The following is a 72,089-nucleotide window of genomic DNA, read 5'->3' on the forward strand; positions in this document are numbered from 1 at the left end:
TCGCTGTTGTCCAGAAACGCTCTGCGGGTCATATTATAGCTACAGTATTACCATACCCTTTTAGAACTGGTTTCTCAACCGTGAAAAGCAACTTCTTGTGTATGGTTCAAACAAAATGAGCGTTTGCACCTAAACATGCATAACGATGTGATTACCTCATCTATACCTCGACTAAAAATGTGCAAATAGGGCTAGGCATCAGCATGGATTTACTGCTTTGAATCATATGGTTTAAGATTTTGATTTGATTCGAACATTTGGGGTTGGTAAATTTTGTACTGTCTGTTTTTGAAAGAAGTCACCAAAGCTATACTTATTTGATCAAAAACACAGAATGGATAGTAATACTGTAAAATATTATTACTATTTAAAATAATTGTTTTCTATTGAAATATATTTTAAAATGTAATTTATTTCTGTGATGCAAAGCTGAATTTTCAGGAGTCAATACTCCAGTCTTCAGTGTCACATGATCCAAGAGAATGGGTTTAAAAGCCCATTTGATTCAGACTGCAATGGCCACACTGTATAAATAGCTGCATACTTGCAGTAAAAAATGCAAATTTGAGCTCACCACATTTGGTTTCAGGTGGCTTGGTGTCATTGGCTAGTTATTGGACGGATCAGGAAGCTGCTGATGAGATCTGGTCTACAACTGCTTATTGAGATAAGTGCCTGCTACTGTTCTCAGCAAGTGATAAATAGGTCTGCTATTTGTGTTTAATGGACTGGTGAAATCAAATAATTCAGGGTCTAAGAAACTACTGATAGATTTGTTTTGTAGGTTTTAAATACAAGCTTGCAAGATCTCAATAGACTGCAGAAAATAGATGACAATATTTATCACATCATTTCATAAAAACCTAGTCTTGTTTACTATTGTTAGATCTTTATTGGTCTAATTCAGTTTTTAATTTCCTCCAATTGCATTTTTTACTTCTTACTTACATTTGTTATCTGTGTTTGGTTAGCCTTCTCTTTTAGACTCAATTAGAGGTTCGTTTATTTCTTTGATAATCAACGCTCAAGAGAAGCCAGCACAGAATTAAGGTTTCAATAACTGCTGTATTCTGTCTCAGGTTAAGTGAAAAACATATTCGATTGAGCCGTCAGTTATTTGGATGACAGAAGTGGATTTGTTGGATGCCGAGGACAGGACACATGCACATTTGATAAGTTGTGAGTAGTTTAGTGCTTTATGGTGCTGCTCTCACTGAGGTGATTTAGAAGCAGGACCATTGGAAAACCATTCTTGAGACTTTATATCACAAGCAAACAAGGCCAATCCCAGCTGACAGCTCTCTGTACGCTATTTTACCCAAAGAAATGTTTGGCAGGGAAAAGGGGAGCTGGAGTAACAGATCTGGAATCACTGGAAACCTGTGTGCTATTTTATTTTGTCTTTGATCCAGTATTGTTCTATTATGGATGTCATTTTCTTTACAATATGTAAATTTTATTGTAAAGTACTGTAAATTTGGTGCAATGTCACTTATGCCTTTCTGGTTCTCAGCCCTCGAAATGCAAAGATCTAGTCTGTTCAAGTAGAAACTGACACAAAATTGATTAATAATATTATTTTATTTTCATCTTAAACTTTTTTTTTCTTTTTTATTACAAACAAAAGTTTAAAATGTAAATTTTTATATATGTGATCAAAAACAGTTTAATAAGAGATTCATCTTGGAAAAAATAAATTGAATTCATATTTATTAATAATAAATTACTTTAATGAACCAAAACCCATAATGGATTCCAAATACTTTATGTAATGTCCAATTTACACAATTTAATCAATACCTGAGTAGTAAAATCCTCCACAATAAAGGCCTTCACCACTGAATATCCCCCAAAATCTTTTATATTTAAACATATGATTAGATCACTTTCAATGAGAGATTTAATAATAAAATCTTGAATCTTGAATAATATATTTTTATGTAAGCGCCAGTTAATGTGCCACTTTATTCAATATGTTCGTAGGATGATTGGTTTGAATTTGAAAGAGGTTTGTTAAGAAATTAATATTAACAGAAAATATGAAGCATCCAACGTTATCTCACGACCAATTTGTACGTATGTTACGAGGTGGATAACTCGTACGACCTTAGTCGCATGGTTTTGTACGATTTGTCTAAACCCAAGTGATGGGTAGGTTTAGGGGCGGCGTTAGGTGTAGGTCATTCGTACAAATTCATACACATTGGCAACTTATGAAATACGTACGATTTAGCAAACATCGTATTAATTTGTACGAGGTCGTATGAATTCGTACGAATTAGCCACCTCATAAAATATGTATGAATTGGTTAAAAATCATAAGATATATTTAACAAAATATTTTCTGCATGGAAGTAATACACATGTATTTAGGCAGGAATCACAATTGCTGGAAACAATTAATGTTTAAGTTATTTTTTTTTTATATATAACAAGTGGTAACAACTAATAAATTTAATCCAAGTCAAAATGATACATTAATTATTTTTAATGAAGAAACTGATAATTGAAATCATTTCAGGATACCCTTTTTTCAGTGTATGTTTTTGATGTGCCACTTTTACTGTGCTCCTCTGGCCTTTAAGACTCCTGGAGGCGCAACTGAAATCAATTTAGACCTGGACGTAAACTCACATCCAGCTCCATTCTACTATGTAACATTCAATGCACCATTCAATCAAAACCCAAGTTCTGCCTCACTAAATATCTCGTTTCACTGGGAAACACACCACATTATGTAAGTCATTTTTTTGGTGAATATCGATTCATGTAGACTGCAAGGTTCAATACATCACCTTGTGTTTCTCTCAGTTGAAATAATTCTACAGCCAAAACACATCATTGTTCACACTGCTGGCAGAAAACTGACAAGAACCTTTACTTGTAATTAGCCATAAGCTGTTTTATCTTCTCAAGCATAGCAGTGCAGAGAAGCTGAAAAGGGGCACTCTTGGATAAGACACAGCACAGACGCCCTCCCTGTTTGATTTAAGCACTATTTAGCAAATACTTCATTCCCAATTAGTGTATTATAACAAGAAGCGCTTCCAGCAAAAAGTTTCCGTTTCCTCACAACCACCGACCGCCTATGGGCTCGTGTGACATCTTTAGTAGGTCAGAATACATCAGCATTAGAGACTCACAAAATGTGAGTGTGTGTGTGTGTGTGAGGAGAGAAAGAGAGAGATAGATTAATTAGCTCAGTTGAACAGTTTTCCAGTGTGGTTTCCACCTCGATCTACTCTCATGCCTGCAGCATGAGTGTTCACACATGTGTGCAAGAGAGTGTGTGTGTGTGTTTCATGTGAATGCCTGAACCGAACTACCCCTCCATCTTTCTCTTTCTGTCACAATTCTGGTGCTTTGATTATAAGGCTTTCATCTCAGTGTTGAAGCAAATGAGACAGGGCAGTAATGAAGCTGAATTTCCCTGATCCATTACACTCACTCACACACACAAGTGCTGGAAGAACATAGTCTAGTTTGCGAAGGCTGCCAGGATGAAATAAGAGCAACGGAAAAGGAAGCATCACTGAGACCTTCCTTGAGCAATTAGCTCTCCACGCTGAGACGTCGCATGCTCTTGGGCTAAAGCAGACAATATAACGTCACTTACAGAATCATCAGGCTTTCCAGATGTAAGGCTAAGAAATGTAATATTTCACTTTAACAACACATTTGCACGTTCAAGGCAGAGGTATTGTCTTTGAATAAAAGTGAAACTGTTAGAAATATTTTTGTTAATGAAAATAAAGCGGAAGAAATATATATATATATATATATAACATTAATAAAAATGCAAATAAAATGATAAAAATGTTGCTTTGCCAACCAACTGAAGTAAGCTGAAATCAGATGAAGCACTTGGAAATAATGAAAAACTAAAACTTAAATTAAACTTTAATAATAATATTAAAACAAAACTAATAAAAAATTAGAAAAACACATAACAAAAAAAAAAAAGATACAATTAAAATAAAAACTAAAAATATAAAATAAAAGCTAATTCAAAATAGTATTAAAAAGTATAATAGTACATGCGACCTTGGACCACAAAACCAGTCATAAGGGTAATTATTTTCAAATTGAGATGTATACATCATATGAATGAATAAATAAGCTTTCCATTGATGCATGGTTTGTTAGGACAATAGGCCTTTAAAGTTGTCCAAATGAAGTTCTTAGCAATGCATATTACTAATCAAAAATTACATTTTGATATATTTACAGTAGGAAATTTTGGTCCCACTGTATATTAGGTGGCCTTAACTACTATGTACTTACATTGAAATTAATCATTTGATACAATGAACTTATTGTGTACATACATGTTTTTACATTGTACTTATATTTTTAAAAATACCTATATGTAATTACATCTGTAATTAATTTCTGTAATTACATTTATAATTACACTGTTGGCCTAAGGGACACCTTAACCCACCCTTAAACCCACCCATACCACCAAACCTGTCCCTAACCTTACCCGTATCCCACCTCAATAGCAGCAAATGTGTTTTGCAATACAATATGACCACAATTAGTACATTGTACTTATTTTTTGATGTAAGTACATAGTAGTTAAGGCCACCTAATATAAAGTGTGACTGAAATTTGACAAAATATCTTCATGGAACATGATCTTTACTTAATATTCTAATGATTTTTGGCATGAAACAAAAATCGATAAGTTTGACCCATACAATGTATTTTTGGCTATTGCTACAAATATACCCGCGCTACTTATGACTGGTTTTGTTGTTTAATGTTTGCTTAATGGTCACAGGAGATGCAGGTAAACAAAATATTTCCTTTTTTAGTAAGTGTAATTCATTATTCAAATATGTATGTATGTATGTATGCATGTATTTATTTTTATCGAATTTTGTGCAACTGGGAAATATAATCCAAATGGAGGTTCATTGATTAAACTTTTTACGTATTTTATACCTCTGTGTTATGTTAGTATGCTATGTGCAGATTTTATGATATTTATTCTGTCTGTGCTGTGCTGTTATTCATTCCAAACCTAATTAGATCAAGCAACATCCTGTACATACAACACATCACCATGAAGATTTGATACTAGCAACAGGACATACATTTTGTATGTACTTCTGCTGAGCAAAATATCAGACGGAAACTAGATATTAAAGATGTTCTGAAGCAAATGTGAGTGGTTCTTCCTGTAGCTCCACACAAGGTCATGGGTTTGAGTCCTATGGAAAGCATGCATTATAGCTTGAATGCAATGTAAGTCAGTTGGAATAAAAAAAAGCAACTGCCAAATGCATAAAAGCAAAGAAAAAAATTAAAATAATTACGTAAATCTGCCACGCTGCTTTGGTGTGTTCTGGGTGGTTATGATGTACATCAGCCCTATTGTGAAATCAGTCCTGCTGATTTTGACACACAAATTTGCCAGGAAACTCGTTACAATTCAGGACAGGAGTGAGGAAGATGAAAGTGCACAGCATCTTGCCTGACAAACAAACGTCATGCACTCATTTATAGACCACATGAAAACACACTTCAGCCAGCAGTCCAAAACTCAGAGGAAGAATATGGAATCCCAATGTAATCAATATAAACATTGCCATATAAGATGATGAAAACGCATGCTTAGATTTAGTTATAGCACAGATTCAAGAAAAATAAACTATTTATGACATTGAAGTCTGTATAGTAGAAGATAGCAGGTTCGTTTTCAATAAATGTAACACTGTGCAGTACTCAATAAATGCATCACAAGTAATACTTGAATGCACATAAAGGCCATTTCAGGTTTTCTATTAATTGATACTTTTATGCAGCAAGGCCAGACATTACATTGATCATAAGTGACAGTAAAGACATTGTCATAATTTTATAAAAGATTTCTATTCAAAATAAATGCTGCTCTTTTGAATTTTCTGCTCACCAAAGAATTTTGACAAAATAAGTATTCTACTTCTAAGCAGTTATTTCTTTCAAAACTTATCAGCTGTTTAATTAAATTACAAAAAATACAAAAATATTTAAGATATATATATATCTATCTGCCTGAACATAACAGCATAAACAATAAACATAGAATGCATTTGTCATTAAAAACAGTATTCCATTTCTCGTTTACTGTTGGTTTACACAGTCTAATGTCACTATGAGTTGTCTGTTGTTTAACATTAGTTTGGACAAGCAGATTGTTTACTTGAGTAATGCTTAAGCGGTGAATTTTATTTTATAGCTAAGGTGTTTAATGACTGAAGGCATATATTCAAATGTTTAGGCTAAACATGCAATGAATAAATGAGCAAAAATGTGTTACAAGTACTAAAGCTCTCGCCTACGGCATATGCCACATGTATGAATGCATAGGCTTTTGTCATTTGTTCTAGGCTAAACCGAATGCCATACTTTCAGATATGCTTTTATATATCTGTGTGCAAGCAAATGTTTGCTGGTCTGCATGTGTGTTTATGTGTTTTGTGTGTGTGTGGGTGGGAGTGTGGTGGCATTGTGTGAAATGCAGACTCTTCACTCTTGTATTGTTTGGCCTGTGAAAATGCTTCCACAGCAAACTGCGCAGCAATGTGAATAACTCTCCCGCCTTGTATCGCCACCCCGCTCTTAAAATATATGTGTATCCCACTATATTTATATATAAATCAATGTATATCTCACCACGGCCCATTTTCAAACAACCAGCAATAAAGCCGTTTGTTAAATCGACACTACTGTACTTTTTGGTAAGTAGCAGTTCAAAGCACAATGACTGCAAGATCATGATTAAGATGTCAGGAAAGAAACTCCATCTCTGACACATTACTTTCCCTTCACAACCAACTTTTGTTTCCAGCGGACACTGTTTCCTTAAAGTGCACAAAAGAAACACTGTTGCAAGTAAAACTCTAAATGCTGTGACACACCGAGCTAAAATGTGCTCGTGAAAACCGCTGATCACGGCTTGTGGAAACAATGGCATTATTTCGGGAAGTCACACCTCTATGGAGTTATCTTCTCCTTCAGCTCTGTGCCTGCTCAGGAAAATAACTAGAACAGACTATTCTTCTGTTTTCCATTTTTCATCCCTGACCCTCTGAAGTGGTGGAGAAAAATGAGGCGAGCGCAAGAGAAAAAAGGAATTCAATGAATTCATCAGGGGGCTGGAGAGAGCGTGTAGTTGAATTGTTAAATCACAGGCTCTTTAGAGGAATCAGACTATGAAAGCGGAGGACAGTGTGAACGAGGGACACTGGTAATTTTAAACGTTATGTTGAATCGATAGAATGACTAATGGGCCTTGTGTTCGGCTGTTATTGTTGGAAATAATTAGTGGTGCTTGCTGAAGGAAGCATTACTATTAATACTTATCAATGGGACACATCTATAACCCTTTGTAGTACACTATAAACATTTATTGGTAGAGACATGAATGAAGCCGAGCCATATCTATGTTGTGGCTTGGGCCAGAGAGTAAACCTCTTAGCAACCACTCAGAACACCTTAGCAACCACAAAGTTACAGCCTTTGAAGAGTGTTTGAAGTAGTTGGGAAGCTATGTTTTGCAGTTTCAGGCTCAGACAGTTAATATGTATTGCACACTAAATTTCCACTATATATCAATAGCATCTGCAATCCAACTGGCTGGCAGCTTTTGGGAGTAAGGATGCACACATCTTCAGAATTTGCAAGGTGCAGCTTAGTGACATTAAATATTATATGTGTATATATATATATATATATATATATTTGAGACATTCAGTGTCAAGTAAACTTGACACAACATCTTTATTTTTCTGAATGAAATAACACATTTTTAAAATGCATGTGATAAATATTAAGAAATGCATTCATGTCATTCATGTTGTATTCACATCAAGGTTTTTTTAAAAATAATAATTTAATATTATATAAAATATTTTAAACATATTAAAGAGTTTACCCCAAAATTTTACATTTGCTATTAATTTACTTACCCTAGGTGAAATATTTCTTTAGTAGAACATTTTTATTTGCACATTATCCTTTCATGTAACTGGGTTTCTCACAGCTGGCTCTCACAGATAACCCCAGTGTCACATATATTCTCAACTCAAGCTTTTCAGCACAGTCCACAAAAAAACAGAAGACAGAATCAGAGGAAGACTCTATTAAACCTCTGCCCTGATCAGCATGAATATACATATCATAAATGAATATGCAAGCAACCGAGTCAAAGAGAGGTTACGCACCTGGGGAGTTTCTCTTCCCTTCTGCTCCTGATGTGACATTATTACACTCGTTCTGTAATCGGGAAATCTTTCACTCAGAACAGAAATTAAAATGCCCTTACAATGCACAGCTCCACCTCTCTACATTTCTCCCTGGGGAGAACAGCCTGCACTTCTCTCATACTCCTGCTCTTTCTCCATTCCTTCCAGAGTTTGACAACAGAGATAAGATATATGTCATGTGACGCCACAGGGAAGACACCACAGCTGAAAATTATAAAAAATACAGAAAATGTGAAGAGCGCAAAAAACAAAATAACAGAAAAATAGAGGGGCTTCATAGGGTGAATGTTGATATATAATACATCCATGCTGCTCATGTCTCAAAGTTTCACCCTTTTTTTTTTTTGGTAGTTTAGGACACAGTGTTGAACATCAACACCGGCTGACAAAGCAAGGCATAATTTTTTCCACCATCTGCTGGGTTTAACTTGTTTTCTGCATCAGAAACGGGTTACAATCTATCACTATAATAAAACCTGAAAAGGCTCTCTATAAGTGTGTCTGTGTGTAGATTAGATATTAAACATAATTAACCTGTGGTCATAGCCAATCCAGATGTTCAAATCACTGGCACTGCCCAGAACTGTCACAGCCAATCAGATCACAGTAATACGATTGACAGGTGTAATTGCACAGGGGAAATAGACACCATCAGACCAAACAGGTAAATCAATGTGCGTCCTCCTGCTGATATAAAACTCTAAAGCATAACCTATTTATCAGTCAAGGACAATCCAAAGAGATTATTAAAATTCTAATTTTAATACAAATATTTGTTTGTAAATAAAAAAGCCATTTCCTTCCAGAGACAGATTGTTGTTTGATTGATAGATTAATAGAGACAGTAAATTACTTGCCGCCTCTTAAACACACAAACATTCATGAGTTGCCTTTTAAATGAAATGCATCATAAAGTTTCACTGCGAATGGGTTTACCCCATGTCCCATGTGCATCCATAAAACAAAACACATCCTCTAAACTCTGATGACCTGTCAAAATGCATCCATAAAGATGTTGGGTCAGTGACAGATAGCAATATCCGAGATGATGAAAAGACAAAGAAATGGGTCTCACTTTATATTTTAAATGGCCTTAACTACTATGTATTTACATCAGAAAGTACATTGTACTTATTGTGTTCACATTGTATTGCAAAACACTTTTGTTGTTATTGAGGAGGGATGCGGGTACGGTTAGGGACAGGTTTGGTGGTTTAAGGGTGGGTTAAGGTGTAAGGGAACAAGGCAAGGCAAGGCAAGGCAAGATTATTTATATAGCACGTTTCATACACAATGGTAATTCAAAGTGCTTTACATGAAAGAAAGTAAAATAGTCATAAAATAATAATAATAATAATATTGATCACAACAATAAAAATAAGGAGTTGAAAAAAAGAGATTTTTTTTATAATAATAATAATAATAATAAAAACAAGAAACTTAAAAACAAATATTCTCAAGCTTTGTTCAAACTCTTCCGCACTAAGTGAGCAGGAAAAAAACCTTCCAAAACACCCAACTATTCCACTACTTCACCCCCTACTTACTTTGACCATCATATCTGACCTATTCGCTAAAACTCGGAGCGTGCCCCTGTCTGTAATGCTAGGAATTTAGAGTTGGTAGAACGATTCACGTCTAGAACCTCCCTTCTAGCATCTCATATTCTCTCTGTATTTATACCTTCAAATGGACTAATTGCCTCTTAGTGCCTTAGAGAATGCATTTTGTCCCCCCCAGACTGTGCACATCTCTCAATCTATAGATGTGCACTCGTACACCTTTACACTTACAGGTGTACCTAAATTATGACACCAGTTTTCTTCTGCTGGTGTCCCTCATTCACGTCTGAGTGAGTCCATCGCTCTCCCCCTCCCGCACTCGCTCCGATTACAGACAGTCCCTAACCAGAAACCAAACAAATAGAACTCAGAGGTCCTACTTTAAACTGATTAAACAAAACACTTGTCTCTCTTTGCCCAGATTCTCTTTACCATAACAGCACTTACTTTAGCCTTCAGTTTAAACTTTTAAAATTATATCAAATTGAATTAAAATTAATTTAAAACAGTTAAGAATAGAAAATGAATAGCAATAAAAACAAGGAATAATAATCACAACAATAAAAACAAGGAAAATTATATAAAATGAAAGTACAGTGCAATCAGTTCGGAGGCAGCACAGTGCTCATTTAACAAATGCACAGCTAAAGGGAGGATGAGGTGGAGGATGAGGCGGCTGGACCACCTGACGTTTGGGGGATTTGTGGAGTTCCTGGCACGTTCCCTGGATAAGGAGGCTGGTGTGCCTCAGGTGGTGGCTGACGAAGCTGCAGCGCCCCTAGTGGCGGCTGATGATGCTGCAGTGCTCCACTCTCGGACACGGAGGAGGAGGAACAGGAGGAAGGCTTCTTCCACCCTTCAAGGCCTGGAGGCTGTTCCAGAGCCGTCTGCTGGCCAGGAGGCCATCGCTGAGCCTCCCAAGCTCCTTGCCCTGCTGACACCGCCTAAGCTTCTGGCCCTGCAGGCTCCGCCCAAGCTCAAGCTCCTTGCCCTGCCGGCTCCGCCCAAGCTCCTTGCCCTGCAGGCTCCGCCCAAACTCAAGCTCCTTGCCCTGCCGGCTCCGCCCAAGCTCAAGCTCCTTGCCCTGCAGGCTCCGCCCAAACCCAAGCTCCTTGGTCTGACGGCTCCGTCCTTGCTTCCTGTCCTGCCGGGGCTGCCCTTCCTGCCTGCCAAGCTGCTGGCTCCGCCCTGGCCTCCTGACGGGACTCCTGAAGCGTTTGATCCCACCTGGTCTGTCCCACCGGCCTCGCTCTGGCCATCTGCCAGGTCTCCCGACTGCTTGAGCCTCCCTGGCTCAACCCTCCCGTCCCACCCTGGACTATTCTAAAGACTTCCTGGGCTTATTTACTGGCTCTGGCTTGGCTTCCCTCCCTCCCACCCTTCCTTGTCTCTGTGTGTTGACCCCTGTCTGTCTTGTGTTCTCATGTTGTGCTAGTCTTGTCTTGTGTCATGTTCCTGTCTTGTTTTTGGTGTCCTCATTAACTAAATATTAAGTCTTTTTCACTTTAATCTATGTTAATTCTATCTGTTCCAATACTTTTGCTCACATGAAAAATGGGTGGGTTCAAACAAAAGGTGATATCTTCTAAGCTGTGTGTCAGATCCAGATGTAAATACCTGGAAATAAAAGCCGGCATGCAAATCTCTTGTCTGATATTCATCTTTTGATGTCAAACCTAAATATTTTCTGTCTACAGCAAAAATAAAGGAATTGGCCTCACTGTCCCAATACTTTTGGAGGGAAGTGTATATATATATTAGTATTTTCCTTTCTGTGGAAAAGCTGCTTGTCATGTGCTTTGGTACATCATGCGACTCTCATCACCATCTGCTTTTGGTGGTTATCAAATGTATTACAAAGGAACAAAACAGATTTCAGTACTTCATAGGTTGGTATATTAACATTAATGAAATACATTTTTAAATTGAAGTTGAATCCGTAAAACCTAAAATGCTGCTACCGTATTTTTTATGGTAAAATTCTGGCAACCACAGCTGCTGTTTTTTTTACCATAAATTTTATGGATTTTTTTCCCCCGTAAATGTGTTCTGCCACAGAACACATGCTATAAGGGCATGAGTGTAAGTCCTGACATGAAGACCTCTCCAGCTCTAAGAAACATCCAATATTGAAATCAATATTGTATATCTGTGCTGTTTGCTGTTCTCGCCAAAGTTGAAATAACATCCCTGGACGTAAGTACAGTCCCTAAATCCACTCTTACACACACCTGCTGGCAAAACTCTCTTCAACTCACTCTGACATGAAGATGGGTACACTGAGGCATTCACATACAGTACAAACAGCACCCAGCGTAATCTATATTCAGCTGCTGTGTTTAGGAAACCTGTGAACACTCGCTTCCCTTCACAAATACACACACAGTGTCTGTCACTCCATTGTGAGTATTTTTCCAGCATCTGCTGTGAAGAACTGGGTCAGCTCCGACAAAACAGACAGCATCAGGATCTTTAGGAAGGGAATGAGATGGCAAGACTGACAAGTGGATAGAGGGATGGCAGGGGAGAGGAGACAAAAGACAACCTCCCGTCTTCTAACCTGTTCTTAATGACGGCCGTATCTAATAAGGAATTATTTTCTGGGAAAATGTCACTTTGAGGTGTGTACTCGAGGTGTTTTCTGCTTTAAAATGCTCCTCACGCACGCCGGCTGCGGTGTAATGCCTTCAGCTCGGTGAGAATATCCCCATCAACTCCCTTAATGGGCCAGTGGATACACTCCACTGCCTCACACACCTGCAACACACATATCACAACAGCTGCTCTGTGCTTGAGTGCATCTGTGTGTGCGTGTGTCTGGGGTGTTAAAACAGGTCCAACTAAGCCTTTTCTTCAGCTTGGCAAAACGTGTTGTTTGAGAAAATGGAAACTTTATGTAGCCTAAAAGAGTTTCTCAAGTAGTTCTAGTGTCTCACAGAGGATTGCAACGCAAACCACGCCGTACAATACAGAATCGCTTCTGATTTAAGCCTGTATTTTAGTGTTGAACACTCAAACAGCTATGAAAGTTTTAGTATACACTACTGTTCAAAAGTTTGAGGTCAGTGAGAGTTTTTAATCATTTATATAATGCTTATATTCGATGAGTATGGATTAAATTTGACAAAAGTGACAGTTAAGACATTTATAATGATTTCTATTTCAGAATAAATGTTGTTCTTTTGAACTTTCTATTTATAAAATAATCCTGAACAAAAATATTTCCACAAAAATATAAGCAGCACATCATTTTTTTCAACACTTATTTAAAAAATAAATCACAAAATCAGTATATTAGAATGATTTTTGAAGGATCGTGTGACACTGAAGACTGGAATAATGAGTAATTGCCATCACAGCAATTCATTATTTTTTTTACATTTTTTTTAATCAAAATGTAATAATATTTCACAAAATTACTGTTGTTACTGTATTTTTTCATTTGACATTAAGAAAAGAAAACAGCAGTATACAGTTCTTTTGCATAAGTGTCAGTATTAAAAAAAGATTAAAATCATGTGAAATGAATGCAAAACACCTCAATGATAAATATGCCGTGAAAAATGTTAGTATTTTCTATTCTAATGTCATTTTTAATAATGAAAAATTAAAAAACAATTACCATGGGCCATTGCTATGGATGATATAAACATTATTTTTCATCTATTTTCAGTCATTGTCTTGCATATTTCTCACTGGATTTGTGTCGGTATTCATTAAAAAGTCTAAAATATAAAGCAATTTAAAGTTGAACCGTCAGTCTGCTCATTTTAAAAAATATGTGCAGAGTCACAGTTCCCTAGTGTTTTTATTTGCCTAGGTAGAAGCTAAATTGATATGTGTTTAATGGTGTGTGACATTAAAATTCATTCATTTTTACAACAGATGCAATAAAGTCATATGTCACTGAGACGGAAATGAAAGACCATTCAATTTTCTTATGTAGTGGCTCATTTTATACAGTTCACTTTTGTTTACAGTGTGATAAGTTGTTACCTGCCACTTGTGGGAATGAATGAATGAATGAATAAATGGATTGTTTGGCTGCTCTTCTCTGTTATACTTGTGACATTCACTGCAAGTTCAGATCCTTCAGTGCATTGTGCAGTATTTTTTAAAGAAGTTATCAGATCTATCATCAGAAACTTAGTTTTGCTTACCACATTTTTTCTCACATTTAGTCAGCAAGTGCTCCTTTCAGATCCTGTTTAAAACTATTTGTGCACATCTCATAGATTTCTGGTTTAAACAGGTTGATCTCTGCAAAATACAAGATGACAAGATGAAATCACCACAATCTATTCACTAATCTCGGACAAATCTATATAAAATGAACATATGATCTTAGCCATTGTGAGCAACAGATCAAGGACCAGTGATACATCCGTAAAATGCAATCTCACACACCACATGCTTCACATAATAACTGATCTAGGGATGACTCTGTTGATTTGGCTTGCTTTGTAAATCTAGTTCCAGCTCTCTGCAGCTGATTCAGACTTTTCCAGTTCTGGTTTATGTGAACGGCGTGCATTGATCTCTCCTTGAGTCAGAATTTCCAATAACTGAATGTTCTCAGTTGCTTTATGCCTCTTTAATCTGCTCTTTATGACTGCTAGAGTAGTGCTAGATGTTTGACTAGTGATATTCAAAAATACTGTCGACCAGCCAAGTCCACCGAGGTGTTGCTGTGAATACATCAGTTTGAGATCAGGTCACATGGATTTTATCTGAGAAAACAGAAACCTCACTCAAACAACAAACAGACTGCTAAAGCACTGCACAGATGTCCTAATGTGACATGATACTGTGTAAGCACACGCACATACACACACACATTCACAAATCAGACCAGTGAATATGACCTCTAAAACAGTGATTCCCTATCAGTGGCACACAAGGAGCTTCCAGAGAGTACTTGAAAATGGGGTTGTTTCTTTCTTTTTTTATTGAAACATAAAACAAATATTATTATGCATTAATACATTAATAACAAATAAAAAAATATATACTAGGTGTGCCATGATTTTTTAAAAGTTAATTTAAGAATGTACAGGGCTTGTCAATTAAAGTGTCATTATTTATAAAGACAGTGGACATTGTTCTTCACAAAAATGAAAAACTCTGTTCTATTTTTCTCCCATCACATCTCAGTCAATCAAAGCACAGAAACTAATATCTTAGTAGAAACAGTTATAAAGAATCTATATTTGCCATTGACATTTATGCTTTTAGCAGATGCTTTTATCCATAGCTTTTATCCTTTGCATTCAAGTTATATTTCATCAGTTTCTTGGATGCCAAACCCATAACTCTACTTTATGAACTACAGAAATGCAGAACAAGGAACCCACCACTGTACTGAATGTTTTTTATTTATAAAATCTAAAGTAATAATATACCAAATTAATTGTAAAACAAAGAAATTAATTAAGTTAATTAATTAAATTAAGTGTGTGTATATATATATATATATATATATATATATATATATGTGTATGTATATTACACTATATATCAGAAATATATAGTATAGTAATATACTGTACCAAACTAATTTACAGAAAATAAAGAAATTAATCACTGCTGTCACAGTGCACACACGAGGAGGACACAGGAACACGCAGACGAGGATGTAACTCAAATAATAGTCTTTACTGAACACAACACGGCAGGGCAAGGCTGATACAGACAGGAACACCGGGGAGTAACGAGTAGACCAGACGGAATCAAACTCAACAGACAGGACTATAAATACACAGGTTAATCATAGATAATTACACGGCTGGACAAGAATTAACTAATAAACACATTTAACAAGGACAGGAAACAAACCAAATATGGACACAAGAGGCAGGAACACATGACACACAGGACAGAGGACTGACAACTGCATAGTTTTATTTTATCTTAATATTATTCATAATGCTAAATATCTGGTATGCATAAAAAAAAAAATTGGTTTACTGAAAAGTCTGTTAAAACATATAGGCAAATCACAACCAGATATAGACATGATTTTTCTTTCTTTTTTTTTCTTGGGGAATCTGCATAATGGATTTAAACATGCTGTATAAATATATATTAGTATAACTTAGACCTTCTACAGCATAACCATAAATTATCCAAAATATTTAATAAACAAATGTGCAAGAGGCAGAAGGCGTTCAGAGCTGATGGTAGGAAATCTGCAGAGATTTTTGAAGACTTCTTCAAGCACTGATTTCGTATGGACCTGGTCACGGCTGACAGAAAAAAAAGGTTCTCGCTTACACACAGACATACATATCAACCCATGCAAATACTCAGCATTGCGGTTACAACTGTTCACAATAATAAATCATATTTAGAGAATTCAATTGGGAGGTAAGGAGAGTGAGAGAGAAGGAAAGAGAGGCAACAGGAATTTGTTGTGGAGAACGATGGCAGGAAATGCTATATCCTCTCCCACACAATCACTGAGACACACAGTCCTCCCTGGCCCTGTGTTAATAATTCAGCACTTAACTACCAGTAAAACATTCACGCACATGTGGGAGTAAATCGCTTCCTATGTCCCTGCTCTAGAATAAAGAGAAGCAGCATCTGACAAGGGAAAAGCATTCCTCAGATGCAGTCTTTCCTCAGGGCGCTTTCAGCAATGCATATAGAGCTCAAATGTCATTAACAAAACAAACCTGCTCTGTCCCTCAAGTGCCTGTCTGGTTTCTCTCACAAACATGCTGCATGCCCATTCCAGGCCTCGAGAAGCACAAAAGCCATAAAGCAAAAATAAAACAACATCTTTTGACTCTGTTTCCCTATTACAGTTAACCACTTCTTCCCGAAGAGCATATGATGCTCACAGCAATCTTCAAACCAGCCTTGGCACTTTTGATAACTTCTCCAAGAACAGAGAAAACTATTGGAAGCCTTCCACAGAAGGCCTAAAACAAAAGGATGAAGGCACACAGGCAATGCAAGAATGAGTTATGATCCTCCCCAGAGAAAACCGGCCTGGAAGTTGTCTGTACTCTCTGTACTTAGCCAGTAATGAACCTGTAGGGTTACACAATGCCTGTTTTGTCTGAAGAGGGCTCAGATTTTTAAATTATTTCTAAATCTGTGTACTATTCTTGCGAGATCCGCTGTCGTTTTGAGAAAGTACAAGCACAAACTGTCTCTTTACACAGCAGAGGTTCTCAACTCAGTCACAGGTCTGTTCTGATAGGATACGGATCTGAGGGAAAACCAATGCTAAATGCAAAAAATAACAATATAATGAAGAAGAAACCACTCTGTGTGAGAAAACAAATTATATGATTTTAGTGCGCATTTAAATGCAACATAATGACAACACAAGCAGGTTGCAAACTCATCCTTCTAAGGCATGTATGAAAATGCACAAGGAAAAAAGAAAATTCAATGTAGATTATATTAAACACAACCCATTTGGGTTGCAACATAAAATTTGTGTTCAGACCCACTGTTTTAGGATTTATTGGACACATTTGGGTGCCGTTGGACAGCACAGATGTCTTGAGAATCAGAACGCACGTTTATTGGCTACCGAGTTGCTCTTATTACTTAATTGTTTGCTCCAAAGGACACAGTGAACGTAAGCCAAATACAACATCCATTTCAACATAACCTGAGGGTGACGTGACCGCGGGGCCACCAGAGATGGCACTGGGCGCTCTGTCCACCTTGGCACACCATCTATATATTGGCAACCAGCACAGACGCGCAGCCAAGAGAAGCGAGTCGGGATGTAGTCAGACAGGGATTCAGCTCTTTCCATCTGCTCCCAAAGCATCACCAAGCATGAGAGCCACAATAAGAGTAACATCCATTCCAAAAAACGACACACTATGGATGGAATGAACACCGACTGCCCCAGCGCTCATGGGCTCTGGGAGAAGTTCTGGATATGAGACGTAATGCATCTTACCTCCAGACCTGGCCGAGCTGCAAGATGTGGATGATGGACTGGAAGAGCCAAACAAGCACTCTGCAGCATTTCCGCGTGCCGTTCGCAGGCAGGGTTCTGCCGCTGCCGTTCCGCCGGTCGCTGTCCTTGGTGCTGAAATCGCATCCGTCCCCGCTTGGGGAGGCGCTCATCTCCGAGTAATCATACACGAACCACCTGAAACTTAACACCTGAACCACCGCGGAGGGAACCACCACGAACACTAACGTGAGCCCGAACCACCAATAGTCCCGCCTCAAGTAGTAGTCCGCTGCCAGCCACAGGTCGGTGGCTCCGTCGGAGAAGAAGACCAGGAGGGCGCACAGCATCCAGCAGCAGTCCAGCAGCGAGAAGCGCTTCTCGGCGCGAGGGTGCAGAGGAGCCGCGCTCTGCTCAGGGCCAAGCAGACACCGAGAAGCGCTCTCACACACGGCTGCTCCATCCGATTTAGCGGCCATGTTTGTTGTAGAAAGAGAGTGGGCAAAGGAAAGCGAAGTACAATGAGAGGGGAGGGGGATGTGTGTGCTGGAGAGTGTGTGTGAAAGCTCATGGGAGAGTTGGGAGAGAGAGAGAGGGAGGGGGGGGGGGGGGGGGGGGGGTAACGGACAGACCCCGGGGATATAATTGCTGTACTGGAATACAATAATCCTCGTTTCACAAACCTTTCGTTGGAAAGACTACAAAGATATGCAGCGTCTTGTGAGACTATTGTTTTTTCTTCATAAACGACCAAAACGTGTGAAAATTCAGTGAAATGAAAATGAATGACAGCTTGATAACATACTAAACATATAACCTGAGCTTTTTGTAAGACATATATGGTGTCCAATGTTTGCTACATTTTTCATATTTATGGTTTCATTTTAATACATATTAAGTACTTTTATTAATTTTCTGATTATTTTTCTGACATTCCAGGAATTCCTTAATTCCTTAAAAACATGAATAGCCTAATTGTATATTCACGATGTGGAGTTCTATGGTCTGATTTCATCCATAGTACAGTATGCATGCTAGTGCCATAAAGAAAATGTCATTTGTATCCGTGTTATGATTTTTGACCCATTTTCGCATTCTAGAGGGAAAGTTAACAACATGCTTCGCATTTTAGTTTTTTGTTTGTAAATCTGTAGAGTCAGAATTTAACAGTGTATAATTGTGCGCCAAGTTACTGATGAATAATTCATCAAACTAACTGTTCAGAGCTGTTCATTTGTGACGTCAATTTGTGGGCAATCTGAAAGGTTAATAAAAAAAATAAAATAAATTAAATAGTTTTAGATTTATAAAGTCTTCAACTGCTGTCCGATTTGCTAATCAGGTAATCTCACATCCTTTGTTCCTCCATTTAGCAGCTTGGTAGCACTTAACGTTTTTAAGCACTATGCATAATGCATGATGTACTAATAATAATGTTTAAGACAGATTTTACAAAAAAAAAAAAAAACTAAAAGTACTTAAAAAAGGTAAAAAGAAGTGATTGTCTTACATGTTGTAGGACTTATTTTACTGATTCCATGAACACAAGACACAAGTTGAAACTATCTCATTCATCGAGGCAGCTTATTTAATACATTGTATGTTTTTCATGTGCTTTCAGGTTCATAAATGGAGAATCATAGCACTCGTCCTTTTGTGGTGAAGAATTGGAAATGGTTTATTGATTAGTGGGATGGGCGCGAGCTCGCGCTCTCGATATTTAATGTTTGACAGTGCGAGGCGAGCACGCGGTGTTATTATGACAGCGGAGCTGCTTGTTACTACCCCAATCTAATGAGTTACCATACCTAATGCGCAAGCAGTTTGGTGGATGTTGACTCACAATAATGATAATAATAATTAATAAAGCTCATGCCTCATTATTAACCATTTTCATATGACAACTGTCATGGTGACCACGTCTGATAGACGGGAAAAAAACAAGCCTAAACTTAAAAAATACGAGTTTTGAACTATATTTTTGGGGGGAGATCTAGCCTAATATTGCAGTTTGATGTAACGAATAGATCCAGGGTTGCCAAGTCTGCGTAAAATAACCCAGCAAACAAAATGTAGGGGTGGTAATCGTTTCTTTTTGGACTATGTAAAAATTAATTATTACAGTTTTGAGATCTTGTTCTGATGCTATTTTTCTCTTCTTGTTCATTGTCATACGTTTCAGCACCCTACCAGTCATCTGACACTGTTATAATTGATAGAATGCAAACTGGGTTGAGTAAATTATTTTAAAACAAGCATTTCAGTCAAATTTATGCAATGTCAAACCTTTAACCCCATCAGGGAATAAAATCAACCTGTGTCCACATTTTAAAGGTAATGCAATTGTGTAGGAAAACCATAGACTTGGCAACCCTACATAGATCATAAACCTTTAAAAAATATTGCACTAAAACAGTGAATGAAACTCCCAGTGAATGAGAGCAGTTAGAAATTTGAAGACTGACAGTGAACAGTGACTAAAATTCAACTTGGTCCTACAGAACACAGACCTTCAGAAGACTTAGAATATAACAATGGACTCATATATATTGTGCTATTATTGTGCTTTTATTTTCATTTTATGGAAAAGCGCTTTGTAAAAATTCTTCAAAAATTCTCCTACAACGTTCAAGTTTGATACAACATGAGGGTCAGTAAATAAAGACAGAATTAGATTTTTGTGAGAACTTAAACAGCCAGTCAAATCAAAATGTCCACATAGAGCTTTACAAAAAGAGAGAAAGCATAGGCCAATGTGTTTTTGAATTAGTGAAAAATCAATTCCAAGATAATTTTCAATTTAAAACCCCTTATCTGACAGAATGGAAGTCCAAAAGTATTGCTCATGGACCGTAAGAAATGAGCAGCAGACCTCATTACACTTATTCCATTAAGTCAATTAGTGTTCTAGCTTACTTTGGGATTCGTACTGACAGAGTTGCAGGGTAGGCTCTTTAACTTCCAACAGAGATAAATAACGCTTAGCATTACTGCACGAATCAGATATACGGCATCCGATTTGACATAGAACAGACTCTGACCCGGTCTAACCACTATAGAGAGGTGCAGTGAAATCAAAGGGAAGTTCACAGAAGCAGTGTAAAATTCCAGTTCCCTCTGAGACTGTTGTCCAGTAAATGATAGCTGACCCCAGCTCTTTTGGTTCAGAGGACATTATTGTCCTTTTCAGTGTCAGTTACAACTGCATGAGTGACAGATTGAGTCTTTTGAAGCAGACATGCACACCTATCTTTGTGAGCATCTGTCTGAATAATGAGCTGATGGTGGTGTCAGAGGACTTGAATACATGGGCATTAATCAAAGCTTTTTCAGGTGAGTCAGTGCTTTCTTATGCTGGTGAGCATAAGTGAGCATTCTGTGCTGTGAGACTTATTGTGTTGTGAAGACCCTGCTGTGGGAAGGCTCACATTTGCATCTTGCTTTCGTCTGCTTTTTCACCCCTCTGGCATAATCATATGACCAATGAATCGGACTGTATTCACATTGTATTGGTTCTTGAGTCAGCGGAATTTCAAAGTCATCTCCTCAGCTGTTTCCATCACGTTTCCTGGGGTCTCATCATGCTGATGTTCGTGAAATGTATGTGCTTCCTCTTAAACCAAACACACTCATAAAAAAAAAGATCACTCTGGCAAATTTTATTCTGCAGTAGCAAAGCATCACTATGATGCTAATTTCAAAAGTCTTGCCATTTTCAATTGAGGAGGTGTTTATGTGACACTGTTTTCAAAAAACGGAAAACTTTTTATGCATTTTGGCTGTACATGATAACAGCCTTTATGGAGCCTGAAAACACAAACTTATGATAACAAGTTTCAAAGTGCAAGTTTTTGAAAACAATAGTGTCATCATCTCCATGTGAACTACTAAAAAGAGAATGTGTGAAAACAGTGATGTCATGCACATCTAGTGCTGTCAAATGATTAATTGTGATTAATCGCATCCAAAATAAAAGTTTTTGTTTACATAAGATATGTGTGTGTACTGTGTATATTTAAAATGTATATATAAATACACAAAAATGCATGTATATATTTAAGAAAAATATGTTTGTATTTGTATATTAAATATATTTGCATATAATATAAATTATGTAAATATATACATGTAAATGTTTTCAAAATATATACTGTTAGTGTCACGGATAGTGGGTGTAGAAAACATACATCAAAAAGATCAGGAGAACGACGTAGCATCAACCACGTATACACTTTAATGAACATCAAACTGAGACAAAGATAAGGGGAGAACTGAGGACTTATAAAGGAATGGAAACAAAGGAGCAAACAAGATGATTAATACAAAACAGGTGACTAGAATAAACGAGGATTAACTAAACTACAACAGGAAAAACCAATAAGGACAAACAGGAACTGAACAGAAACCAACACGTGACAGTATGAGTGTGTGTGTATATATATATATATATATATATATATATATATATATATATACATACACAGACATTTGTAAACAAACACTTTTATTTTGGATGCGATTAATCGCGATTAATCATTTGACAGCACTAGCACATACATAGGAGTCTAGGAAAGTGTATGTAAGCAGGGGTGTAATATTTAACTACTGGCCTGGCATGCATAAAACAGCAATTTTAGTCATTTTCGCAGATCCATGTGAACTGGATATAAGCTATATAGAGTTTATTATTTTATCTGGCAGATATATCAGTGGCACTTATTAAAAACTGGAAAAGATAGAAGGCGGCTGTATGCTTTTTATGGTGTGTATGTGTCATGTCCTGAGTGCTCGAATGAACGCAAGGGATTCAAATATTAGTCCATTTATTCTAAGCAAGTGCAAGCAGCTCTTAAAGATATGAATGTAAATAGATGTTTTTTTTCCTCTGGTGATTTGTATGTGTTGTCATTGAGATTTCCATTCTCTATTGTACTATTGAAGAAAACCGTCCAACCAATAAGATTCACGATTTTGAATCTATTACAGAATCTTACAGATATTGAAAGCATTACAGCATGTAAAAAAAAATGTCTAGGGAAGGATACTTTACTCACACAAGAAGAGTAAGTGAGTTAATATAAATGTTATATTTATATAAAGCAGGATGGCATTTAATGGGAAACACTGATAGATATGTTTATGATGTGATACACTGAAGACTCAGCACGTCTGTCATGTCTTATCTCCACCTCTGTCACAACTACAACTAGGGGTCTTAAAAACCACAAGGCACTATGAATTAATAATATTATGTCATATTTATATAATATTTACAATCTATTTCAACATATACAACAGTCCAGGCTGTCTAAGTGGCTGTTTGTCATGATATGCACGAATGTATTACTCTATCGCTAGAAGGCATGTGATGTTACGCTCGTCTCGTGTTTGAAACGCTCAGTTTGTTTGTGTGTCAGCGGCAGGAATCTGGTGCAGGCTGTCAGCTGCCATGTCTGCTCGCCGTTGTTTGTCTGGTCCTCTCACCCTGGTAAGATGACTGCCAAGCCACTGCTGCCGCACCGATCTGGTGATCCGCCACGACAGGCTGACATTGGGAGAAGATGGTTCAAAGAAAAGGCATGAGGGGACTGAAGTCAACTCTGAAAATCCAATGGAGCAAAGACACAAAAGAAAACTGGAAAGAAAACCTGTCTCGGGAAACTACTTTGAAGCTATAGCCAGCGAAGCGACACATAATTTGAAGCAGTTAAAGCTATGGTTTTGAAAAAGTATTCAGCTACACTCAAAGATACTACCAATGACTCAATACATTCAGGCAGACTCACTTAAATAATATTACTAGTAGTAGTTCTCATAAAAAGATTAGGTATAGTAGGCTACATCTTCTTTTTATAGTGTACACAAACTATTTAAGTGGTCAATATATTCTAAAATACAGTACATAACTACCAGTGTCAGACCTCTGTTGTGTGTGTATGGTGTTTCCACGTGCTCCCTGTGTTTCCATGCCCATATTTGGTTTGTTTCCTGTCCTCGTTTGATGTCATTAGTAGTTTATTCTGTTCCAGCCGTGTTCGTCTGATTATCCCTGATATTTAAGTCCTGTCTGTGTTGTGGTATGTCGTCTGGTTTACTCCCCACTCACCGGTGTTTGATGTCTGTGAGTTTGCATTGTCCTTCCCTGGCTTCATTAAAGATGTTATTTGAGTTTAGTCCTCGTGTCTGCATGTCCTTGATCCTCCCTGCTGTGTGCACCGTGACAACCAGATTATATAGTCTATAACTTGACGACTGTCTAACTTTATGCCAAAGAACAAAATACAAATGCAATGCAAAAATGAATCTGCCGTCTAATAAAGAGCAGCAGTCATGCTGCCTTCACTTCAAAGTGAGCACACAATATTACAACACCATTCGTATTCAGTTTGGGAAAAAATTCTACAGAAGTAGCCTAAAAAGGAAACAATGGACCAGACAGATTTTTATTACAGTATTTCGGAATTGAAAATGATTCAATTATTTATTTAAATCGCATATTTACGCATGGCATCTAGCAAAAACTTATCTTTTTCATTAAAAAAACATGAAAGTTGAGTAAATAATTTGCTGTTTAGAAGCTCTTTTGCTAGTAAAATAACTCACATTCATAACTAACAGATTTAACATGATAACTATAAAGTTTTAATAAACATTAAACATTTTTGAGAAGAGTCCATTCCACAGTGATAATGACAGAGGAACAATATCATTTGAATTATATTTTTTTTTCTTCAGCTGGTGAATAAAAACATTGACAGCCAATTACTAGACTTTCAAGAGCTCAAGACTTTAAAGCGGCAGACAACATAACTGCAGCATGCGCTTTACAGTGAACAAAATGTTATCATCTGTTTGAACACTAATATAGTTATCTTTCATGGTGTGAAGGACCTTTAGTCATGTTTTTACATTTTATGCCCTTCCAACACCATAACTTGAGTTTTAACCTTGTGTGGTCATTTACATGGTCATACCTAAATATTTCTGACTGTCAACATGAACTGTAGGTCATTTCTATTATATGTGACAAAAACAATCATAAGGAGCTTGAGCTAAATAAATAAGCTTTTCATTGATGTATGGTTTGTTAGGATAGGACAATATTTGGCTGAGATACAACTATTTGAAACCTAGAATCTGAGGGTGCAAAAAAATAAAATCTAAATATTGATAAAATTACCTTAAAAGTTGTCCAAATGAATTTCTTAACAATGCATATTATAATAATAATAAAAAAAAGTTTTTATATATTTACTATAGGAAATTATACAAAATATCTCCAAGGTACTTTTTGGCATAAAAGAAAATTTTATCATTTTGACCCATACAATGTATTGTTGGCAATTGCTACAAATATACCCTTGCTACTTATGACTGGTTTTGTGATCCAGGGTCACATATGAGATCTGTAACACCTCTTTTAATGTCGCATGTAACCCATCCATAGCTTACCTAATGAGCTACAATATAACAAAAACTTATATTTTGGCCTAACAAACAAAAATATTAAGACTTTTTTTCATTTATTTTTTTACCATATCTACTTAGCCAGGACCACTAATAAGTATGAACAATAATAATAGTGACAATTGCCTTAGCAGGCACCACTAATTACAATTTTTAATTACTAGTAGCTCCACACTCCACAAATTATTACATATCCAGTAAATGTTCTTCATTCATATTACTCAGAACTTATGTAGGCTAATTATACCATAACATGAACTTTGTACTTGCATGTAATATGTGACCCTCTCTCTGAGGCAATAAAGGGGAAATGTGTCATTTATAAGTATTGATCTCTGGTGCAGAATGGTTTGCTGTGTATCAAACAGTCTAAACAGTGTATTAACTCCAAATGAGGCACATCTGTTCAGTAAATCAGCTTGTTGTTGCCACATCTATTTCCCCAATCAAATGTGTTCGTAACCCATTAGCTGTTTGTTTCTCAAACGATTAGCTGTGTTTGGCAAGCTTCTAAGTACCAACCACTAAAACAAGTGATAAATTAGCTAAAATGCTGAAAGCTTTTATTAGATAAATGGACAGGTTAGTCATGGTAGCACCATATTTAATTTTAACAGGAAAACAAGGCTGTGAGGGATAGAAGTACTGTGTTCAGTGGGTTGAACTGTTGTTAAATCATACCGATTTTTGAGTCTTTCTGAGAAAAAAAAAAAAATCTGTACTCTGAAGGGTTAGGCTACTCATGTCATGTGCATGATATTTGCTAAGTATAAAGATACTTCAAAAATACCTCACTACTACTACTATAATACATTGCCAAAACATAAGGAGCTGCGATAGTAATGCTGAAAATGCGTTTACCTACAGTGAGTTGTTGCAGCACGTGCTGGTGTTGAACTTTGTTGACTGTTGTTTTGTAGGCTTGATTGTGTTTATGGGGTGCAGTCTAAAGTGTGTTAATGCTTTGTTAAAAAACAACAACAACAAAGAAACGCTCATATAAATTATTTCCTGTTTTTATGAAGCCCCTCAGAAATATGCAATCTGGTCCAGTGTGTTGTAATTCGCTAAACCACCTCTAAAGCACATCTAAACGTCCCGCCCCTCACCTCAGAATGCACTCCGGTTGTATTGAAAACAATACTCAATATTGCTTATCAATTGGAGCCAGATTGAGACGCAGAGGATATTAGTGATGAGGATAGCGCAGATCCTGTGCAAGCACAGCTCTTAATATAATAATATACAAATAGATTTTTTCGTGCACCCCTAGTTTTGTTGGCATGGCAACAACTCTTCCTCTTCTCTATAAAAGCAGAGCAACATGGCCTCGCCCCCTTTGTTGCATCTTCCCGGGGACGAGATTTATGTAAATTTCTGGGTTTGTGACGTCACAAACCCAGGAAGTAACTCATTGTGGTCCCTACGAGCCGTTTTTGTAGGCATTAAACTGCCAGATATCTCTGTTTACATTGAACTTTCAGCATTGTAACTTTGCAGATATTGTTTAAGCTCAAACAGCAACATTACACACTAACTAACGTTAAAAAAGTGAAATCGCAATCAACCTCCCCTTTAATAAAGCACATTTTCATGGATTAAAACGATAAGATGCCCTGGCAGATTTGGATTCAGTCGATGTATCCACTTCCAGCAATCTTTTCGTTCTCTGTGTTCTCCTTGGTGGTAAACAGTTACTGTTTTACAGAGTAAGAAACGATCCAAACGATTTAGTGCATGAGTGATCGTGGTACGAATGATTTACACTGAATCGCGAACCGGCTTGCAAACTACTATATTTGGACTGATTCAAAAGAGTTATTCGTTTGAGAATCGCACATCCTTATTTCTATTGTCTAAAGTCTAAACAGCCTACAGGAAGAGAGAGCAGAAGCTAGAAAGCCTTATATGCTTATTATATATATATATATATATATATATATATACATATATTTATTTATCATATATGCTTCTGTAAGGAAATGGTTCTGCACTACTGCAAAACTGAACTTTTTCCCCATAACCAAACAGCATAAGACATTTTAAAAAGGTAATACAGCCCTACATAAATCTTTCCAGATTAATAGACCCAAAGTTGAGTCATCTGTTATAATCTTAAATGACTATCATTAGTGACAGCTGGCCACATCACAACCTAATGAGTTTTAATATCAGTCTGTTCAGCTTTAGACTTGATATACAGTAGGCCTATATTCTGTATACAGTATTAGCTGAATGGACTATTTTATTGATGTTTTTAAGGTGTTATTTATTCATCATTTTGGAGCAACAGACACAATTAATCTTTAATCCACCCATAATTTTTGGAAGAACATTAATGAAATGTCCATGTCAGAGATCAATATTCTAGTAATTATTGGACCCATACGAAAATTAACCATTGTTTTATTGTAGTAAAAGTGTAGTGACCATGTTTTTTTTTTTGGTGTATTGATTACCATTTGTGTAACCACAGCTTTACTACAAATACCATGGTTAAACTAAGGTTAGTGTACCAAAACCATGGCTAATTTGTGGTTACCATGGTTTAACTATAGTAACCATGTTTTTTTGGTTTAATCTGTAGTAAAACCATGGTTAATTTTCATAAGCATGTTTTCTTTCAAGGTGCAAATTGCAGTTTACATCATGTATGTTTATGTCAAAGTATATTGCTGTATAGAGAGAAGGGAAGGGAGAAAAAGAGAGAAGGCCCATAATTCCTTAGAAGAAAAGAAAAGGATGTGAATGTGGGAGGAAGATGAAGAAGAAAGCAGAATGGCTAATTTTAATGGACAGGAGCCTTTTGTAGAGGGAGGATATGGTAGCGTGGCAGTATGAGTGTTAAATAGCGAGACAGGAAGAAAGCGAGGGTGGAGTGCTGAGCACTCAGCAATGAATTAATGTGCCGTTAACAGAGAGGAGGGAGAAGTTTTTATCAAGTGAGGAAGATTAGCTTTAGGAAGCTATGGATGCCCCCGTCAGCAGTTCTGCTGCATTCAGGCCTATATCCTAATGAAAATAGTCTCCCGACTCTCCTCGCCAAACACACATGCGCAGACGTCCGCACCTCCTGGACTTTCACACTCAGCACTCTCACGTTATTGAGTGGCGGTTATTGCTCCCTTATTTATTTAATTTTGTGTTTTCATTTTCCTTTTTAATTCCTTTAGTTTAATTACTCAAGCGAGCTCTTGGGGGCTCTGCCCAGAACTGATGCTGCTGGTTCATCAAAAGTGTCTTCTTCCAGTTAAACCAGCTCAGCGTGTGAGAGATTACAGGAGGGAATACACACATGCACTCAGTGCTAAGTGCTTTAACTGAAGAGTATTAAATAAAAGCCACTGGTCGGTGCATATCATCTGCAATTAAGTCTGGTAGAGTCTATCTATCTATCTATCTATCTATCTATCTATCTATCTATCTATCTATCTGTCTGTCTGTCTGTCTGTCTGTCTGTCTGTCTGTCTGTCTGTCTGTCTATTTGTGTCTGTCATTCTATCTATCTATCTATCTATCTATCTATCTATCTATCTATCTATCTATCTATCTATCTATCTATCTATCTATCTATCTATCTATCTATCTATCTATCTATCTGTCTGTCTGTCATTCTATCTGTCTGTCTGTCTGTCTGTCTGTCATTCTATCTGTCTATCTATCTATCTATCTATCTATCTATCTATCTATCTATCTATCTATCTATCTATCTATCTATCTATCTATCTATCTATCTATCTATCTATCTGTGTCTGTCATTCTATCTACATTTACATTTATACATTTATTCATTTAGCTGACGCTTTTATCCAAAGCGACTTACAATTCTTACAATTTACAAGTCGCACGCCTCTGGAGCAACTAGGGGTTAAGTGTCTTGCTCAGGGACACACTGGTGTCTCACAGTGGATTCGAACCCGGGTCTCTCACACCAAAGACATGTGTCTTATCCACTGCGCCATCACCACCTGTCTGTCTGTCTGTCTCTCTGTCTGTCTATTTGTGTCTGTCATTCTATCTATCTATCTATCTATCTATCTATCTATCTATCTATCTATCTATCTATCTATCTATCTATCTATCTATCTATCTATCTATCTATCTATCTATCTATCTATCTATCTATCTATCTATCTATCTATCTATCTATCTATCATCTGTCTATCTGTTTGTCTGTCTTACTGTACTGCGAATTTAAACTGTTGTAAGCAGGTTTTCTCAAGCCAACAACAGGCCTACAAGTTAGTCTTGACAAACTGTATTTATATTCAATTATTATTATTTTTTCTTTTTTTTTCGTCATGCCGGTGTATTATTATTATATGAACTATATCAGATATACTCACCCCAAAACCACATGTAAAAACAAAACATATTTTCGATGTCCTCGGCCGGAAAAAGTCTGGCTACATGAGACTGTTTCTACAATAACTTGGATGCCATTCAACTGCCACAGACATTTTGATGAATGAGTTTAGACTAAAGAAGATATTGATAGTGAAAATATTATGTTAGGTGTGCATTACTGTATGGGTATAAGAATAGATGTTAATTGGAAACTGCAGTATTATTCAAGGGTATACAAGTCTTTTGATTATATATGGGCCAATATCAGAGTCTACTGTGAAATCAAATGTGTGTTGTTCCCTAATGAAGCTTGGAGCCGAACCACATAATGATTTCAACAGTAATTCTCTCTTGAATGTTTTCTTTTGTTCAGAAATTCAACTGGGAAAGGCTTAGAATTCGCATGGCAACGAAATCAGTCCGTAAGCTTGTTTTTTTTTTTTTTTTTTTTTTTACAACAAACACAAATATTGATCAAAGCCATCAATGTTACAACCTTTGCAGTTAAAGCTGCATTTTATGCTGCACATTGATCCAATATCTGGCAAGCAAAGTGACATTACTGAGAGAAATGAACAGAGGCAAACGCATATAGGCACACACCACAAAATCTCATCAAAGCACTGAAGCAGAAGACTATCGTCATTCACAGGCAACCCCAGGAGGGCAGACAGAGAGAGAGAGCATTTGCTCAACTGACTTGGAAAGGGAAGGAGGTAACAGTAAAAAGAGAGATGAGAAAGTATCTTTATAAAGGAGCAGGTATGGCTGTGTGAAACAGAGAGATGTGAAGCAGAATGACATCATAATGGCTTGGCCTATATGAGTACACAGTTCACCCATGCATACTGCTTCAAGTGACTTGTAGTAATTCACAGACATTGCACAATCATGCTGTAATGTCCTAAATGAAGCTTTACAGACCGTAAGATGTAACAGATGTAACCCTCTTGAGGAGAGGAGAGTGAGGTTTACCTGCACAGCTTATACCAGCTGGCCTCCCTTACACAGCCACCATATTTAATTTTATGTAAATGAAAATGAGACCATTGCCGTAAAGCAATCTGCCCTGTTCATGGGATTTCATACCTGTTCACCAAACTTACATACTTCCAGAACAGAGCTTAAGACAGAGCGTAGAAGCCATTCACCTTATTAGAGCAATCAGAATGATGTTGAAACTTATACAGTTGCTTTAATAGTAATATAGTAAAATCATGTACATTTTTATGTAAGTATAACGTATTTAACATTACACTTTAAATGACAAATTTTAACAAAATTACAGTAATAAGAAATGAGGGGAGGAGTTTTATTTCCTTGAAATACAATATAATTTACATATGAAATAATTATAATTATATGAATATTATATATATATATATATATATATATATATATGTGTGTGTGTGTGTGTGTGTGTGTAATTCTAAATAATTATATATATATATATATATATATATATATATATATATATATAATTGTATTCTGCTGGTTTGATGTTCGAAAAACCTTTTTTTGTGTGTGTCTGTGTGTGTGTGAACCATACTTTTCAGGATTAATTAATAAACATTTAATAAACAAGTAAAATAACATTAGAAATCAAAATGTTTTATTGCATTATAATGTATTTACAGTACAGTCACTTTTGAGCAATTACTTGTGTCCTTGCTGAATAAAATGATTGATTAATTTTTTTTTTTTTATCTTAATGACCCCAAACTTATGAATGGTAGTGTATATTATTACTTATTAATTGAAATATGACTTCACAGTCCACACATACACATACAGATTTATGCAATTGATTTACTTTGATATACCTTATACTGATGATGAACATATGAACATATAAGACAGATCTACACACACAGAGATGCTGCCACACTGTGGTTGAAATTAGAATGTACACCTGCTCCCCCCCCCCCCCCCCCCCTCTCTCTATGGAGGAGGAAGTTCTATGATTAGCTCTCTCTAGGAGTCACTCCATCTGCCAACGTCAGGAGCTCTTATCAGCTCTGCTGCAGTTGCCTGTCCAGTACAACACAACAGAACACAACAACTGAGAGAGAGAGACAGAGAGGACAAATGAGACAGAGTGGCATACTGCCAATAGGCTAAGAGTTTTCACTCCATCACTTCAGGTCAGAACAGAATCGAAAAAGTAATCGCAGGTTTACCATGACCAAAACAGAATAACTGAAAGTGTGAAAAAAAAAAAAAAAAAAAAAAAGAGAAGATTGAGGTGGAAAATTTGTCTGATATGTCCAATTATAATGAATCTGGAGTGGTGATGAGAGGTGCACCCTGTCCATATGCCACACTCACAGTCACCATATGGCCCAGAATGCCCTCTGCTGGGAGAGCAGTGCATCACGGTCCTTCTCAAATATGCACCAACACTCATCAAAATCTCTATCCAGCCTTGCCTGGCATTGCTTTTCAAAGTATCCTTTAAAGATCAAACCTCTTCATTTGTGTCTCTGTGTAGATTTCATTGGAATTTGGCTTCAGAAGAGGAATAAATGTGATGTTAAATGTGTAAAACTCCACACCACGTCAGCAGTGGAGATGATCAGACTGGACTATAAAACATGATAGGACATGATAAAATGTAGTCCCGGGCCCTGCAATGAGGGTGGCCGGCTAAGATCTTCTATGCTATATATAGCACTGTAAAAATCATTTTCTGCATGGTTTTTTTTCTACTCGAGGAAAAAAACAAAAACAAGAATTATTTCTAAAAGGATCATGTGACACTGAAGACTGGAGTAGTGATGCTGAAAATTCAGCTTTGCATCACAATAAATCACATTTTAAAATATATTCAGTTAGAAAACAATTATTTTAAATTCTCATAATATTTCATAATATTAGTTTTTCAATAAAAATCGCCATAAGAGAGATAAAAAAACAAAACAAACAAACAAAAAAATAGTAACAAAGTTTATAATTGATAATATGCGGACCCTTCAGGAATATTGCTTATTTGTTTATTTTATTTTGATCAAAAGTGACAGTAACGACATTTAGAATGTTACAAGCAATTCCTATTTCAAATAAACGCTGCTTTTTTGAAGTTTTTATAAAAGAGAAGAATCAAAAAATTCTGAGAAAACTATCATGGTTTCAACAAAAACAAAACAAGAAACAAAACAAACAAACAAAACAAAACAAAGCAAAGAAAACATGTCAATCTCACACCTTTGAACTGTGTTTATTGAGAATGTTTAGGTATATTTTTCTGGGAAACAAAACAAAATATAGATTAAAAGAATGCATTTTTGCGGTGAACCCACTGAATCCTTAAGGCAGTGGGGAAAACTTTTGGCCCTGTGAAGTTTTGCTGTGGTTACTCATGATTTATGCAAAGACACACCAAATGTTTGCTTGCATTATAGTCTTATTAATCCTCTCTCACACATGTACTGTACACAAAAGTAATGAGTATAGTCTCTATGGACCTCTTCCTTTCTGCTGAGATGAGGAGGTGTGATAACACTGTCTAGACATAATATCAAATATAGATGGGCTCCATTGTGAAACAGCACATACAGAGGCATTGTGAGATCAAAAGAAATGCATCTAACAGGTGTAAAACTGTGGATGGAAAAATATGAACCAATATGCATCAATTGTACAGCAACAAGTAGATGATGTGAAAAGAGTCTTTAGCTTGTGCAGGCCACCCTAGTGCCTGCTTATGGTCTATTTGGTTTGTGTATGTGTGTGCGTATGTGTATGTGCCTGTGTTTTTTCCCGTAAAGTTTGTTGCTGGGTCTAGGGAGAACATCCTGTCAGCAGACCCTCAGGAAAGGCTTGTGTGTGTCTGTTTAGACAAAGGTTTGTGTGTGTGTAGAAGAGATAAAAAGATTAAAACACCTGCTGCACAAATACAGTTCCGTTTAATGCAGGAAGCAACAAGTTTCAAGCTAAAATCATAAGGTCAACACCTTCCCTCACTTATAATTCCCTCACTTGCAGCAATCATCTGACCCTCAGATAATCTCAGATAAAGTTGTCAAGTTCATTGGCTGTACTGTGATAGACAGCTCGTACAACACTGTAACAGTAATTATATAAACCTACTGATGGTTGTTAGATTGTGTAGTCTGAATTGAAGCAATTTTAAACTAATGTGTGTAAAATTCTGTACCAATAGTGGGACCAAAAATAATCCTAAAATAACAATCAAAAAGCATTTTACCATCTGCCCCAAACTTTCACCACTGGTGGAGTGTTTTAACATAAAGTGTTTTAGCATAACAATTTTACATGCTGCCAAGAAAAAATTACACATTGCAACAGTACACACTAAAACGTTTTCAGACTGACAGCTGTTTTTAAATGTGGGGTCAGAATTTGTAATGTTTCTTATGCTCATGAAGGCTGCATTTATTTGATGAAGAATATAGTAAAACTGTTATATTGTGAAATACTTTTACAACTTTAAATAACTGTTTTCTATTTGAACATATTTTAAAACTTAACATAGTCCTGTGACAGAAAAGCTCGATTTTCAGCATCCATTACTCCAGTTTTGAAAATATATATTTACGGTCCCTTTTAATCAATTAAATCATTCTATTAATTTACTTTGAAAAAATCAAACTGACCTCAAACTTTTGAATATGTACAGAACTAAATTAAAGGAATAGTTCATGTACTCTCCCTCAGGCCATCCAAGATTCAGATGACTTTGATCCTTCATCAGAACAGATTTGGAGAAATGTAGCATTACAACACTTGCTCACCAATGGATCCTCTGCAGTGAATGGGTGCCGTCAGAATGAGAGTACAAACAACTGATAAAAACATCACAACAATCCACACCCCAATCCATCAGTTCACATCTTGTGAAGCGAAAAGCTGCGTGTTTGTAAGAAACAAATTCATTTTAACTTTAAACTGTTGCCTCTAATCTATAAAAACACTTTCTCTAATTAAAAAAGTCAATCTCCTGTTGTCCTCTCTCATCAAAATCCACAGACATATATGTTTAGAACTGTTTCGGACTGTTTTTGTTTGTAACAGTGCTTGATTTGTGCATATTTCTCTCCTGATTCAGACCACACAACTTTTTGACTGGCAAAGCAATATTATAAATAGAGCACTCATATTTAATGCGCTTCCTTTAAGCACATTAAGTGGACTAACAAGCAATTTTAGCTGCAGTATGTATCTGGAATCAATGGACAGAATGCACACAAACAAGTATCTATCCAAGCGGTCAGTAGTCCGGCAGCTGTTCTAATGGCAGTGTGAGGTATAATCAGTGTGAATGAGATAGCACAGAGCGCCGGGACGGCCTGATCTGTGGTCAGCAGGTCAGCATGGCTGCTCTTATGGGCTCCCGCTTGCAACACGCCACACCACAGAGCTTCCTTCAGAGGGAGGAAGAGAGAAAGGTAGAGTCATATATACAGATATAAAGTGGTTCTGGAGTACCACTGGAGGACATTCCACTGAGCTGATGTGGCCGTCCTCACTTCATAGTCGGCCATCAGAAGCAGATTCAACACCACAAAGACCAAACCTTCCTGACCTCGCTCTCCACATTACCCATGACCAACGGTGTCTCCAAACAAGCCCTGCATGCTCACAACCACTGAAATCAGTTTTCCTGCCAGCCAAGAATATGAGATCTGGAAACAGCCTCATATTCATAGCTTGTTTATCATTTGGAATAGAAGAACTGAGTTTAGAAAAAGTAGGCTTTTCAGAAAATTCTAAATGGTGCAATTTTTTTCCAGGGGTGAATAAAACCAAATGTATTTCTGTGGGTTGATCCAGAAAAAAAGGATTCTAGCCCTATATGGTTCTAAAATTATGAACTAAAACACAAATGCACATATAGTAGCGCCACCTAGTGTCTGACAGATTTGCGTGTGAGTTGGAAGCATCCCACTAAGATTTCTATGATTTAGGGTCTCTGACGCCCAGACACTTTCAGTTCTTGGACTCCTAAAAATGAAACATAAAATAGGAAATGGTATTGTAGAGGTGGATTCATCGCGTCTGTGTGTCAAGGTCAGTAAGTCCTAAACTAAAAAGTTAAACTAGATATAATATAATATATATATACAACATGAAGGTGAGTAAATACTGTTTGTCCGAACTGTCCTTTTAAGGCAAAAAGGCCAAAAATAAAAAATAAAAATTGTCCAAGCTGTGCCTTTAAGACAAAAATAAATACATTTCAGGGAAGCACAAATCAAAGTTATGTTTGCTCATACAACTACATTATCATTTCAGTGATTCTTAATATGTCTTAAATGACACCATGTGAATGCACGCAAAAACAGTTTAGAGCTCTACAAACTTACAACTTACAAACCTTTTCTGCCTCAGCTGTTTGTCTCTCTTTCTGTCTCTCTCGCCTCTTCCCAAGCTCCTGTTTCTTTGCATTACCATGAGCACTGTTTCCTGTTTTTCATACAAACTCGTAACTGTCTCTGAGGACCAACAAAGGAACCTCAGCAACCTCACACACACACACACACACGCTCAAACTAACTCCACTGGGAGGTATGTGAGAATAATAGAGATAGGTCTAGAGGGTTTTATTGACGTCTGAATCATTCATAGAGGCTGTGTTGTCAAGGCTTTTCTTCAGGCCAGTAAACACCCAGCAATCCAGCACAGCAACTGTACCTATAACACCACACATTAGCATTCCCATGTGTTCTTACACCCACTGACATCTCATTTTACAGCGGCTAACAAATATAGAATATAGTATGTATAGCCTACTAGGTATGTACAGTATATGACATCAACACCTATCAAATGCCAAATGTATATTTAGTGGAGAGCTATATATACTGTATATGTGAAGGCCATACATATGGAAAGGCCAATAACTGTCAGACTCACATGCAATGCAAGTACCGATAAAGCCCAAGTTTACTTCAGTTTTGACACAAACACGTGACGTCTGCTTAATAATTAACAAATAGCCCTTCAAAGTGTATTTATGAAATTTACGTCACACGCATGAACGCCTGAATCACTTTTAAGCTAAGACTCATAGTTAGAAGAGTATACTTCTATTGAATATGCACTTTGTGGCCATTAAAAAAAAGTATGTTCTGTATAGTATTACAGGGACAATTCACCCAAAAATAAAAAAATTCTGTCATTAATTACTCACCCATGTTGTTCCAAACCCATAAGACTTTCGTTCATCTTCAGAACACAAATTAGGATATTTTTGTTGAAATCCGAGAGCTTTCTGATCCTGCATAAACAGCAAGGATCCTACCATGTTCAAGGCCCAGAAAGGTAGAGAGGACATTGTTAAAGTAGTCCATGTGACATCAGTGGTTCAACCTTTAAAGTCGTTCAAGGACTTTATTTAACAATTTTCAATTCAACAACGCCACACGTTCATGCCAGTACCAGAAAGAAATCGTTGAATAAAGCCGTTATTATTGTTTTCTTTGTGCACAAGAAGTAATCTTGTAGCTTCATAAAATTAAGGTTGAACCACTGATGTCACTTGGACTATTTTAACAGTGTTCTTACTACCTTTCTGGGCCTTGAATGTGGTAGCTCTGTTGCTGTCTATGGGGGGTCAGAAAGCTCTCGGATTTCATCAAAAATATCTTAATTTGTGTTCCGAAGATGAACGAAGGTCTTACAAGTTTGGAACAACATGAGGGTGAGTAATTAATGACAGATTTTTCATTTTTGGGTGAACTATCCCTTTAATTTGTGTAATATGAGAAATTGCATTGAACTGCTTCACTGTTATTCACAACTCCTGTGGCCTCATGGGACAGTAAAGTGTCTGTCATATAAGCATCTTGGAATACCTTTTGCCTAGTGCTTTATGAATACTTTGAATTTGGACAGTTTTTTTTCACCTACTATATTTGGGAAGTAGGCATATTTGGATGCAGCCCGTATTTTGGCCATAGAGTCAACAGTACAGTGATCTGTATCAATGCTGTTCATGAACAATTTTGTGTTTAAAAAGTAATGGGAAATACCTCCTTGAGGTATCATTGATGTTGAGTAATACGTGACCAGGAAAAGGAAAAAACATCCTCCAACTGGGAAAAAAAATGGAACAGACTGAGAAATAGGAAATGTTGTGCTGAGGGCTAACAGTATAAGCAGCAGCAAACACTTTTGTTAACATCACACGTCTGCCATATGGGTTCAATGATGCCTAATGTCTATAAAGGGATTTTCAGATAACCTGTTGACAAATAATGGAGGTTTGAAGTGTTGTGCAATCTCACTATCGTTCCCTCTCTTTAAATCTGTTTATGAGTGTGAAATTAAAGTGTGTGAAACAGGAAGAAACTGGAATAACAAAGGAGAGGAAACAGAGTCATCTGCTTTACGAATGAACACACACACATTTTTACAGGTGACAATGTGCAAATCCACCAGATGCAGTTAAGCTGGGCCTTAAATACTACAACAACCGCACTCATGCAAACATATGTCAGTGGACGGTGTGTGTTTTTTTTTTTTAAATCACACCTGTATTTGTCTATTCAACTCAATGTCTTATATTTTCAATATTTAAGCAATTATTACACAAGCAGAAGTGCAGTTTTAGTGAATTTCAACATTTTTATATTCAATACAACATCAGAATTATGTATCACAAAGTCTATCATCTAACTGAATATGTAAATGTCTCTGGAAAAATTCACCTTCAAACATGTTGGGAACAGGGTCACTGCAGTGTTGCTTCATGCTCGCTCCCTTGCTGGCCACAGAGAGAGGACGAGAGAAAGAGAGACCATAAAAAGGGAATAGGAAATGTTTGGCTTTCCATCAGAAACTTAAGCTCTTTTTGATGTGCCGAATAGCGCTGGAGTGGGCGGTTAGCTTCAGAGACTCACAAGCGAGTCGCGACACATAAGCAACATCTTTCCTCATCTTGTTTTCCTGTCTTTTTAAATTTTGGGTGGAACTTTCCAGACATTTTTGGGGTAAATTAAGAGTAAATAAGTGGAATATGCTGACAAACTTTTCATGTGAAAATAAAATCAGAAAATAGAAATGGAAAGCAACAAGAAGGAAAGCTTTATAGGGCTGTGTAGCTTCAAACTAGGAGTGTGTGTGTTGTGTTCAGATATTCAGAGAGCAAGAAAATGAAAGCTAAAGACACTTTTCCTTAAAATTCTCTTTTTTTCTCATTTTACTCTCCCATTTTCATAAATTCAAACTCATAACTATTCTCTTATGTTTTGTTACTTTTTTGCTTGAGTGATTTATTATTTCTTTGAGTGCTTGCTTGTTTCTTTATTTTTCATGTTTATTTCTTTCTTTAACTCTTTGAGTAATATATTTTTCTTGTTTTATTTTGACTATTCTCTTCTTTTTAAGATGTTTTATGTTTGTTTAATTTCTTTGCTTGATTGTTTTTGTTTCTTTGATTGCTTCTTTCTTTGGGTCATTTTTTTATGTTTGTTTAATTTCTTTGCTTGTCTGTTTCTTTGAGATTTTGTTTCACAGTTGATTTGATTAGTTTTATTCTTTCTTTGACTTTTTCTGTTTGTTTGTTTGTTTGTTTGTTTTTGCTTGAGTATTTATTTCGTTTTATGTTTGCCTCTTTGAGTCTTTGTTTCATTGTTTGTTTGACTCATTGCAGTTTATGTCTTCAAGTCTTTATTTTGTTCTTTTTGTTTGTTTTTGTTTGACCTTTGAGTATTTGTTTAATTTTTGTTTGATTGCTTAGTTTTTCTTTTTTTATGTTTGTTTCATTATTTGAGTCTTTGTTTCATTGTTTGACTGATTGCAGTTTCTGTCTTCGGTTTGATTTGCTCTGTTTGTTTTTTTGTTTGACGTTCTTTGAGTATTTGTTTCATTGTTTGATTGCTTCTTTCTTTCTTTCTTTCTTGCAGCCTACCCTCATTTACCCCCCCCCCACACACACTTGGCTCTTGGCCACTCCCCACACTTGCGGTCTCGCTGTCTTCTTCTCTCCCAGAGAAAACCACTTAATGCAAACAAAAAAGAGTTTTGTCCTCAGTTTGCAGAGTCCTGTCACATGGCTACGGAAACAGCCATTTAACATAGTGAAGATAAATCAGTGGTAAAAGTGGTAGTGTCTTTACATCACAGAGACTTGAAAAAAACATCACTCATCAAGGGCATAGAGTTGTTTTTTATAATTACATGGATAGCAAATAACAGGCAGGATGAGAAAGGAATAAAATAACATACAGAGTCTGGGTGGATGTTACACAATGGCTGCATGGCACCAGCGGGTGTGTGTCCTGGGAAAAGGATATTACGGTATGTGTGTGTGTGTGTGTGTGTGTGTGATTGACTGTGCCTGAGAGACTCAACAATTGAAATTACCCTGTCGAAGACCAAGTGGAGACACTGCCCTCGAAACCTCTGGGCCAGGGCAGTGACTAGCCCTTTAGTAGTATGTGCTGAGTGTGTGGGTGAACACACACATACACACTCTCTCGAATTCAGGGCCAAGTCCTGCTTGACTCTGCAGAGACAGAGACTCACAATGATATGTTTGTAAAAGAAAAAATGGAAACCTGAGAAGGGAATTGTGTGAAAGGAAAAAATAACCTCGAAACAGAAAAACATCAAAAACACCCAAAACAACCCCCAAAAAAGAACGGAGAGTTTATGAGGGCTGTTTTAGTCTGCTGGCTCACTCCCCGATCTTTAGCAAGGCGTCACTCCGGGTCAGCAGCCCGTCTCACAGACGCTGCACTGTCAATTATGGCACTGCCATGGAAACTGCAGAAAGCCATGGAGAAAATGACCCCTCACAACTCAGAGTAGTGCAGCTTGTCCTGGAATAACACAATTCACTGCTACTTTAACAGTTAGAGCACACTGTCAAAAACTGCCATGTTTAACTGTCATTTCTTACAACAAAATACTATATTCAGAACTTAACACTGAAATGCAAGCTTATAGGTCATTTACTCAAGTGACAAATGACTGATTAAACATAAAAATATAATACAAAATTGTGTAATAATCATGTGAGTAGTTGTTTTGTTCACTTCACATATCTACACTAGGACCTATATGTGGCACCTCTGTTCATTGTAGTATGGAAATAATATAATTTTTTTGTTAAAAAGTAAGTGCAATGAAAAAATGGTGTAGAAAAATTTTCACTTGGAAATTGCTAGCAAATTTCACAATTAATTACAAGGAAATGGCAAGTATATATTTTGAAGTGGAAAGACTGAAATAGTATTTTCTTGTAAAAAGTGTGTATTCTAAGCAAGGTCATTTCAAGGTCAAGCAACAAGTTACACACACACACGCACTCACAGTATGGTGTTGCATTCCTGAATAGTTCAATGTTTCTAAACAAATCAGTTAAATGAATTAATGATTCAATGACTCACTCATAAAGACAGTCATAGATTTACTTCAAGATCAATCAGCATTTTAAATGATTCAATGACTCACTCACAAATACAGTCACTTGTTCTGTTCTAGAATGACTCAGCAATTCGAATGAATCAGTAAAAGGCAGGATTCTATGACTCACAAAGACTGTCACTTGTTTTGTAAAATTAATTTTTAATGTTTTGAGCGAATCAGTTTAATAAATGACTTAAGGACAGTTTATTGTTTCTGCCCACTGGACTAATTGTTATACAGAGCCATGCATATGACCAAAAACTAAATGTCATTGCTGCAAATTAAATTCAGCAAAATGAAAAATTTATGAAATTATTTATTCTAATTAATTTGTTTCCTTGTTGCTACAAATTCTTAATTTCCTCCACAATATCATACCATGTGTGGGGATCTGTAGTGTTACATGAAGAATTGAGTCACAAAGAATTGCAGGCTGCCTGGAGCAGAAAAACACAGACAAGCAGACTGATACAACAGTATCAGTCCCAGTGCTGTATCCATGTTGTTAGAACACTGTTCAACCAATCAGCTTTGACAACCGGAACTAACTGTTATATAAAGACATGCAAGTAAGAGTGACAACAAAACAGCAACAACACATTAAATCAACAAATAGCAAAAAAGGAAAAAATGTGAACATGCGGAGAACCTAAACACTGTGTACATATACTCATGATTACTGTAATGCAGGCACAGATAATTATTGTAATTCAACAGCATAACACTGCTACATTACAGTTATTTTCTGAACCTGTTTACAGTGAAGTTTCAGCATACAGCCATCATTTAATTGCAATCTTTTTTAGAACTACTATTGTAAAAAAAAAAAAAAAAATGCACAGTCCTGTTCAGTGCACAATTATTGTATATCCAAATGAAGTGGGACTGAAAAATGTGATTAAAATGTATTAAAGCATCAGTATTAAGCCTAAATTTCAATATTCAGCCTTACAGCCGATGCACATGTAACGGATCCGACAAGGCGTGAGGATCCATTTGCAGACTTTATTAGAAACGTGGTAAAACACAGGCAGGGTCAGACATCAGTAGACAGACATGTTGAGGGCAAGACACAAGAGTATACCAAAAGCATGCATGGGTCGTCGATCGGTGAACAATATCCAAAGGGGTTAGGCAGAGAGATAATCCAGGTACATGAGCAATAGTCCAAGAGAGGCGCAAACAGCATCCGAATGGCAAGGCAAGGGTTAACACCAAAGCAATAATCCAAACAAGGGTAAAAAGGCTAGGCAAGACTAAGACACTATGAAAGGCTCTGTTATGTAGCTATCAGCAATGACAGTGATAAGTGCTAAACAAAACTCGGCGAACTGTGCAAGGAAATCCATGGTTTAAGTAGGGTGTGTGATTGTGTAATAGTTCTCAGGTGTGAGTGAGTGTGTGACTGGAATCAGCTGTGTGTGTCGTCAGTGCAATGGATGATGGAAACTGTAGTCCGATGGTGAAGTACAGCAGTAATGTAGTGCAAGAGTCCATGTGGTGAGCGGGTGACCTCTGGTGGCGAGCAAATGGAAGTCCATGGACCTGATTCATGATAGCACAGAAGTCTTAGTAAGTTGTTCACACTGTAACTATCGCAACCTGTGTTTGAAGCTCAGAGTGGGATGGCATGTGTCCATTTGGTTGGGTCACAGTTACCATTCTGTCCGGGGTTTGAACCCACAACCCACGGGTCACACAAACCCAAGGCCACCAAACCACCAGGCCTGTGCACAGCCATGCTCGTAAAAATGAATTATGCCGACAGTTCAGGAAAGGAAAGTCAGAGGAGATTTAGGCTCCAGTTCAACAGTAAAGATTGGACACAGGAAGTCAAGAACCAGCGACCAGCAGCTTTGTGTTTTCCAGTGCTGTCTCTGGAATAATATTCCATTTAAAATGCCACCTACTCACAGGGATCAAGTTGCAGTAAGTCAATGTGACATTTCATGTAGTATCGGTGCTAAAAATGTCAAATAAAGCTGTTCCTAATGATCTCAAGATGTTTAAGATTTTGTTGTATAAAAAGCTGATGTATGAGGCTGACTATAACTTTGGGCTCTTCCCTACAATCTGAACTTTTACCTGGTTTACCAGTGAACCCATTTACACCTGGTATCGGGCGACACCAACAAATGTTCAGTGCTATATCTGGGCTATTTTAGTATAATTGATATACTACTACTACTATAGTTTTTGGTAATAATTTGGATTTAAGTCTTATTTTTATATTTTATATTTTCATTTAAAGGAACACTCCAATTTTTTTGAAAATAGGCTCATTTTACAACTCCCCTAGAGTCTGCGCAATGATATTACGCAGCGCCTGAAAGTAGTCCCCAGCTAGATAACTAGTTATGATATAGCTGAGGACTATTTTCAAGCGCTGCGTAATATCATTGCGCCTGCTGCACCTATGGTACGGCAGCAAAGTGCCTTGATTATTACGCTGGAACGAGAGTATAGTTCCTAGCCATATCAGCCTAGAAAATCGCAACTTTTCATTTTCCGTCAGTCTTAGTACACAATGTAACTACAGAAGAGTCACGTTTTAAATAGGAAAATTATATAAACTCTTTGGTCATTTTTGAGCGAGATGCTAATGGTCTAATCTAATTCAATGATATATGCTAAGTTAAGCTAAAAGTGCTACTGCCAGACCTGGAGATCGGCTGAATGGATTCAAAAATGGTAAAACTCAACTGGAGTTGTAAAAAAGTGTCTTCCTTTAAAATTTAGTTAAAGGGTTCATATAATGCACTTACATTATTTTGTGTATTTGGTGTAATGCAATGTGTTTACGCGGTTCGAGGTTCAAAAAACACATTTCCACATACTGTACATTATTGTTGTTCCTCTAAGCTCCGCCTTTGATTTTTAAAAAACTCATCGTTCTGAGAAGCAAGGCATGCTCTGATTGGCCAGCTATCCAGTGCATTGTGATTGGCCGAATATCTCAAGCGTGCAATGGAAATGTTACGCCCCTTACCATGTTGTGATGCCGTATCCTGGCGTGACGAGACTAAAACAATAAAACCCACTATAAATTAGGCATTTGTTGCATTCAGTGAGGACATAATTACTGATTATAATGACTCATATGATCTTTTTACACGTTGCGTAGCATAACACTAACATTTGTGATCGTATAAACATCAAACAAGCGCTACTCTACACTGCTCAAAACGTGCGTTTGAATAGTCAGTAGCAAATTCTTTAAATATCAAAGCGTACTTACAGGCTGTGAGTCAGAAGCACCAGACTGTCCTTGCGACATTGGAATTGCCCCACTTTATAGTGTTCACGGCCATTCATAGTGTTCACATTATAGGCTACTCTCACCTAGGTTCAGGAAACAGTCCTCCGTAAAGTGCATTGCACACAATCAAATATTTGCATTGTACTATTCTGGAACAGTGTTGTAAATATAACTTAACCACTGATTTCTAGTTGTGTACTCATTTGGAAGCCCAAACAAAGTAGTTTCGCTTTCACAACGAAACACACAGCGTCTCCAGGACATGGTGCCGGCGACAACAACAATACTACAGCTAGAATAAAAGTTACGCCTTCTTTCATTGCGTATACATTTGGGCGGTGTTATGCAAATCTTCCCACACCGTGACGTAGACATGTTTCTATGTGGCTTCAGTCTGTCTCTGTCTGTTGTGCTGCTGAGAGGTTTGCGTTTGTAGCTCCGCTTTTTTATTGAATGTTTACCTTACTTTCACTCTCTGTTGTTTAAAGTGATAATATATAACTTAATTCCCACCATATTTCTAGTATTATCTATCAAACTAATCTAACTAATTTGATCATTCGCTTTTTAAAACCGCGAGTGCAGCGCATCAGCTGGTTAGCTTGTTACTCGTGGTTCTATTTCTATTCGCGCCTATTATTGTTTTCTTTTTTCTCCGTTTTCATTTCCCTCTCGCTACGTTTTTCACGAGTTCATCAAACAACAGTGGTGAGTGGTAAGTTAAGTTGGTATCATTCATCAGTCACAGTGAGTAATAAATTACATCTCAATATTCAAGTAGAAAACAGATATTTTAAATTGTAATAATATTTAACACTGTTTTTACTGTATTATTTTTGAACAAATAAATGCAGCCTTGGTGAGACGTAAGAAACAATGCAGATTTGAGAGACATATTACATCACGTATCTACCAGGTGTAAGCAGGGCCAGTGTGTCCCGTAATAGATACGCGGTTCCTTTACGCATTTACGGGTACACACATGTTTATTCGCGCACACATATGCGCCACGTCCTGCTGCTTACACAGGAAGGGGAGGTAGAGCTACTTCCTGTCCAAGAGGGGAAGAGTAAGGGTATAGCAGGGGGCCACACTTCCTGTTAAGAAGAAGGGAGGAAAGAAACAGAAAATATACAGATGACATCATGCAGTAGGTTTGTTGGACAGGGTTTTGGGGAGAGTCCGTATTTTGGCCTGATGGAAAAGCTGAAGCAAGTGTGTAAAGAAACACACACACACACACACACACACATATACTCACATGTGCATTCTTCAGCTGCAATAATAAAACACTTACACAGGTCAAGCTCTTTCGTCTTCTTACTTACTGACACATGAAATCACTAACACTCCCACGTATGCAAACGCATAAAACACACACAGACACACAAAAACATGCTACATGACAGTGTGAAGTGTGCAACTAAAGTTTTGCATAATATGAAGAATATGTGAGCGATAGTCATGCAAATTATACTGGCATGATTGTTCACGATGGTTGCCAGGGTATTTCTCTGCAGTATATCCCAGAATTGTCTCACACAATTGCGTTCCTAAAAATCAGGTGTCCTCCTCTGAATGCAACATAACATGACAGCGTTTGTTATTGCATGTGTCATTATGACCTACAGTTGTTTCCCCAATTGCAGCAACTTCCATTTTTATTATTATTATTTTTTTTAATGAATGATAATTTGCGCCAGTTTCCCAGGAAGTAATGATTTTGTTATCTTCAACACATGGATTGAAATGGGGTATTATTTACTTACTTTACTTTACTTACTTTTGTCATTTAGCAGACGCTTTTGTCCAAAGCGACTTACAAATAAGAAAAAGTAACTAAAACTAAAAAGTTACAACTCTATAAATACTATCTACCCACATATTTAAGAAAATAAAGAAATTAAATAAAATTGACACATGCATATAACAACAACATTTCAATAATAAACATATCAATGAAAAAATTAAATAAAAAGCGATACTACTATCCTTTGCCGGTGTCCCTGCCCCGTGGAGTCGCACGGTAGAGTCGATGGTCTTTACACTCTTTACTTTTTTACTTTTGTCATTATTATTTGCAAAATTATTTATGCAATATTCCTGTGTCCAAGTTAAATTCACAACTTTGAATGGAAACATAGCTTATGATATTCTGGTCTCGAGATATGCAAACACAGTGTGAGCCGTGATGTCTGATTTATGAAAAATGACTCATTAGGGCCTGTTCACACAATAGACTGCACAAAATATGCGATGTAGTGTAGTTTCTGAAGAGCGTTTTTGAAGCTCATAGTGGGCGAAGCCGGCCATCGCCATCTTGGCAGCGTGTCACCACGCATCAAAAATGGTTAAAGAGGCGGGACATGGGTGGAGCTGGTTGCTGAAACCCCACCCACCTAGCTCGACGGTGGTGACAGCAGAGGAAATCCACCTGTCACTCAATTGGCCATGCCCTTGATTATGCAGAACTTTAAGGTTTAATATAATTTAAATGGATGAGTTATAAAAAATTCACCCCCCTCACAGTAGTCATGAAGGGCAAAATTAGCTGTATAGACCAAAACCACTTTTTGTACCAGGCTGTAATCATATTTTCTTCAGCTGTAAAGTTGGGCATTTTAACATGGGGAGTCTATGGGACTGATTCCCTTTTGGAGCCAGTCTCTAGCAGCCAGTCGATGAATTGCAGTTTAAGTCACTTCCATGTTGGTTTCAAGAGAGAAACCAGGAGGTTGCCGCTTGGTTCACACCATGAATGATAACTATAATGATATAGTTTTAAAAATCTTGTCCACAAGTCCACAACTATAACAATAACGACATAAAAGAATGATGTCTTTGGAATCACTGATGATTTTTTTCCACTAAAACATTGACAGCCAATCAGAATCCATCCTGCTTTTAAAAAGCTTGAGCATTCACAGTGGCAAACAACAGAACAACAGCACATGGTTATAATAACGGTATTGTGTGTTGGTTTGGAGGCTAATATAGTTATCATTATAGTTATGATATTTATGATGTGAACAGGCCTTCTATGAAATCGTTTCGTTTTATGAGTCAGCCAAAACGCTTCACAGAACAGCCTCAAGCTCCTTTATAATGTAGCGGTTTGAATCAGACTGACTCAGTGAATCATTTTGAGTCATTACTGCTGACAGAGTCATTTTTGGTCTGATTTGAAATGAACTGTTATTGTGCTGTATAGTAGCTACATTTTAGGTTTGTGAAAATTACATCAGCCTATTTACTTAATAATTGTTCACATTACAACATGTATAAAGATACATGATCACAACATCCAGACTCATTTAAAAAGTTTTCTCGGTGCATAGGCAAAAAAAGTTGTTGGTTGGTTTAAAAAGTGTGCATCGGATACAAGTTGGCATTTGTATAGCGATGCATCGTTTCTAACATATTTGCATCGGTAAAAAATGATTTATTTATATATAATTACTAGTGGATGCGCTACACTTTTATTGTTTAGAAAGTGACCAATATTTTATATGTAGGCTAGATTGATTTCTCCTCTCGAAACTGTTTCTCAAGCTCGTGTTCCATCACGTGCCCCATGGCGAATCACAACAACAGCATGGAGACCCGAGGAAAAGCGGGGATTAAAGTCCAATAACCTAACAAATCAATCGGGGCTAAAGCGGTTATAAACGACAATGTAAGTTCACACAATCTAACTAATTTGTGCACGCTTTTTCTTAAGCAGCCCTAATGTCGATGATGGATCAAATCATCCACCATGGCAAACAGCGAATATATTTGTGCTGTTTAATGCATTTGAGACGTTTTGTTTTCCTCGGTGCATAACTGGCATGTCACAAGTATATTTTTCATCTGTAAACGTTAGAAAGTCATGCAAATATATAAATTCAGCTGTCAGGAGTGGGCTTGCGCGAGTGAACGAGCGCTGCTGCACGCTAAAATAGGAGTGCAATAATTCTGAGTCAAATATGCATTTTATGATAGCAGTAACTGTAAAGGAAATATTGTAATGGGTAAATCAAATGTAAGCTAATACAGTCCTAATTACTAAGCTCAGATGACTTAATGTGTTTCTTAAAGCAGTTAAAATGTAGTTTTCTTGGCTGTGTTTGGAATCATCGTCTTGCTGAAATGTCCACCCTTGTTTCATCTTCATCATCCTGGTACAGTAGGTGTTGGGACTGAACTATTACTTTCCACTGACAAGGGGCAGGATTGCTTTCTAATTACTGATAGATTTCAGCTGGTGTTTTGGCTTCCCATGCCTTTTTGCACATCCCATTGCACTGTCATTCCATTTTATAACACATACTTGATTTCTGAACTTATTTGTCTTGTTTTCTTTGTATGTATGGATTATTTGGGTTGTTATCTGGTGAAAATGTCAAGTCTACAGCACCTTTAGAAATATATTTACTGAGAAAAATGGTGATGCATTCAATACTTATTTTACCCGCTGTATATATAATGTCCACTTTTACAGTTGAATTGTAAGGAAAACTTTATGTTTTATCTATAACCAATACAACATACAAATCCTTTCTCTTTTTTTTTCTGTCTGGAGCCCTGATATTATCAGAACTATGCAGGTATAGAAACAGTGTAAGCAAAAAGTTGTAGCAAAAAATGTTCAAAGGCTTTGAGAATGCTTTGAACCTCTTTATTTTTAGGCCCAAAATCTTTTCATAGAAAACAAACACTGGTCAGTTGACTGGTAATGAGATACAAAGACTTAAGTCGAAACATTGTTTTAAACTTGAGATTCCTGAAGCCTGTAGAGTTGAGTTTTGATTATTCATCCTTCAAAAAGGTGAAGAGATTTACTGTCAGTTTCATTTGGGGAAAAAAAAAAAATCACCAGGGGTGCATGTTGTGAAAACACTGCTCATGAGCAGATGACCAATAAACCGTAAACTGTGAAAGAAATGGTGAAATACCAGCAACAACCACAAATGTAGCTTTCAAGCCTTCTTTCTGTCCGTCACACAAAATAACATGCAGCTCAAAATAAGCGTCATTTTGCTGACCTGCACATTGGACTTCAGAATTACTGGACCTGCATGATCGGTCAGTGTTGTTCTTTCCATTTAGGGAGCTGGTCAGGGGTGAAAAAAAAGCTCCTCTTCCCTTTAACATCCTTCCCCCTGCAGCACACACACACACACACACACACACACACAGATATTCTCCAACACTGGGATTCCTGCTATCCCAACATCCCCAGTTTCCCCAGGATCTTCCTCTGTTTTGACATTCCTGCTAATTCTATGGTTAATTAATTGGCGGGATGAAATTTTACCGCACGGCAGCTGACCTGGACCTAACTGAGTCCACTTAACGTCTTGGCAAAAGAATCTGCGGTGTGTCATTCAACAGACATCCGAATATAGTCAGCATGATATGAAGGAAAAGAACACATGAAATGTGTATCATTGGATGTAAAAAATAACACACACTAGGCATCCTGCCTGAAATGTAAATGCTTTGGAAAGACTATTTTCCCTCTTGAAACCCACTCTTATATCAATCTTTTTGTTCTCCAGTATTGAGTGAATCAACATGAGGGAACATTTCTTTAATCTCAGAGCTGCCTTTTTTTGTATGAAGACATAAGAGAAGACAGTTTCACTTTTGTTCTCCTCAGTCGAAAATGTTTTCTTTTTGTCCGTGGTTTTAGGGGAAAAAATAGCTTAAAGAGCCAAACTCATTTTGTGGCTGATCAAAAATCTTGGAGGAGGGAATCAGAGAGACAAGACTGGATTACAACTTAAACATTGCGGCCCTGCTCTTGCTCTCCGTTCTCTCAAAAAGGCAGCAACAATTACAGCCACATCACCATTTTACATAAATCAGGCAAATATGCACCTAATGCAAGTGTAAAGATTGTGACAACTACCCAATATTTAGTGACAACTTTATTTTGCACAATATGCATCGATACATTTTTATGTGTAATACATTTTTTTTTAAATTAAAACTGTTTAAAGAAGAAAAAAAATTGAAAAGCACATGCTCTCTGTGGTGTGGGAAAGTGTGTTAGTGAAATACTATGTACAATTGTGTGTTTTCAATTTAATTGCTTTGATTTAATAGCTCTGAGACATTTTTTATTGCAAACTCTTTTTATTTGAAGATAATTATTACCAAAAGGGGGAGAGTTATTACCAACTCAACATGTTCCTCAAGTACTAAGAGGATTACAAAATTTCATGTCCACATGAAATGCCCAATTCAAACATATTCAACCACACAGAAGGGAAGAATGCGAGATAAATTAGTCGCCAATGGATAAAAATACGTCAGATGTCATGAAAAAAAAGAGTAATTGAAAGATATTAAGTGCAGTATAAAAGTCGAGTGGTTTTCACATACCCAGTGCAAAACATATTTTCATACAACCTTATAAAATGTCTATAAAAATAGAAATAAAAAATATAAAAAGCAAATAAAAAGACAAATATATATATATATATATATATTGCAAAAATATTCACATTCTTGTCTTCCACGTCCCAGTACCCTCATTTGAGACCGTAAGCATACAGTAGCTGGATGGAGTCAGCAAAATTATCAGTTAAATCGGCCACAGTCTCAGAAAGTACAGGTTATCAAGACCAGAAATGACTAGTCATACTGTGAAATGCAATTTAGTGAAGTCTATACGGTGAGAACCATCCTGTATAGAGTTCAGTAACCTCCAGTGATTTGTGAAACCGGGCAAGATGATTCCCTGAAGAAGGTAACTTGAATAAATCAAAAAAGATCTGAGACTCAAAAAAAGCCATATGTGCACCAGACTTCAGGACTGTGTGGAGAAGTGGTTTTATCCCGTAATGCATGCACTGTAGTAGACGGCGCTGCTGGCGTCGGACAGGGCTGAAATCAAAGCGCTGTTCTCCTCACAAGGGGCGTTCCTGTTCAATCGAGTCCTGCTTGCGCTCAGGTATTGGTCAAACTCAATCCTGTCCACTTCGCCCCAGAACTCGGCCGAGGGTCCCAGCTGATCCACAGCGTCCAGAGAGGGCGGAGCGACCTGAGCGACCGCCGAGGTCTCGGGCGGCGGAGACAGCTGGCCCAGATGAGAGGTGAAGGCGGCCTGGGATTGACTGCTCCCGTATATCTGACCGTAATAGCCTGCAGGTGTGGGAGTGTGAGGAGCCTTGGAGGATTCTGGGAGGCTCATGTTGGGGTAGAGACCGTTAGGGTTCGAGGGCTCCACGACCAGGCATTTCTCCTGCAGTGGGAGGCAGGCCAGCGGAGACTTCTGGTTGAGGTGTGGGTGGGAATGCTGGAGGTTATGGGAGTTGTGGTGAGGGTGGTGGCCAGTCTGATGGTTTGGATGCTGGTGGTAGTTTATCCATGAACCCAGACCTACATCTTCCTGCATGTGAGGGGGAAAAAACACTGAATCTCCGCCTCCCTCCTCCAAAACGTCCAGTGGTGACATCTCCGGCGTCGGCAGGCCAAAACTCTCCAGCTCCGGAGCTCCAGAGTGGTGGAGGTCTCGGAAATGTCCCAGGGGAGGCAGCAGATGATGGGCATGGCGATGCGGCGAGTAGGCATCTCCTGGTCCCGGGCCACCAGCGAGGCCTTGAAGGAGCAAACCTGGTTCCACTCGTTTCATCTTCTTGGGCTGTTTCTTGCGGCGAGGACGGTATTTGTAGTTCGGGTGATCCTGGAGGTGCTGCAAACGGAGTCGTTCGGCTTCCTCCACAAACGGACGCTTGTCTAGTGTGCTTAGAGCCTTCCAGGATTGACCTAAAAACATCATCCAATCAGTGTCATTGTTGTAGGATTCGTTGTGCTACTTTTTGCTGTTTTTGCTTGAGTAGTTTAAATATGATTTTTTTTTTATCTTACCTAGTTTCGGCACTACAACATTGTTCTAATTTAATCTAGAAACAATGTCAGGGTATTGAGCCAGATTCTTCTGATTATTTATAAAAAGTTTTTAATTTAGCTCACTGGAATAAATATACAAATATAATCACAAATGATTTTTAAATGAGCTGTCACAATTGTAACTTTTGCAGCAGCAGCAATTGCTTTCGGTGAGAACAGATGCAACACAAGCACTGACAAAATTGTGTGTGACATGAGCAAATCATTACGTGTAACTGGTGCGGGGCACACGGGTTGGGTTGTAGTACTTGAATTATTAATGGGTCAATGGATGCAGACAATCGGCAGCTTGTGTGTCTGCCACAGCCCTGTTATATTTAAAAAAATAAGGACATCAAAATGTCTCTCAGAGAAACAGCCAAACACAAATATTGTGCAAGATTTACAAACGTTTCAAATGACTTCCATGTCATGTGCGCCCCAGGCTTGTTTTCTAATCGAGAATTCTGAGCAGCATGCAAAGTTCAGTTTTTTTCTTTTTTAAATTATAATAATAAACTGGCACATTTAATTTTTATTGAATTTATTTTTTACGTAAATTTTAAATGACAATGAATCTGCCTGATTGTAGAAGTAGCAGGGAGTGAATAAGGACGTGATTTTGTGCAACATGAATATCATTTTAACAATAAACCCAAAAATGATCATGTCTAAACTATTAGATTTAGAATTAACTTAAGTTTATGGCCATTTACTAAAGATATAATTGACAATGTGGTCATGTTTGCTTGTCATTTATTAGTCATATAATTTTATTCCAATTATTCCTATAATAACCTCATATTCACATCTTTTTAAAATGTAATTATTATTCTTTATTTTTATTTATTTATTTTAATATTTTATTATTTACTACATGTATTAATTAGGCAATTCTGACACATATATTATATATTTTTTTATTTTAATTTTCATATTTTAAACTACCAGTTTTCAAATATGCCACATCCGTGACATCGCACCCTCCTGATGCACTAGCTTGACCCCAGTTTAACCCCCGAGATGTGATGTATAGCGAGCGTCTTACCCAGCATCTTACTGAGCACGGCGTTATGCAGGTCTGGGTTCTGGAGGGCCAGACGTTTGCGCTCATCTTTAGCCCACACCATGAAGGCATTCATCGGCCTCCTGATCCTCGACTCCCCCCCTGATTTCCCCTCGCCGGAGCCCAGGGTCAGAGCTCCAGGGCGGGTTGAGTCCGGGCTTCCCGTCCTGGCCTCTGCTCCGGTTCGGGACCCCGTCCGTGTTCCAGAGCCGGGCACCGGCACCAGCTCTGTGGTCCGGCTGCGGTCAAAACCATGTCCCCGGTCAGGGCCCGGAGTGCTGGAAGAGGCACCCCATGTCCCACGCTCCGCAACCTGGCTGGGCTGAGAACTGGCCTCTTGACAGCAACTAGACTCAGATATATTCATTCCAGCAAGACCACCACGGTTAAAGCACGCTGTTGTCTTTGGATAGAAGCAACACCAGGACGTCTCTTTGCTACTTTAAGCTACTTTTAATACAGACTGACCAGTAACCCAAATGAAACGAATCGTAAAAAGAAAGAAAAAGAGTTAGAAAAGGCTGCACCCTTTGTTTTCGGATGTTTCAGAGAAGTATAAAATCCCACAGATGTTAGTGTTTTGTAACTCCTGCCCTCCAGACGGTATATAGTTCTTGTGCTGAGTTTGAAAGTTGTAGTGAGATTTGATGAACCCATGCTGCAAATATATATGTGGCCTGAGCCAATCAGAGCGTCAGCCCGAACAGGAGAGGCGGGAGGGGTAGCCAGTGGGAGTTCTCCTTCCCCCCTTTACAGCCTCCACAGACAGAGAGATGTAATCTGAGAGGGCCATTGTTTTAGGCCTGCTGTACACACACTCATATAGGGCACATACACTAAATCATAACACACTTGCGCATACACAGGAACCCTGTTTGTACTGGGGGGCCGGGACCACAAAGAAAGCTGTGCACTTGAGTGTTAACAACAATGAGCGCAAATGTAAAGACATGGCAGTCAACACGAAGTGAAGAAAACACATAAACCGAACATACACACTAATGTAACATAACCATTTTAGATGCATTCAACCTTTGCCCTGAATATAAGGCAAAGCCTGCTTTCTGGTTTCTTGGTAGCAAGAAATTACTATACTTAAAGTGATTTATAGACAGTTTTCACAGCTAAATATTTGTGGTCAACCCTTCATTTATTTAAAAATACTCTGTAAAAAGTGAAAACATGCAGTTTTTTTACCCTAAAAAAATTGTTCTATTGTATGTGACCTTTAAAAATTACTTTGTGCAACCCAATATTGTCAGGCTGATTTAGTCATATTAAGTATTATATTTGACTTGGATAAAACCTGATAATTTAGAAGCATATTTTTAGGTAATGTGCTACAGCATTTTTTCTTCCAGTGCAGATTATTTATATAGGGGTGAGAAGTGTAAAGGCTGATTTATTAAAATCGTTCACAAATCTACAGCTAGAAAATAGCTAATACTTGAGTTTATACATTTTTATTATATTAGGAGCTGAAGTTTTATACATTTTCATATACTGTACTTTATATATTTTTTAATTTTGATTTTATTATGTTTTATGTTATTTTTTTTCCCCCTTTTTTCCCTTGCTTATATACATATATATATATATATATATATATATATATATATATATATATATATATATATATATATATATATATATATATATATATATATATATATATACACATTGTTATATACACACACACATACATATATATATATATATATATTTATATATATGTTCATATATAATAAATAAAAAATATATATATAATACTAAAATATTATATATATTTTTCTGAATGAAAAAATATTTCATTCAAAATATATTTTTGTGTCAAAAGACAAAAATTATGTCCAAAATAATTCTTAGGATAACACTAACATTGTACGCTGGCGTTATTCCTGTCTGGGTTTGTATGCAAACATGTAAAAAAAAGTATCTTTATTGCTCATCTAAACATTATTTTTATAGTCTAATGAGCTGAAATCACGGCCGTGCTCTGGTTGACAGCAGCATTTATTACATGGCTGTTAGTGAAAAATGCAGCATAGGAGGAGGCGAGTCATTAAACAGCTGCGATTACAATGAACTTCACACTTCACAATGAGCTTCATTAACTTCATGTGAGTAAAATGGAGAATATAAAAAATAGTTATGTTTGCCAACAAATTGAAGTAGAAAGTAGGCCAATCTCCAGCACTCTTTGTTACAAATATAGAAGAAATGCCAAACATGGGACGGGTCAGGGAGGGCGACCTCTTAATGAGATGGGATGTCGGCTTGCCTCGCTCCTTTGAGAAGGGTCACGGTCAACAACAGTTGAACACAATCGTTTAACCTCATCTAACTCAAGAGGATGTGAAAGTTAAAGAGCATCACTCTTAAACTATGTTCACGTGCTTAAAACTATATGCACACAAGTGCATGTGTATGAAATGTAAAGTTGGCTTTTGATTTACCTTGCAAAAATGTGAAGTAACCACATTTAAACATTCTCAAATGTCCATGTGAAAACCACAAATTAGTCCTGTGGTTTCTTGTCTCCACACCTATGCAATTCATCCAGTCTTAGACGGCTGCATCCAGCCAATTTCTCCCCCCATTGAGCAGTACATCAATATCCTCGACTATATGAATAAATGCAAGGCGAGGCATGAGAATTCAGGCCGCACAGAGGGAAATGGAGTTTTATGTGTATGTGAAGTGGATTTAGCTCCATTAGTTCAGTAGGCAGATCAGGAACAGGCCACAAAAGGCCACGAGAGGCGTTTTACTGTTTAATCTATGAGGACTTGTCATGGTTTTCTGAAATATTATGGTGCTGGCATTTGTCTTTGGGAAGATGAGAGAGCTATTATGCAAAGAGGGTGATGGGTGTAAAAAGGGAAATGTGCAGCTCTAGTTGATCTGTGCGTAAAATTACTGTCATGCCTTCAGCTTTAAAAAAGAGGGATGTAGGGCTAAGAAAAAAAGCAAGGTCTAAATAGACATATTTTTTTAAGTTACAGTTGAATTAACATTTTTAGAACACTGAGCACAACAGTCAAATATGTCAATCAAACACATATTTACATAGAAAAACAATGGAAAAGCAGCGCAGTGGAATGCCAAAACAAAAAATAATTTTAAAACTGTCATGAAATGTAAGTCTTTTGATTCAAATCTATTTTCTAAAGGCATGTTATTGATATTACTGTGAACAATTCATCGCCCCCAAATAATAATAATAATTCAACAACAGAACCAAGTCCCTGCACAACATTTATTATTATTTTTTTCATAATCTGTTTCACCCAGATGTGCATCACAATCCAAAAGAAATCTGCTACTTCCATGACATCCCAAATTTAATGGTTTGTGAAGAAAATGTGGCAAATGATCATGAAACATTTACAAAAAATATTATTACATTAGTCTTAAATATGTTTTAAGCAAGGTATAATAATGTTTTACTACACCAATTTATTTATTTTTATTAGTATTTTCTTTTCAGCAGAAACAATGTGTTTTTATTGAATTACTTGCCAAAAAATAGTTTATTGTGATTTAAAAATTAATGGGTAACATCAATTTCTTTGTGTTGCGCTTAAAACATATATATATATATTGCAATAAAAAATTAAATTAATAAATAATTTAATAATTTGGTATGATTTTTATGTTTTAAGCACAACACAAAGAAATTCATGTTACCCATGTTAAATTTTTATTTTTTTAAATAAAATGAATTCAGTTTTAGTTTTATTAAAATTTCAGTTTTAGTTATTTTAGTACCATTTAAGTATCAAGATAAACTAAATTGCTTTGGCAGCTAGCTGAAATCTTTTCTTTGAATAAATATTTAATTTCAGTTAAAGTTTTATTTTTTTTAAGTAATGAAAGTTTTGTTATGGTTCTACTTTTAACTATAATAAGCCTAAATTGGAAAGGTTTAACCTTTCTATTCACATTGTGAGATCTGGCATGGCGTGTTTGTGACATAATTTAAATGTAAATAAATACACACTCACACATACATGCTTCTGCTGCGTCAGTGATTTACCGGGAAATATTGCATGGGCAGTGTGGATGGGAAGGTCTCTCCTAGATGGTGAAAGTTGGCTACGTGACAGTGGTCTTCGCCTGGCTGTCTGCTCCGTATTCCCCCCTGGACATTCTCACAGTAAATGTGTGTGCGGCCGCCTCACCGCTCCTCCAGTCCACCTCCTGCCGCCCACCACCTCCAGAAACAGGAAGTCAGGGATGTTGCTGCAGGCCGCCGTGACCTGATAAGATCGAGAGATACCGCGAGAGAGAGAGAGAGAGAGAGAGAGAGAGAGAGAGGGAATGCTGAGGAAGAGAAAGGACAGCTGACCTTTGACCCACCCGACCCCTATATATTTTTCTGCATGACAAAAGAGGACCCCTCAGGTCCTCTTGTGGAGGTGCCTGGTTTGGCGTGGCAGATCGCTGGCCTCCTGCCAGCCGCAAGCGACAGCACTCCCACTTCACCGCTGTCTCTGTGAAAGAACGAGAGACAGGCACCACACCTACACCACAGCGGAAATTTGGCCAAGACTCCAGACTGAGCGGCTAGAGGAGGAGAACTTCACAGCACTCTCTCATCTTTTATTTCTCTATTTACTGTACGAGGCGAGGACACACACATAAATACACACGCACAGGCATTTTGATTAACAAAGACTCTGTCAATGAGTGTGTGTGTGTGTGTGCTTTGATTATTGATGAATATGTTGAAGTTGCTCCAAATGAGTGTATTTATGAGTGTGTGTGTGTGTGTTATGAGGAAAAGGTTTTATGAAATATTCATGCGCTGCTCTATTTTCTGCCGCTTGATGAAGGGAAGTTTGTTCTGATGGATGGAAGCAACTATGTTTGGGAATCCCCCATGTTAACAATATTCTCACACACACTGAAAACAATTGGTAGCCATACAATAACACATCCACACACATTTACTCCAGCTAATCTACTGACGGTCATTTATTGTAGTTTATTTGATTTATCAGTTGTTGTTTTTTTTTACCATAGCTAGGACACATTTCTCAATACTTAGACCATTTTTTTTAATTCCTCACAAATAAGGCACAACAGAAGTCTATGTGGGCTAGGCTGTGGATCATTTATCATTGCTTTGAAACAAAATATATTTTATTACATCTTTCACATCACATTAATTCCTTTCTCACTCACACACACACACACACACACACAAAACCCACCAAAACTATTTACCTACAGGCCAATCTGCATATTTACATACTCTTTTAAAATTTATGTTTGAAACACAATACAAAACTTATTAAGAAAGGAATTTGCTACATTTCTATAGTAAATGTATATCAAATCTAAATACTATCAAAACACAATGTTAAAGGATTAGTTCACTTTTAAAAAAACTTTTGCTGATAATTTACTCACCCCCATGTCATCCAAGATGTCCATGTCTTTCTTTCTTCAGTCGAAAAGAAATTAAGGTTTTTGATGAAAACATTTCTCCATATAATGAACTTCAATGGGACCCAAACGGTTCAAGGTCCAAATGACAGTTTTAGTGCAGCTTCAAAGGGCTTTAAAAGATACCAGACGATGAATAAGGGTCTTATCTAGCGAAACGATCGGTCATTTCAAAAATAAATAAAAAAGTGTAAGTTTTATAGGCACAAATGCTCGCCTTGCTCTGTTCTGTGATGCGCGTTCGTGACGTCACGTAATACGCAATTACGTGAAAAGGTCACGGTTGACTTAGGCGGAAGTACCGAGTCAGTGTTTACAAATGTGCGGAAGGAGGACCATATACACATATTCAAATGTCTTTGTGTCAGTTTATCGTTTAAAATGCCCATTTCGTGTGTGTATCCTGGGTGTTTTAATATTAAAAAGCCTACTGACTCGGTACTTCCGCCTACCTCAACCGTGACCTTTTCCACGTCATTGCGTATTACGTGACGTCATGAACGCGCATCACAGAACAGAGCAAGGCGAGCATTTGTACTTATAAAACTTACACTTTTTTATTTATTTTTGAAATGACGTTTCGCTAGATAAGACCCTTATTCATCGTCTGGTATCGTTTAAAGCCCTTTGAAGCTGCACTGAAACTGTCATTTGGACCTTGAACCGTTTGGGTCCCATTGAAGTCCAATATATGGAGAAATGTTTTCATCAAAAACCTTAATTTCTTTTCGACTGAAGAAAGAAAGACATGGACATCTTGGATGACATGGGGGTGAGTAAATTATCAGCAAAAGTTTTTTTTAAAAGTGAACTAATCCTTTAATCAGCTGTTAATCTTTAAATTTCATTATACCATCTATACAAAAGTGGACAATTTAGGAAAAATGTTGTACTATAATGTAAACATGGATATAATGTAGCATGAATTCTAAACAATAGAGAGCTTAGTGTTTTTAGGTGCTTTATAATTGAAGCGTGAGGTGACGTGTGGCTAAGTATACTCGGAATTTGTGCTCTGCGTTTAACTCCAAGTGCACACACACAGCAGTGAGTAGTGAACAAACACACACACACGCCATGAACACACACTCAGAGCAGTGGGCAGTTCATCGCCTTGCTCAAGGGTCTCACCTCAGTCGTGGTATTGAGGGTGGAAGAGAGCGCTGGTTATTCACTCCCCCCCACCTACAATCCCTGCTGGACCTGAGACTCGAACCCGCAACCTTCGGGTTACAAATCTGACTCTCTAACCATTAGGCCACGACTGTCCCTATAAATGAGAGACAAAGTTTGTTTGCTGGGTGACGAGAAGTAGTTTTAGTGTACTTTGAATGTGAAATTAACTGCTGTGCCCAGCTGAAGTTGGTGAAGAAAGTTTTGAAAAAGTGACCTATTGAGAAATGGGTCCTAGTTGATGTAAAAATCTGCAATTTAGCAGACATTTAGCATTATGGTATTGATTATTGAGGCAAACTTGTATATATTTGCATATTTATAAGTATATTTGTGTCCTGCAAATCTAGACAGTTTACCATAATTACAGACAGATCAAAAACAACAAAAATTGCTTTGCTTTAAGTCAGTATGAATCAGCATGAAACAGCCTTCAGAATATAGTTTACTTCCATAATCCAACATATTTCCAAGAATTAAAAAATGCTGTTTCAAATAAATTCTTAATAATAAATTCCTATAAAAGAGTCCTATAAAAGTATCACTATTTCTACAATAATATTAAGCAACAAAACTGTTTTCAGCACTGATAATAATAAGAAATGTGAAATGCAAATCAGCATATTAGAGTTATTTCTAAAGGATCATGTGACACTGAAGAGTGGAATAATGATGCTGAAAATTCAGCTTTCACAGGAATAAATAATATTTTAAAGTATATTCAATTAATAACAATAATAAAACATTTATATTAAATTGTAATACTATTTTATAATATTACTGCTTTTACAGTATTTTTGATCAAATAATAAATGCAGTTTGGTGAGGACAAGAGATTACTTTCAAAAATATTAAAAGTATTGTACCAACCTCAAACCTTTGAACAGTATTGTTGCAATTATACAAAATCAGGTACATGACTATTTTTTTCTTAGTCTGTTGCAGGTTGTTTTAGGGGACAGGACATACTCATTTTAGAGTGCATCTGATTGGAAAAAAAAATCTGCTGTGCAGGACGAGTCATCAATATTTTTGCATCATTTTTTGGAGGTGAAAAACTGTTTGATTTTGTCATCTGTTAGGAGCATACCAGCATATGCAGATGGAATCAATAAACACTGATTAAAAGCGAAAAACTATTTTGAACTATTTTTACAGTTGCTGCAGACATCACATCATATTTCTCTCTCAGTCTGTCTTCCATATCACATTCCTGTCTGATGATCCCATCTGAGTAATCTGAGGACCAAACTGCTGGAGCCCTGGGTTAGGAAGTGACTAAATTAAGCCTTGTCTGTCAGTGTCTCGCTCTTTGCTTCATGTTTAATAATCCCATACGAGTGTCTTACTGAGTTTTGAGGTGTGGTGGAGTGTAGGTCACTTTCCCAGGGTACACCTCTTCTATCTGCAGCCTGCAGCCACGCTCCATCTCCCCGTTACCTTCCTCTGGCCCTCTGACCGGTCATGTTATGATAGTGACTTGGCTTGAGACAAAGGAAGTGAGAGCTATTTATTTAAATAAATCTTTTTTTCTGAAGGAACAGAATGAGGAATCAAAGTCATCTCACACAGATAAACAATGCTAGGCTAGCGAGGCTGATTAGCGCTAGGGTTTGGGTCTAAGAATATCCACTCGCTGACAGTGCAGTTGCGGTGCGGGAAAAGGCAGACGGAAGTGCAGTGTATTCAGTGCTGTGGCTGTGTCACAGAGACAGAGAAGATGGAAACAGCTTTGGGAGGCAAAACTATAGATGTTATGTGTGTGTGTGAGATTAGAACCCTGAACTGTGGGCTCAGACTGCGCTAAAATGACAAACTATAAGAGCTGTTAAATTTTACAGCTACTAAGTTGCAGTATCAGGTCGACCTGGTGGAGGAAAGAAACGTGCTAAATTGCAACTGAAGAACTCAAATTGTTGTGCATGAGTCATCAATATTTTTGCTCTGTTTTCTTGAGCTCATGAGAAAAAGTAACTTAATTTTAAGATTTATTTTGCAGCTATTATGTTGCTCAACCTGGTGCAAGAAAGAACATGCTAAATGGGTTAATTCAACCATTTAAGACTAGAAATTTCAATTTCTCACATGATTGATAAGGTTTATATGACTATCCTGCCTATTTTTGGTTATAGTGATATGCATAGCAATAATATTTATACGCATTTACTTTATTTATTTTGTCACAGGATGTCAGACATACATGGTGTTCTATAAATATCACAATGCATCAATATAAACTGTAAAATGCAGAAAATGTATGCATTTTGTCAAATGCATTATTTTGATCATCATGTATTTATTTATTTAACAAAACATCCAATGTTCTTCTACTTCTTATTATTTATAGTAAAATACTTGACTAATGCACTGTTGAAGAAAAACACTGTAAAACATGGTACAGTGTGCTTGTTACTTTAAATATAGGTGTACCCTAATGTTATTCAGTCATATTAAAGTGATAGTTCACCCAAAAATGAAAACCCTTACGTGATCCGCTGGAACACCACTCTCTCATGTATGTGTGTACAACAGTTCACAGAAGCTACAGTTATAAAGTTTTAAATATGGATATTTTTCTTACATCAACGCATCGATTCACTTCAGGAGGCCTTTATTAACCCCCGGAGCTGTGTGGAGCATATGTTATGATGGATGGATGCATTTTATTGGACTTCTATTGGACTATTGAATATCAATATAAAGCTTGGAAGAGCCAGGTCATTTTTTTTATATAACTCTGATTGTTTTCGTCTGAAAGAAGAAAGTCATTTACATCTAGAATGGCTTGAGGGTGTGTAAATCATAGGGTAATTTTAATTTTTCTATCCCTTTAAATACTACTTTTCACTTTAAGCCTCTTTTGGTTTCCTGTAAAGACTTGTGTGATTTTTGTGGCTATTTAGATACACTACAACTACATAAGTATAGTTAGCCTATAGCGACACTGATGTTGCTATATCACCCACTTTGCCTTGTCTTGAAATCAGAGGGAGGTTTGGGTTTTTTCTGTTATCTTGTTAACCACAAACTTGCAATTAGTATCATAATACTGTTATATATACACTAAGAATGTGAACCACACCTTTAAATACTTGACAGCTCCTCACCCCATATGACACTGTCTAAACCTATCAATCATTATTTCAAAGCAATTATTACTATTACTATTAAAACAAATCTGGCAAACATTAGGCCACAGTAAAACTGAGTTCAAGCGGGTTTAATGAACTGGTTGTGAACCCTGGAAGGTTAATTCTCCTGTTATTTTGTAGTGTTTTATCGCAGTATGCTAATTAAGTAATGACTGAAATATGAACAATACACTGATTTTTGGATAAAAGAAGAGGGTGGCACAATTTACGATGTAGTCTCATGATAAGACACGGCTTTGGGAGAAATCTTGCAAAGTTTCACGTATTCCTGCGCTACACAACAAATAGATCTGGGACTGTTTTGTCTGCTGTGTTTTTCTGTCTTTCATTTTTCATTTCATGCTGTAAACTTTTAAAGTCAAACTCTTGTATATTTCCGGAACCAATCTCTCTTTTCCATCTATACGCTCGGGAGAGCAAAAAAATGAGGGAGGCTTGTTTAATTCAATAAGACGAGTTGGTGTGCAGATAACCAGCCTGCTTTTGTAATTCCACTGTGGGAGAGTAAATCAGATGTGGTGATTTCTTAGGTCAATGCTATCAGCGCTGGACACACAGGGACTTGGCCCAAACTCATGAGTGCAGCGATCACAGATTGCAACAAAACGGAGCACCACAGGACGTCAGCTGACCTTCTATCAGCAAAAGAGTCTGCGTGGTCAGGCATGACCTGTAGGTCAAAGAGGGGCTCACCCAGACACACAGGAGGGGAGGGAACAGAGATTTGTTGCACTTTGCCACTGTTTTTGACTTCTGTTATGGGTTCAGATTTTTGGTAACACTTTACAGTGTACATGCTAAACATTACATGTAAATTAAACTGGTAACAGCAACAATAAAACTGAAAAAAATTGTGTTACAAGTAATATGTTACAGTACATGTTACACATAAAGGAGATTTGTGCCACTTTGCCACTTTTGACTTCTAGATTAATTTTGGTAATGCTTTACAATGTACATGCTGCACATCACATGTAAATTAAGTTGGTAACAACAGCACTAAAACTAAAAACAGTGTTACAGGTAATGTGTTACAGTACATGTAACACATATAGAAGGGAAAAGAAAATAGATTTGCTACACTTCACCACTATTTTGACTTCTTGATTGGTATCACATTACTCTATACATGTTCTACAAAAAAAAAAAAAAAAGTTACAAAAAAGTTTTCTTCAGGTATGTGTTTTTCTGGTTCAGAATTCAAATGTTTGGGGAGTACTTTAAAATGCAACAGTGCTATCCTAACTTTCTTCTACGTGGGTTTGAGCTGTTCTGTCAAACCATATGGGATTCACACCAGGGCACTTCACTTAACAAGTGCAACACCGTATCGTTTGAACAAAAAATGACTGAATTTAATGGTAAAAGACTGTAAAATTGCTACAGTAAAAACCTGTTATATGGTTAACGGTAAGTTCCCCTAATGTATACGGTGAAAAACTGTATTGGACATTACATGTAATTTTATGGTAGTATACCGTTTTTGGAGGTGGGGGGAAAAGAACATATAATTTACAGTGAATAACCATAAACTGACATTCCCAAAATTCTCTCTTACATTTCAAATTTGATGTTTTTTTGTCGAAATAAATATGTTTCTTAGTTTTTTCTTATCAGTTTTGTACATTAGGGTTGTATTTCACATCTAATGTTGTTAATTGAAGGTTTATTGCATCATTTCAGTTTCATGCGTGTTACCATGATGGTGTTTAGTGTTTGTGTGAATGACACTGTGCACCTTCTATATATGTTAAAACAGCTTGTGATGGACTTTTGTTCATCATGTGACTTTCTCATCACCACCTGCTTTTGGTTTTCAGTGTATTACAAAGGCACTGTACAAAACAGATTTCAGTATTTCAATAGGTTGGTATATTAACATTATATGAATTAATGAAATGACGATATTTAAATGTAAATTTAAGTTAAAACTGTAAAACCTAAAATGTTGCTACCATATTTTTACGGTAAAATTCTGGCAACCACAGCTGCCATTGTTTTACCGTAAATTTTACAATTTTCTTTTTAAAACCTACTTTAAGTAAACCTACTTTGGTAGAAAACTCATGTTTATGAATCTGTAAATGTGACGCCAACATTCGAAAGTATCAGTTTTCAAATCTTGAAGTATGTTAAAATAATTCTGAAGTCATAACATAATATTGTGGAAGGAACGGTGCAAAAATTATGCTTCCTTAATCAAAACTCTGGTCCTGTAATTTATAATCTGTGTGAAAAGGAATACAAGTTTTCAGAGTGTTTTTGCTTCTGGTATCCATTTCAACTGGAAACTACAGGGATTCATATACATAGTTTTTTTTATTTTTGAATTTTGAGTTGTGAAGAAATGTAGATAGATGCATGTAATTATAATGAGCCTGAGTAGACAAAAATAACTTTTTGATGTATTACTTTATTTACTGACAAACACTAAATACCCAAAATAAACGAAACACCTAATTTCCTCGTGTCACTAATGTAAAAATTAAATAAATAGATAAATAAATAAAATTATAAAATTAAATAAATAAAAAGGCATATTCAAATTCATATTTTGTATGTGTCTCTTTGGTCAAATCACTTTTTTACAGCCTGTTTATCCCAAATGCAAACAAACATGCTATTTTCCACAAAATGTACCAATTTAATGCAACATTTTAGTCAGAGTAACACAATACTGTAACATACTGCTATCAAAATGTATGTTCAAGCAGGCCTAGCTTCACAAAATAATTATATGTTTTGCACATTGTTCATTGTATAATGTAAAATTTAGCTTCCTTTGTCGTTTCAGATTCTTTACATGTGATACTGCGATAGTCAGAACTTGTGGACAGAGATATAGGATTTTGCATCGTGGGTCAGTTTTCTCTCAGACGATTGTGGGTTTTTCTGTTGGTGTTATTTTGAGTGCTGTTTATCTTTGGGAAGGGTGAGCTTTGATTTAAGTTCTAGACTTAATGATATTACATTCTGAAGTGAGACATACTAGACTCTGTGACTTCGAGATAATACTTTGTTAGACGATGTGGTGTCCATGCTATATAATTGTCAATCCCCCAAAATGAGAAAGTAGAGCTGCATTTGGCCGCTGGAAACTCTTCATGTGATGCGGTGGCCATCTTCGAGGGGAGAGAGTCTCCAATGTTTATGTTTGCCACAAAACGAGGGGAACTATTCTGTGGTTTGCACAACTATTTGGAAAATGTTAAATACGTGAGGGAGGGGATTTCTCAACTTGACTTGGGAGTCTGTGGATATGAGTGATGAATGTTGCTGAGGATTGGTTCCCTGTAAACTCCTTCATCTTATGAGATAATGCTTGTTGTCTGTGCATTAAAGGAATAACTCACTCAGCACTGAATATTCAGCCATCATTTACTCATCCTTGTGTTGATTCAGACCTGTACGACTTTATTATATGGAGCACAAAAGTGAATTTTGGACTAATGTTCTGGCTCATTTTAATATAATGAAAATGAATGAGGCCTGGGGCTGTCAAGCTCTAAAATGACAAAAGAATCAATATAATCTTAGAAAAATGTGCCACACAATTCATACAATATATTTTTGAAGTTTACTGTAGACATTTCATCACTTTATTTGACGAACAGACCAAAACTGAGTTATTAAAAAAAAACAACAACAACAAACAACCTCAGTTCAGCAGATTCTTTGAAAAGAAATTGTTCAAAAGAGTCATTCACTCCAAATTGACATCTCTTGATCGCTTTGTGTTGAACTTGCTAAAATAAAGTTGTTACACACCAAAAATGTATTCAAAACTCAGACCGAAAATTTCAATATTTAGAAAACTTCAGCCAATTCATTGAATAGAACTGATTCAAGAGTCATTCTGAATCAGACGTCACTTAAAAATTTGATTAAAAACTCAAACCTACAACTTTTTTTGATTCAGAACAGTTCAGATACCTTGAACAGAACTGATTCAAAAGAGTCACTCATTCTGAGTCAGACATCACTTTATCACTTTGTGTGACGAACAGACTAAAATTGTTACTCAATAAAAATTTGAATCAAAACCGACATCTTTGTTGATTCACAAAAGTTCAGCTGATTCTTTGAAAAGAACTGATTCTAAAGAGCTGACAGAGAATGCTGCAAGCAAATACTTCTCCTTTTGTGATTATTTTTTATATGTGTCAACATACACATAACATATGAGCATATTTTAAGCATGCGTGTGTATACTTAGCACAAATACATTTGGTTTGGTAATGGACAAGCCACATGGCTCCAGAGGGGGTAAACAAAGCGTCTCCCCAACAATTAGTTTTAAATATAGACTTTAACTGGCATAACTAACACTCATGCTGTCATGGAGCAGTGTTAATATACTGACACACGCTCATGAAATTAGGCTTTAAATACAGAGACCATCACACATATAAAACTACTGGTCACGCACTGTTTGGGGACTTTGCTGTGCCGGGCAATGGCTAGTTTGTTTGAACATGAGACCTCAGGGCAAATAAAGTGCAAAGAGGCCACACACACACAAGTCCATGAAAGCAAAGAGACACCACACGCTGCTGAGTCAGCAGTCCAGCACAGCAGGGGAAAACACACTCGCGTAGTAGGCTACAACTACTGTTACACTCACAAACAAAACGCACATGGCCACCACAGACAAGAGTAGAAACTGAAGCCGTTGTAGATGAGCATGTGGCATGTTCACAGAGGCCATTAGACCGAGGGCATGGCCTCTGTCTGTGTGTGTTTATGTGTGAGCCGAACCTGGCGCCTGGCATGCCTGTTCTCTGGAGAGCGAGGCCGCTCTCGGCCCTGAGAGGGTGGTGTTTCTGGGAATTGTGCTGACACTGGTATGGCTGTGAATGTGTGTGTGTGTGTCTGTGAGAGAGAGAGAGCGAGAGGGAGATGGAAAGAAAGGGGTGGAAGGGGATAACATTTGTTTTCCTGGACAATAAGTGCAGATTTATGCTTTGCATTTAATAGCAACTGCACTGAAGAAGTGTCATGACCAATCAAACACATTTTTGAAGTGTTTTTTTTGAGAGTTGCTTCCAAAAAGTAATTTGTATTAACTTTTTTACTTTATTTTAAACCACAGAGTGATAAGAGACATGTAAAAGTAACATCAATATGACAGCATAGACAAAATATCCAGTTTATCGATGGAAATATGTATATAGAAAAAATATTTTACCATTAAGAATCAAGTAATATATTCCAACCATTCCGCACCATATACATATTTTAATGGTTTTGAAAAAAGTCTATTTTGCTCACCAAGGCTGCAATCATTACATGAAAAATATACAGTAAAAGTTATGTTGTGGAATATTACTATTTAGAGCAACTGTTTTCTATTTAAATTTATTTATTTTTTCCTGTGATGGCAATTTTCAGCAGTGTAACATGATCCTTCAGAAATTATTCTAATATGATGATTTGCTGCTCAAGAAACATTTCTTATTTTTATCAATGTTAAAAACAGTTAAATACTTAATTAACAGTTAATTAACACTTAATATTTTTGTGGATTTTTTTTTTTTTTTTCCATGATTCGAATGTTTTTTTTACTGAATGAAAGTTAAAAGAACAAATTAGATTTTTATTGTTAATAGTTTTTTTTTGTTGTTATTGTAATTTTTAAACATTTTTATGCATCCATTCTGAATATATGTAAGGTTTGTCCTTTTGCATGCAAATAAAAATTATACCACTAGACAAACATGCACTCTTAAAACAAAAACATTTATTTTTTTTATAAAATAAAAATGGAAAATGCTCAAACAAATCACATTCACTCCCTAGTGTTGAAATTACATTATGGTGCATAAAAAAAAAAAAAAAAAAGAAGTAAATACTAAATGCCTGGACTTTTTAGCGTCACATACTGTACATGCACCATATAAACTTGTACATAGGACCTGGTACATGTACGTATGACCTTGACACAGCAAAACACAAACACACAAATATGCACTAAAGCATATACTCAGAACCAATTAAGGACATGGCTTCTATCCAGCCTGAACACACACACATACGCACACACTCCCAGGAGACCATTCAAAAACAATACCATAGCGACATGCCACAAGACCTGAGACAATGCGTGCAGGCATGCCGAAATATATAACGGCCACACTTCCCCCGCTCACTGACACATCTGTCCGTTACTCACACAACTCTCCCAGAGTCTGACTGAATCAAAGTGCAGTGAGATCACGAGATATATCATCCTAAATATTTCACACAGCGCTGAGAGTTCCCATACGCCGAGATTCCAGCGAGCAGATCTGTTCACTGGTGAATCCAGAAAGGCTGATGGATGAATCTCTATGGTGATGATCAGCAGTGGGTGGAGACGAATGCAAATAAATAGTGCCTTCAGTTAAGTAAAAATAAAACAGCATGGGGCTGGAAATGGATCATAAACAATATGAAAACAATTTATAAAGAGATGGATTACAGGTTTATCTTCTCCGTGAACTTTCAAAGAGCTGAACGTGCCATGGCACCAAAAACACAATTGATATAGAATATGAACTGAGTTTTTAGAAAAACATTAGTGAATTTTGGTAACCCTAATATTTACTCATAAACAATCGTAAGCATTTACAATACCTTATAATGCTTTTAATAATACAAAAATGCCTTTCTTGTTTGTTAACAAAAGGTCAAATTAATCAGAATAAGAATCAGAATGAGCTTTACTGGCCAAGTATGTTTACACATACGAGGAATTTGTTGTTGTGACAGAAGCTCCACAGTGCAACAGAAAGACCGCAACAGAACAGGACACATATATTAAAAGAATAATATACAAATAGGCAATGTACAAAACAGCAAACACACAATATATAATATAGACATTATGTGTGTACAGGTCTGACATGTGCAAATTTGAAATGAAAAAAAAAAAAAAATTAAGTGTGGTGAATAAATAATGGATAATAGAGTTGTGTGTTCCGAGTTGTGTGTTCCGCGTTTATTGTCAAGTGTTCATGGATTGCCTGAGGAAATAACCGTTTCTGTGTCTGGTCGTTCTGGTTCTCAGAGCTCTGTAGCGTCAACCAGACGGTAACAGTTCAAAGAGGGAGTGTGCTGGGTCACTTTGCTCACTCTGGATAAGTACAGTTCTTGGAGAGTGGGGAGGGTTGTACCAATGATTCACTCAGCAGTCCAGACTACCCTCCGTAGTCTTCTGAGGTAAGATTTGGTAGCTAAGCTGAACCAGACAGTTATTGAAGTGCAGAGGATGGATTCAATGATGGCAGAGTAGAACTGTTTCAGGAGCTTGACAGAGGGGTCTTTAGATGTGCAGACATTCGTGTAGAGGGAGAAGAGCAGTGGGGAGAGAACGCAGCCCTGAGGAGCTCCAGTGCTGATGGTGCGGGTGTTGTATGTGAATTTACCAAGCTTTACTAACTGCTGTCTGTCTGTCTGTCTGTCTGTCTGTCTGTCTGTCTGTCAGGAAGCTGTTGATCCACTGACAGATGGAGGTGGGGACAGAGAGCTGTGTCAGTTTATTCTGAAGGGTGTCCGTGATGATGGTGTTAAAAGCGGAGCTGAAGTCCACAAACAGGAAGCTCACATAAGTCCCTGGTCTGTCCAGATGCTGCAGGATGAAGTGCAGTCCCATGTTGACTGCATCATCCACCGACCTGTTTGCTCTGTAGGCAAACTGCAGGGGGTCCAGTAAGTGTCCAGTGATGTCCTTCAGATAAGCCAAAACCAGTCTTTCAAATGATTTCATGGCCACAGACGTTAGAGCCACAGGTCTGTAGTCATTAAGTCCAGTAATTTTGGGTTGCTTTGGGACGGGGATGATGGTGGAGCGTTTGAAGCATGAGGGGACTTCACACAGCCCCAGTGATCTGTTGAAGATCTGTGTGAAGATGGGGGCCAGCTGATCAGCACACATTTTTAGGCAGGCTGGTGACACACCGTCTGGGCCTGGTACTTTCCTTCTTTTGTTCTTTCTGAAGACCTGGCGCACGTCATCTTCACTTATCTGAATTGTAGGTGTGGGGGAGAGGAGGGTTGCTGGAGGTGTGAATGGTTGTGTGGAGAGGTGTTCAGGGCGGGTGTGGGGTGATTTTTCAAACCTGCAATAAAACTCGTTCAAGTCGTCTGCTAGTTGTTGATTCTCCAAAGTGCTGGGGGAGGGTGTCTTGTAACTGGTGATATCCTTTCCACACTGAAGCAGAATCACTGGAAGAGAATTTGTTCCTTAGCTTGTCAGAATAATTCCTCTTTGCCACTCTGATCTCCTTTTCCAGAGTGTATTTGGCCTGTTTATACAATACTTTATCCCCCTTTTTGTAAGCATCTTCTTTGGCCTGACGGAGCTGTCTGAGTTTTGCAGTGAACCATGGTTTGTCATTGTTGTAGGTTAAATGAGTCCTGGAAGGAATGCACATATCCTCACAGAAACTGATATAAGATGTTACAGTCTCTGTGAGCTCGTCCAGATCTGTGGCAGCAGCTTCAAAAACAGTCCAATTAGTGAGAGAGAAACAAATCCCACTCGGTTTTATTAGTCCATCTTTTAACAGTTCTTAATACAGATTTTGCAGATTTAAGTTTCTGCCTGTAGGTAGGAATAAGATGAACCAAACTGTGATCAGAGAATCCTAAAGCTGCTCGTGGGACAGAGTGATATGCGTCCTTTATTGTTGTGTAACAGTGATCCAATATATTACTGTCTCTGGTGGGACATGTGATGTGCTGTCTGTATTTTGTCAGTACGTGGGAGAGATTTGCTTCATTAAATTCCCCGAGAATGATTAAAACAGAGTCTGGGTGTTGTTATTCTGTGTCTGTGATCAGATCAGTGAGTTTCTGTAAAGCTGTGCTCGCGTGCGCTTGCGGTGGAATGTAGACACTCACGAGAATGAACGAGCAGAACTCCCGCAGCGAGTAGAACGGCTTGCAGTTAATGAACAGCGTTTCTAGATCGGAACAGCACATCTTCTTTAACACAGTTACATCTGTACACCACCTCTTATTGATGTAAAAGCACGTCCCGCTGCCGCGCGATTTCCCCATTGATTCCGCTTCCCGATTTGCTCTGATCAGCTGGAAGTTAGCCAGATGTAGCACGCTGTCGGGTGTCTCGCCATTCGGCCAGGTTACAGTGAAACAGAGCAGCAGAGTTAGAAAAATCCTTGTTTGTC

General features: G+C 37.2%; 2 protein-coding genes across 2 annotated transcripts in view; both read right to left on the reverse strand.

Moving 5' to 3' along the window:
* LOC306859587 (XK-related protein 7-like) overlaps positions 1 to 18,297 on the reverse strand; it is a gene marked incomplete at its 3' end in the record, with an annotated part of 67,296 nt that extends 48,999 nt beyond the window's left edge. Inside the window, exon 1 of the mRNA XM_079400689.1 lies at positions 17,748 to 18,297. Within this exon, the coding sequence (XP_079256815.1) occupies positions 17,748 to 18,223 (476 nt within the window). The 5' untranslated portion in view covers positions 18,224 to 18,297. The remainder of the gene's footprint in view (positions 1 to 17,747) is intronic.
* Positions 18,298 to 50,098: 31,801 nt separating this feature from the next.
* LOC306859214 (transcription factor Sox-18A-like) lies at positions 50,099 to 53,779 on the reverse strand. Its single transcript, XM_079400129.1, has 2 exons — positions 53,123 to 53,779; positions 50,099 to 51,951 (listed from the first exon to the last, which is right to left on the reverse strand). The coding sequence occupies exons 1-2, from the start codon at positions 53,505 to 53,507 to the stop codon at positions 51,017 to 51,019; spliced, it is 1,320 nt and encodes a 439-aa protein (XP_079256255.1). The 5' UTR covers positions 53,508 to 53,779; the 3' UTR covers positions 50,099 to 51,016.
* Positions 53,780 to 72,089: the final 18,310 nt, after the last annotated feature.

Source organism: Barbus barbus (genome assembly GCF_936440315.1).
Source record: "Barbus barbus genome assembly, chromosome: 40".
NCBI classification, from domain to species: Eukaryota; Metazoa; Chordata; class Actinopteri; order Cypriniformes; family Cyprinidae; genus Barbus; species Barbus barbus.

Coding starts and splice junctions, on each gene's coding strand:
- LOC306859214 (XM_079400129.1), bottom strand. CDS start 53,507: ATGAATATATCTGAGTCTAGTTGCTGTCAAGAGGCCAGTTCTCAGCCC. Junction 51,952..53,122: donor CGTGCTCAGTAAGATGCTGG/GTAAGACGCTCG, acceptor TGATGTTTTTAG/GTCAATCCTGGAAGGCTCTA.